Source organism: Barbatula barbatula, assembly GCF_947034865.1.
Source record: "Barbatula barbatula genome assembly, chromosome: 1".
In the NCBI taxonomy this organism is placed as follows: Eukaryota; Metazoa; Chordata; class Actinopteri; order Cypriniformes; family Nemacheilidae; genus Barbatula; species Barbatula barbatula.
Window position 1 is genome coordinate 1,025,998 of NC_136766.1, and position 72,089 is coordinate 1,098,086.

At 39.1% G+C, this 72,089-nt stretch overlaps 5 protein-coding genes across 6 annotated transcripts; 3 read left to right on the plus strand and 2 right to left on the minus strand.

The window, feature by feature from the left end:
* The first annotated feature begins 13,344 nt into the window (after positions 1–13,344).
* Positions 13,345–20,578, plus strand: LOC306888787 (putative C-type lectin domain family 20 member A). The gene is made up of 5 exons (XM_079447230.1): positions 13,345–13,491; positions 14,599–14,955; positions 18,583–18,903; positions 18,983–19,071; positions 19,290–20,578. Exons 1-5 carry the CDS (start codon positions 13,440–13,442, stop codon positions 19,434–19,436), a joined length of 966 nt encoding a protein of 321 aa, XP_079303356.1. The 5' UTR covers positions 13,345–13,439; the 3' UTR covers positions 19,437–20,578.
* Positions 20,579–21,995: 1,417 nt separating this feature from the next.
* LOC306897797 (cerebellin-1) lies at positions 21,996–23,540 on the plus strand (the record flags this gene model as incomplete). The annotated part of the gene is made up of 3 exons (XM_079462826.1): positions 21,996–22,274; positions 22,916–23,035; positions 23,343–23,540. The coding sequence occupies 3 exons, from the start codon at positions 21,996–21,998 to the stop codon at positions 23,538–23,540; spliced, it is 597 nt and encodes a 198-aa protein (XP_079318952.1).
* A 1,720-nt stretch (positions 23,541–25,260) lies between these two features.
* ripk3 (receptor-interacting serine-threonine kinase 3) lies at positions 25,261–29,758 on the minus strand. Its single transcript, XM_079470080.1, has 12 exons — positions 29,402–29,758; positions 27,939–28,263; positions 27,669–27,820; positions 27,401–27,450; positions 26,976–27,131; positions 26,780–26,862; positions 26,552–26,609; positions 26,358–26,407; positions 26,073–26,112; positions 25,940–25,995; positions 25,833–25,851; positions 25,261–25,599 (listed from the first exon to the last, which is right to left on the minus strand). The coding sequence occupies exons 1-12, from the start codon at positions 29,575–29,577 to the stop codon at positions 25,451–25,453; spliced, it is 1,314 nt and encodes a 437-aa protein (XP_079326206.1). The 5' UTR covers positions 29,578–29,758; the 3' UTR covers positions 25,261–25,450.
* Positions 29,759–29,968: 210 nt separating this feature from the next.
* khnyn (KH and NYN domain containing) lies at positions 29,969–38,537 on the plus strand. 2 transcript variants are annotated; one of them, XM_079470058.1, is made up of 9 exons: positions 29,969–30,392; positions 31,313–31,579; positions 32,019–32,153; positions 33,604–34,943; positions 35,827–35,957; positions 36,185–36,281; positions 36,731–36,838; positions 36,925–37,026; positions 37,104–38,537. In XM_079470058.1, the coding sequence occupies exons 2-9, from the start codon at positions 31,328–31,330 to the stop codon at positions 37,423–37,425; spliced, it is 2,487 nt and encodes an 828-aa protein (XP_079326184.1). In that variant the 5' UTR covers positions 29,969–30,392; positions 31,313–31,327; the 3' UTR covers positions 37,426–38,537. The 2 variants fall into 2 exon arrangements, with proteins under 2 accessions (XP_079326184.1, XP_079326185.1); XM_079470059.1 differs by having other exon boundaries at positions 30,164–30,392; positions 37,107–38,537.
* A 2,774-nt stretch (positions 38,538–41,311) lies between these two features.
* Positions 41,312–46,015, minus strand: LOC306897960 (macrophage mannose receptor 1-like). Its single transcript, XM_079463142.1, has 6 exons — positions 45,892–46,015; positions 45,542–45,587; positions 43,279–43,656; positions 41,974–42,300; positions 41,809–41,897; positions 41,312–41,728 (listed from the first exon to the last, which is right to left on the minus strand). The coding sequence occupies exons 2-6, from the start codon at positions 45,576–45,578 to the stop codon at positions 41,558–41,560; spliced, it is 1,002 nt and encodes a 333-aa protein (XP_079319268.1). The 5' UTR covers positions 45,579–45,587; positions 45,892–46,015; the 3' UTR covers positions 41,312–41,557.
* Positions 46,016–72,089: the final 26,074 nt, after the last annotated feature.

The window sequence follows — 72,089 nt, forward strand, 5'->3', positions numbered from 1 at the left end:
CAGTTATCAACAGATTGAGACCACCGGGGTCTTCTTTAGCAGTCACCAATTTTATCACAAGAATAACAACAAGCCAAAGAGTGCATGTTTCTATGATGCTAGTCTCAATACTTTTAGAAACTCCAAGCTTTTTAGAAAGGCGGGGCATAGAGGAGCTACAATAATGTACAGTATGTTAAAGATAGTTTTTTCGACCTTAAAACACATAATATGACATCATAAACATAAGTTCATCATGTTTTTAATCATGTCATTTGACCCCTTTAAGGCAAGACACTTCATGTAGTGTTCAGTTTTATTATTTGGTATATACATTGATTTACTTTCCAATAAATACCACTAGAGTGACTGTAAACACACAGATCAATCTGCAATTGAACGTCTCTGTACGGTGGCCGAGAAGTGCAAAACAACATTACAAAGAATGAAACACTTTTACAAAGCTCGAGACAAATTTACATTTTGGAAAACATTTTAACCTACCATAAAACACAGTAACATGGGCTAAACACTTTTACCTTGGTCAAAACAAATTAACATTTTAGAAAACAAATTAACAAGACGCAAAACACTTTTACAAGTCCCGAAACAAATTTACAAATGATAGATTCTTCACGGAAAGGGAATGTACCACATACCGGAAGTGACGCGGAACGGAAGTGATGAGGTGAAAGCGGGTGATAGGTGTTGTTGGTGAGCGCGGTCAATTCGTGTTGTCAATGTGGAGCACATGTCGTGAGTGAAGCTTATGGTGACCGAACATGGACTCTGGCCGAGGGATGTTTTGCCCGTTTTGTGGCAAACACATGAACAGCTTAACGCGGTTTTGCTTTACGTGTGGTCGGTGTTTGGAATTTTTAAAGGATGCGGACCAGACGGAGACACCAGACGTACTGCATCATTGCGTTCAATATTTTAACGAGGGCCACTCGTACGCTGTTATCGTGGACATGATGTCAAAGTCTACACGCTGTAAACATCAGCTTGAGGACTCTTAAAAGTAAACTGAACGAAGCCGGGTTGTACCGCAGAAAGGAATATTCCTCTCCAAACGCCGTGAGTAACGCCATCAGATCTGAACTTCGTGGACCTGGTCAACTATTTGGCTACCGCACGATGTGGCAGGTACTTAAACAAAAGTACAATCTTCGAGTGAAGAGAGATAATGTGATGAATTTCCTCCGGGAGCTTAATCCTCGAGGGTGTTAGAGCAGAGCACGCAGAAGGTTTACAAGAAGAACCTATCACTCAATGGGACCTAACTATATATGGCATGCAGATAGTTATGACAAACTTAAGCCATTCGGTTTGGGCCATTTCGGGATGTATAGATGGATTTTCATGTAAAGTATTGTGGCTTGAATGTGGACCAACAAATAATAACCCATCAGTGATAGCTCACTATTTCATGTCATGTGTGCGAAACCTCGGTGTCATCCCCATGAGACTGAGGACTGATTGCGGCACTGAGAACGGCATAATGGCTGCAATTCAATGTACCCTACGCCACCATCACAGAGCGTCCAGCCACATGTACGGCTCATCTATAAATAACCAGCGTATTGAGTCCTGGTGGTCTATATTTAGAAAGGGAAGGTGAGTTGTCTTCATAAACGGTCAATGCATCTTTAGTCATTTGATTTTCTCCTCAGGAACGAGTATTGAAAAACTATCAATAAAGATAAAAAAACAAAAAAAGTAAAACAAATCCTGCCGGTCTGGAAAAGTAGTTGTTCCTGAAAAGAAAATCGAATGACCAAAAGATGCACAGACCATAAATTTCATTACAACTAACCTTTGATTTTATTATTCAAACATATGTGTCTATACTTGAAAGTATAACTAAACATTTTTATCCATTTCTATAGATCTCAGTTCTGGATGGAGTTATTTGCAGACCTTAGAGATGCTGGATACTTCAACGGGAGTCATGAGCATCAGTGTCTATTGAGATATTGCTTTGGTGATGTTATTCAGAAGGACTTCGATGAGTGTGTGAGACTGGAACAGTCACAGGATTCGCCCTTCCAGGACAGCAGCATGTCCAGGAGGAGTGCCCAATGAACTCTACTACTTACCACACAGGTAATTGGTGATAAACAGATCAAAGTATTAATATAACGTTTTAACTTGAATGAAAAGAAATGCAATTATGTTTTCTATTTAACATAGGTTTGGCTCCAGAGACTGCGGATTTCAAATTGAACAGGCTGAACTGGATGCCCTTCCTGAGGCTAGCCTGTCAATGACTCCTTGTGGGGACCCAAACATGCAGGAGTACTTGAACTTTGCCATGGAACACAATCAGTTACAGAAACCAGAGGACTGGGAGTCTGCATCAGGACTGTACACGAAACTAAAAGAAATGGCTCAGCTATGAAATTACCAAAAAGGGAGTTTTTTGTTTTTTTGTAGTGGTGAAACACTGCTGCCTGTCTGAACACAATATTTATGAATCTGTCACCCAAAGCTTAATTGTTTTTAAGTGTGAAGTAAATGAATCAAAAAATAGTAATGAGTATTTATTGTTTCTTTATCTAAAACAGTGAATCACCAAGGGATCCCAGTTTCAGAGTCATGGATCTAAAACATTTTCAAAATGTCAACTGAGAAAAGAACATGCTCACATACTGTAACATTATAACTTTGGCAACTAAACTTTAAAGTGCATCTTTAACAACAACTTTTTCAGAGTCTTAACTCTAGGGGTCATCCATCATATACCTTAGAAACAGCCGAAACCTGGACTATTTTGAATTCCAAAGTCCATTTGTGACTTAAACAAAGGGTATGAGTCTAGGAGTGGTAATCTCAAGGAGTTTGAACATGTATTTGCCATTGGGAACGCAGAGTCATCCAGGAACTCTATTTGTGGCAGTGGTTCCAAGCCAGATGGGGGAAGTGAAGACAGCCCAGTAGCAAACATCAAAACATCTTCCACAGACACAGCAGCCTGGCCTTCTGCAAAGAAAAACAATTCAGATACATCATTGCTATGTGTCTTCTTAATTAGTTATAAAAAACAACTGAACTAACAAGTCTCACAATCAAGAAGATAGTCTGCCCAGTAGGCCGTGGTTTGACTTTAAGTCTTCGATTACTCCCCGAAGGACTGAGGTCAGGTTTGAAGAGACTCAAGTTCAAAAGCAGTGAGTCGCCTTTCAGAGTGGCACAGGGGCCAGCAAAGTAGGGTGCTGCTGTAGTGCACTCAAAAACTCCAGGGTTGAAAGACCGTCTCTGAATCTACAGAGTGAACACAAACATTGTTTCACTGCTGTGTAGTGCCAATTGAATTTCAATTATCTAAAGAAAACTATCAAATATTCTCTTCTCTACAATTAATATCCAGCTTAACAAACATACATTTTGGGCAAAAATGGTTGTGTTGAAAATCGATTTAAGAAACCCTATTTTTGCTTTGCACATTAAATGTTAATTGTTACAAACTGCAAGTATAACACATAGAAACAAAAGACTGCAATGACACAGATGGTTGGGTGGCTAGGTCTTTGTGTGAAAACTTAATGAAGGCACTGTAGTTTGACAGAATGAAGCAACATCACATATCAGTTGAAATACACTAAGGTACAAATTCTGTCACAGTGACAAATTGATAACACATATACATGCTTGCATAAACCAAAGATTTGGACAGAGGCGGACAGAGTACACAGGTTCATTACTTGAGTAAAAGTACAGATACCCCTTGCTAAATTTTACTCAAGTACAAGTAAAAGTACTACAGTCAGATGTGTACTTAAGTAAAAGTACTGAAGTACATGTTTTTAAAAGTACTTGAGTATCAAGAGTACAAGAGTACATTTTCTAAATATTGCATTACTACTGCCACAGTGCTTACATTTATGTACAGAAACGTCCTACACGGAGTTATGAAAAATGTTAATGTTAATACCTTGGAGAATGTTAAAGGAATTTAAAGTAAAATAAAGTAATTTTAATCTTTTTACCATGCTTTATTCTTTTCACCTCTGCTAGAGTTTTAATGGATTTTTTGCACCCACATTTGAACCGAACAGTTTTAAACAACACACTGCATACTCAAGAACATCAAAGCAAATACTCGGCTTACATTAATGAGTAATATTAGAAAATACAATTCAGCTAACAATTGTGTGTACATGTGAGTTTCTCTGTTTTTTCATCAATCAGTAGTGGCGTTTCATCAAAACCTAGGGTATGGCGAAATTTCCTCAGACCATACAAAAACGAACCACAATGAAACCAAATGATATCACATATATGTAACCACAAAACTTAAAGTAGTAAAAAAGAACCCAGCCAGATGTTGTCATAACCACCACCAACGACTACGTTAATCGACTATGAGACTAAAATATAAACCAACCATTGATCAGATTCAGCAAACAAGATTAAATATAAAACATGTCTTACCTTGTCGCAGGGTTGTTAAGCCTTGATTCTTTTCATTTTTAAGCTAATCCTGGCATAGCTAGTGGCAAATCGCAAAATACATAATAGCCTAAACTGCGACTGCACTACAAAGTCTTTCCGTACAATATATATTTTTAATTTTTCACAGATAGCGTTGTACATTATGAATGAAATACAATAACAATAGTGTAAATTATTCGATTTATTAAAATTATTAAATGGATGCCAACTAATTGGGAAAATAAAGACCATCCCCACTACCCATAACCTCACACTTGATTCCAAAACCACTGTTAGGCATTTTGTAGACAGTTTCTTTGTTTTATTGAAAATAAATGCCTGTATATGATCTTAAATGTGGAAAATGCAGACAAACGAGTTTAGCCAAAAAGAGTTTCGTACCAACATTACGATGATGTCACGTCAAAACTACATATCTTCGGTCTTACCGACTATACGTCAATGACGCTATGTGAATTAACGGTGTTTATACATTCTCAAATACACATGCTTCCGACGCCTATGCTACATGTACACATCAGTGTAAAGTAGTTTAATTATCTTTAATGAGTCTCATTACGCACACGTACTTTGTTTCAACAATGTTTTCTGAACGCTAGGGCCATACACAAACGCCGCCCCTGAAATCAATAAACCTAAACCAGCAAAGAAGGCGATATAGCAATGTTCTGACACACCTCTGAACCTGACCGTGTTATACACGCAGCATAGAGCAAAGAAGAGAAAATAATAATGATTAAAGAAAATCAGCTGACCGGTCGCAATGTTTTCAAGTTCATTTCATGTTATATTTAGCATTTTATATGACGCTATTGGCTACTCTTCCCTTTATTCTTTATTCGTATAAAAATACCCCCAAATCGCATGAAAATACACACAAAACACATATTCTTCAATCGTGCATTTATTAGCTTCTTGTTTTGGTGAAGAAATGTTACTTTAGCTTCATCGCGGATGTCCTGAATGAGGAAGTGTACACAGGACGTGTCACGCAGACGTGAGATGATTGACAGCTGTGTACAGCAAATGATAGAGCTCTGAGGTCCGGGTGATTGTTGCTGATAGGCTCGCCCAATAAGTGGCGCCTGCACAATCCAATCACGTTTGAGAGGGAAAAAACTAATTGGTGGTTTCCGAGATTTTTCTTTTTCCTTTTTAGAAGTAACGTGTACTTACGGTTATGGATAGAAATGTAGTGGAGTAAAGAGTACAATATTTGCCTCTCAAATCTACTTGAGTAAAGTCATGAGTACTCCCCAAAAAGTACAGATCCCTCAAAATTGTACTTAAGTACTGTACTCGAGTAAATGTACTCCGTTACTGTCCGGCTCTGGATTTGGACCATGAGGCATTTCAAACTAAAAATTCTTAAATACATAAAAAGTACAAAATAATCACCACAAATATCATCTTACCTGTCAATTACAGATGAGTTGCGGTCAATAATATACCATTGGAGGTAGTCTGACACTATTTCTTTCTTTTCTTCCACAGTAGTCACATGTCTCAGACAACCTGCTCTCATCATACATTCTTGCAGAGCATCCAATGAAGCAGCATTCTCAATCTGAAAGACATGAAAATGGGCCTAAACACCCCAGTCAATAACTGTTCACTGTATCTCCTTGCATATTTATTAATGACACACATATAGCATGGTGTAATCTTACACTATCAAAAACTAATAAATGAATGAAATAAATTCTCCACGTAATATAGGAAGTAAACATTGTCTCAAAACACTGCAGGAACTATGTAAACTTCTGCCCTACCATACCGTAACCTTATGCTATTCTCACCTCTTGCAAAGCTTTCCCTATTTCTTCATCAGTTATTAAATTATTTGTTGCTTTGATTGAAGGCTGGCCTGCAAGATAATGTACAAGATCTTCCGACAGGAAATGGGGTCCTGGACCTCCATGCACAACTGACACAGCAATCATCTTTCCTGCCAGGTAGTATTCATCCTCCCTAACAGCTGTGAATTAATTCATATTGCAAAATAAAACAAACAATGCATTACTATATGTACTGTAATATAAAAGCATATGTCATGTGATATATGTGATCAATGAGCATTAACCAACCATTAGTAGCCTATAGTACACATCTAACCAATATGCATACCATTTGCATTGTAGACCAAGAACCGATGTCCTTCTGGTCCATCAAAAATGGGCCGTTGTTTTAGGTGTTTCATTAGTAGAGTTAAAAACTCTCGTCTTGGACCACCAGTGTCAATTCCCTCTTCCAGAACACCAGTATCATCAGTAAATTTCACCAGCATGTCACAGGTTTCAGAATATGTTGTACGCTTGAAACCTCGGACTGCCCCATCCCAAACATTAGCCCTTGAGATGTTGAACCGGCTGACTTTTTTATGATCAATAGGAAGTGACAGGTTGGCTACGATATCAGGTAATGTAATGTCCGTCTCCTCTCTGTAATGACAAAAAGTGACTTCATTTGTGGATATTCCAGATATACCAGAACTATTGTACAGTGAAAAACTACTAGCTACTTGTAACTACGAGTGCTATAGTCATATTACATTGCTGTGTGTTGGAAATTCTTCACATTGACAGCAACCGGCTCTTCGTCCTCTTGCTCAACATTTGGTTGAATACAGGTCTGTGTATTTACTGTTGGGAAATTACCATTTCCATGTTAAAACATCATCAATTTTAGTTATGTCAGTCTTTATCTTTTTTTTTGCTTACCTGTAGCAAGAATATTTTTCTGGAGTTGTTTCAGGTGGATCCAGATCCTCAGCATCAGATATTACTATCTGAAAAACGGATTAAAATGTCTGAAATGTCAACACTGAAAGCAAGAAATGTCATGCTGCCACAGTCTGCTTTATTACCTGTCCTGGCTGAATTGTTGATGATTGTCCTGGTGCATCTCTGAAACATGATAAAACATATTAAAATGATTAGCTCCATGATAAAATCTATAAGATAGTTTTGAGTAACATGAAGTAGTAGTAGAGGGAACAGAAAGATTTATAAAAAAAACATTATTTTGTTATAAATTGCATTATACATATGGTATTTTCAAGTTGTTTCAAGTTCATCCGAGCGAATTCTCTGATCACATCAACAACTTAAAGATAAATTATTTCTTAAGAACATGTGGATAGGACCGCTTTCGACTCAAATCTAAGTTTGTTTGAGTTTCTTTTTCAATGGAAAAGGTATAAAATAAGAGAAAGCTCAAACTACTAATTTTTAACTATTAAACTGCTTGTATTGCAAGTGGCCAAGTCATACAGAACCAATTTAAAAGAACTCATCTAGCCTTCTAGTTTTGGCATCTAGCCTTGTCCAAAGTGTTCTGGGCTCAGCAGGTGTCCTTCAGGCCTACAATAGACAAATCCTGTAAACATTATGTATACAGCCAAGTTTCCTATTGGTTGATTTCCACTTGAAAAAACCCATTGTCTCTCGTTACATCTATTTGACTCCCTGACAAAGGCTAGATGGCGAAACATGTCGGAGTTCTTTTAGTTGGTTCTGGATGACCGTGCCACTTCAATAAAAGGCCTATAGTACCTGTTTAGGATCAACAATGATGTGCGACAGATACCCACCACTTCATTCTCACGTGTTTTTTTAATGGTTTGGTTAATTTGTGTTTATTCACCTGCAAGAGCAACTGTATTTGAGTAGATTTATTCTGTGATGTTAAGTAAAGCTTACACAGGCAGCTGTGGGTCCTTTAGGTAAGCTTATGTGCAGCAATATACATGCATGTAAAATGTGTATGTGAATAAGTAGTGAAATATCTGCTAGTAGTTTTATCAGTTTTGTGAGTTAAATGGAAGAAAAAATGGGAAATTGCACTTTACCTGGTAAAAAGGTGAAAGCGCTGTAGCCCATCATTTCCAATCAAGAAGTAAAGAAATAATTTCAACCCATGCACACCTGAAAGTTCCTTTGTGTCCATTTGTGCACACCTACCTTTCATCTTCCAGTTTGTATTTGGGAGTACTTCAAAAACCTGAGAGGAAACGGATAAAATGATCAACAACTTTCAACAGCTTCTATTATTTTTCCATTACCACTTACATAAAGTATATATCAATGCTGAATGGTTCTCTGTGTTAATGTATAATAGTAACTGCAAAATAATCAAACAAGCCTTTTTCCACTAAAATATTGACCATGACATTGATGTTATGCTCAAAATTAAATGTACATCTAATAAATTATATGAAAATTAATAAAAACAAACATACAAAAATGTTTTAAATAAATATAAAATATAAAGAAATAACTGATGTACCAAAGTGTCAGCTCGATTGAATTCAGTTGTGCTCCTTGTTGCGATGACAATTTCAGAATCAGAGTCTGAGGTATCGTACTCTGAAAAAAATAAATCAAACAACCATTATTTTTCCTTCAGCAGAGTATCTAAATATGTAAAAATATTGAATTATGAGATCCACCAACCTCTTTTATAGTGTTTTTCTAGGCAAATGAAAAAAAGTAATCCTAGAATATGCCTTTCCTATTTCCTTTTTATATTCTGCCAATTGAAATGACCTTTCTGACCCAGGCACATGGACCACCTCTGAGCAGTCTGGAAACAAAAGAGCGTAAGGTCCTTCGGGCATGTCCTTGTTAAATGTTCTCATTTTCTGGACAGCTTGTTTCAGTAGATCAGGTGCTGCTACCTCTGGGTCTGTAAATAACGGGAGTGTTTTCCCTCTCAGAGGTTTTAAATCAGTTCCATGTGGACCCATCAATCCTACATTTATCTAGTAAAATAACAAAGATAAAAATTTATGTATGGGTAAAATAAATATACACACACAAATACATATAGAACATTGCAAAATTGGTCAGTACAACTTACCTGGACTTGTTTTCTTTCTTTAGGCCTATATCTTCCTTTTGGCCCATAGTTAAAAGACTGTGTCATGATTCTGCCTAATCTTGTCTTGATTTTCTGGTCTAGGGGCAGAATCATGACAGACCCACGTGTTTTATGTGGAGAGAAACATATTATGGTCAATCAGGACATAATATGTGTTCTCTCCAGTCTCGTCATTAGGCCCCGCCCCTCTCGTTCCTCCTGTGTCTCATTACCCACACCTGCCCATTGTTATCTCCTTTGTTAGTCTCTCTATAAGATGCCCTCATGTCTATTGTCTTGTGCTCGTTCGTTTTACTTGTATAGTTTGACTTGAATGCTGTACTTGTTCCCGGCACTGTATGTAGAGTTCTGTGGTCATGTCATGTTCTGGTCTGCTTAATGTTAAGTTATCTAGTGAGTCTTGTGTTTGCTTATGTTTGCCCCCCATGTGGGAAGTCTTTGTTTTCAGTTTTGGATTTTAGTTTGTCAGTGTTTTCCCCCCCATCACATTCCTGTGTCTGCCTGCACTTGGGTTCTCTTCCACAATCATAACAGACTGTCGTTCTTTTGACTTCGAGCTTCTGTACTCCATGAACTGTTTGTATGACGGGCATGGGTTGTTCTGCTGAAATGCACAGAGTTCCGTTTCAAAATAGAAAGTTAGAAGCCGCTCGAAAAATCATTAGCATTACTACTGACTTTTATTCACATGTCCTCATATAGCTAGGGTTTTGCTACACTTACTTTGCTTAGCACTGTGTCCGGCTGTCGAGAAGTCCCCTGTCTTTCCAATGTCTCCGTCTGGTCCGCATCCTTTAAAAATTCCAAACACCGACCACACGTAAAGCAAAACCGCGTTAAGCTGTTCATGTGTTTGCCACAAAACGGGCAAAACATCCCTCGGCCAGAGTCCATGTTCGGTCACCATAAGCTTCACTCATGACATGTGCTCCACATTGACAACACGAATTGACCGCGCTCACCAACAACACCTATCACCCGCTTTCACCTCATCACTTCCGTTCCGCGTCACTTCCGGTATGTGGTACATTCCCTTTCCGTGAAGAATCTATCATTTGTAAATTTGTTTCGGGACTTGTAAAAGTGTTTAATTCTTTGTAATGTTGTTTTGCACTTCTCGGCCACCGTTTCTCTGGCTGTGCTCAGCACAATGAATCTGCGCAGCGCTGAATGAAGCCCTTGGTTGTGCTTGTTTGTGTTCATTGTTTTGATTAAAGTCATTTCAAGTATAAACTGCGTATAGAAGCAGACGACTCTGTTCTCGCATCTGACCTTATGTTTGGTGATCAGGACTCTTGCATTCATCCATGATTTGAACACAAATAGTAGGCCTGTTTTTTAGTTTTCGATTTACTAACGGACAAAAATGACTTGCTTACCTGTATTTGTTTTCATAGCCAAATTATTTAGGATCTATTAAACATGTGTGTCATCACTACATGGCTTTGTTTCTGCCTTTTGTTCACACAGGGCACTTACACTATTTCTGTTATTACATTTTTCTTATTTCACTATTTCTTATTATTTCTGTTATTTCTGTTATTATTTGTTAGGAATAATTAATAATGGAGAAAATAAATCACAAACATAAACCCCAATACGTCCCAAGGACACAAGCTGTGTGACTCTGCTTTTATTAAAATTGTTTATTCAAAATTGCTAGAAAACACTGTAGAAAAAGATTTGAGAGTTCACCCTGATTTGATTATGTAATGTGTTTACACGCGTACAGGTCACCTCCAGACCGACAGCAAACCATGCTTTACATGTCCAAGAACATTCGTGTTCTATTCAAATTTTGGGCCAGCTTAACACAAAACACACTTAAGAAATAGAACAAACAACAGAGACAAAAAAAAGAGAGAAGTAGTAAAACATGAATACATGGTATTATTGCACATCTATAACATAAGACATTAGCAAAACTCAATAAATCAATGTCACCGAGCTTTTATATTCATAGCGGGTTACTATATTAAAGGGACCTAAAAAATGAGAATTCATCCTCGTGTCGTGTCAAACTTGAATAAGCTTCTTTCTATTTTGAAGAACATTGGTAACCAAACAAAACTGATCCCCATTGACTTCCAGCGTAAGAACACATAAACCACCGAGACATTTCTCAAAATATCTTCTGTTGTATTTCACTGAGAAAGACTCAACCTACCATGACAAAATAACTCTACTATATTCACTATAACCATAATAATAACAGCACGGCCACCGATATCATAATGTGGTGGTTCAGATACCCATGTGAGATCTCTCTTCAAGTTATTTTAGCATTTGTTTTACTTTAAGTGCATGATTTCTATAGTCAGGTAAGAGCCATTTTCAGGATTGTCACATCCGTAACGCCACATATTTCTCATAAATGGACACACGAAAATTCAAATAATGTAACTATTTGATGTTGTGTGAAGAGAGACCTCATGTGGGCATTTGAACTCAATTTAAAAGTAAAACCTCTTATGTTCTCATGCTAAGGTTGACATTTTCACAGAATTGCCCCAAAAAAAAGATGGTTCAATATATTTGTAACAAAAATATTCTCCGATATTGTTATTGTACGCCTTGAAACTGCCCACATTCAACCACATGAGAGAATAAATGATGATAGAAGTGAACTATTACTTTAATTATATCACAAATGATGAATATCGCAAAGCATTCCTCCAGTCAACAACATGAATTCCATTTCAACTGGATCATATATTTCATATCTTTATAAATAAACAGGACTATTCATGATGCTTTATATACTGATCACCAAGAGGCTCAAGTGTCACTTTTGTTCAGTAAGTACATGTAAATAAACGGAAAGATGAAGTGTGTTTGATTCGACTGCCGTATGGTATCATACTGTATGTATCAGATAGGACCTGAACACATGAATCTGTGCACTGTCACACAACATCTGTCGGAGTTCAATGTTAAACAATGTCATTCGTTTGCATCTGCTGACTATTATTCAAATAACTACAGGGATCAGTGGTCGTAGTGTAAGAAAGTTTCACCTCTTGAAAAACACATTTAAATCGAGCAGTTCAAAATGACAAGTCAGTCAGTGGTGTTTTGCATCATATTTCATTAAGCTTTCAACAAATGTGATTTTATTACATTCTAGCCAGACCATTTCCAGACGTCATTTAAAAGCCACATCCAGTTGAAGAGATGACATGCCGCTTATTACACGGCGCCTTGCCACATGAGAAAAATAGTCACGAAATGTGAATTTAGAATATTTGATAAACTCATTTTCACTGAATGCAGACCTTCTGCGAGGAAAAGGTAAGAAATGACGTTCAAACGTCACGAACAGGAAATGTGGTTTAATCATTTGAAAATATAATGTCAATAAAAGACATATTTATATTTATTTTGTCAACAAAACTTGCTGTTATCTGGGAACAACGAACCTGCAAATGTCGGGACTGGCCAATCAGAATCAAGCGTTCCAACGAGCCGTGTAATAAAACCCTGTAACGCACCGCTAGCTGTGGATGATCCTGTACTTGATCATTATATCCTCAAAGCCTTAAAACAGACAATTAATCAGCATAAAAGCAATTATTGAATACAGACAAATTTCATAATCGTGACAGCCCAACAAAACAGCTGTAAACTAAACTGCTGGATGTACATGAAGCAATAAATGAGTAAGACGTCGAGTAAACGGAGAATATTTAGTTTTGTCACAGAAAGAGCATCACGCTGCTGTGTTCCCTACCGTGACTTACAAGATCATTTTAGGCTCAGTGAAAATCTGAAATAGTTAAGAATGGATTTTTTCTTTAACTTTAACTACGTTTCTCTGACTGAAACACTTCAGAACTGTTTGATGGCATTTACACAAAGCAAAACAAACATACACGACACTTTATTAAATATATTTATATATACAAAATAACAAGGAAGTAATACAAAATGTAAATAAAAACTTACGGGGGCGGGGCTTCAACAAAAGAACACTAGTAGCACTTTACATATGAGACAAAAGCATATAAAGACACCAGAAACATGAACATTAAACACAAGCAGACGACTCGTGTTATCATCTTCTGACTTCTGTCACGATCTTCCAGAAGAATAAATACAGTTCATTTACTCAGTGAACATACACCATGAGAAGGGAAATCATGAAGCAGCTGTGCCTCTATATTCTTTTTTTCTCAGGTAAGCCAAACACTAAAGTGACATTTTTAAACTGATAGATTTTCCTTTCGAAGCATACGGTCTGGTTACATTAAAATCATTTAAAATGAATGACAAATGATAACGTGATTTATGGATTCGATATTTGCAAACAGTATCCACCAAATTCAGTTCATTTAATAGATTCCCATTTCAGTGCAGGAAGGCGATAAAAATACAAAAATGAGACATGAGCAGAATTACATATTTAACTTCCACACAATAGTGTTTGGAATGAAACTCTTTTATTTGTAAAAGACTCAATAGGGAACTTGAGCTTATTTACATTTACATTTAATCATTGAGCAGACGCTTTTATCCAAAGAGTTTCACAGGGAGTGATATGTCATACAAGAGCAATAGTACTTAATAGAACGCTAAATTACAGATGAGTGTAAATTGTGTTGAAATAAGATCAAATTCCCTATTGAGTTACTAAATAAGACTTAAAATCATAGTATATGAAGAGCTTGGATACAATTAATTTCACATATTTTAGTTTGAGCAAAACATACTAGTATGTAGTCTAGTTCTGGGTTTTTGCCACCAAATTGGCAATTCGATTCTTATGGTTTCGATTCGGTCTTTATAAATGCTTAAATGCTAGTTTTGAACACCTGAAATGTATATCTTAATATATTATATGCTGGTAACTGGAACCCTCAAACTCAGCTATATTAGTGAAATACACATTATCAGAGCCCATGCAAACACAATTATGTTTGGAATTGTTTTTTAAGTAATACATTTTTATTTGTACTTATTTTAAATTCATAACAACACGAAACATGTTTACAAAAATAAAACCGATTTTAACATTCAAAACGGGCCTATAAATCTCAGCGCAAGGGATGGCGACATTTTCAGGACGAGAGGTGAAATACAGATACTCACATCCTTAAAGTAAAGCACATTAAGAATCGATTCAGGGATATTGATTCTTTAATTGAAGATTGATTAAGATCAACAAATCGATATTTTGTACCCAGCCCTAATATAGTCCATAAACATTTTAGCACATGGACAAACAGAAGCAAGGCAACTGAAAACAAACAGTAAAGTCCCCTCTGCGTCCTCTTGTGTTGGCAGGACTGGTGTGTGTAGGTTGGTGTAAACCGCGCGAGTATATTCTGATCAAACAGCTGAAGACGTGGACGGACGCACAAGCTTACTGCAGATTGAATCACAATGATCTGGCCACCGTTCAGACGGCTGAAGATGAGATCAATCTGCGTCAGACCGCCAGTGAGAACGCCTTTACTTCATACGGCTGGATCGGACTCTACAATGACATCAACAGCTGGAGATGGTCTCATCAGGACGAGAGCGTCATTTATAGCAACTGGGCTTCCAAAGGTTCAACAGTAAAGTGTGCTTTACTACATCCCAATGGATACTGGTATGATGGCAACTGTGCAACCTCATATGAATCCTTGTGTGCTGATGGTGAGTATAACATATAACAAGTTCATCCGATTAAAGAAAAACACTTATAATGACACAAGGCTCTTGCAATAAAGGTTTTTTTAGAGTATGGTCAACATACCACGTTGGTCGTTTTCAATGTTGCCCATCTACGACCCTGTGGAGCGTTTCCTAAATAGCGCCTCTACTGGCAGCAGGAGAAGCTTTTCTCTACCGCCATTATAAAATGATATATTGCAATGATGACACGTGCTAGAGTGTGATTTTCACTTTAAACCAGGGGTCCCCAAACTTTTTTCTGCAAGGGCCACACAATTCTCCCTGTCTTTAATGGGGGGGCGGGTCGGTTTGTAACAGAAAATCACACGGGTCGGAGATACTACTTGAATTATTGTGGAGATTTAATTATGATTTGAAATGCATTTATTACGCCTCCTAATGGTAGAATAGTCTATTTTGAAATGCACCGTACAGACAAATTATTACTTTTCAAGAGATATAGCCTATTTCAATATCATTGTTATTACTATCAAGATGAATTTTTTTCATATTGAGTGCTACTCAAAATCAAAACATTTACATATGCATGTTAATTAACCTTTCTCTCTCCCAACCGATTGGCCATTTTGTCGTCTCCTTGAAATTTTCCTCTGGTTCGCGTGTCAGCTGTTCTAGCGCGTTAGTACGTTATGTTAAGCATACCATTCTGTTGGCAGGTGAATTTAACAAATAATTATTAATGTTAAATAAATGTCAATAACTTAGGGTAATTTGAGTCTGAAAGCCAATATTTATTATCAAATATAGACATGATATAAGTGAAACCATATATTACAAATTTGTTTTTAAAGAAGACAACGTTGCAACGCGATCATGCCTTATTCAACATTCGAAAGGTTAGACCCTACCTTACTGAGCATGCGGCACAACTCCTTGTCCAGGCCCTGGTCATCTCAAGGTTGGACTACTGCAATGCTCTGCTTGCTGGTCTTCCTTCAAAGGCTATCAAACCACTTCAGCTGGTTCCAAACGCAGCAGCATGCCTCATCTTCCAACAGCCCAGAAGGGCTCATGTGACACCCCGTTTCATCTCTCTCCACTGGCTACCGGTTGAAGCCTGGATCAGATTCAAGTCAATGATGTTTGAAGAACCTTCACACCCTACTACACTCATACACCCCATCAAGAACCTTCACACAACGCCCCTTAGCTGTTATAAAATGCACTGTAACCCACGGCTTCTTGGGGCTTATTGCTTTATTGTATTATTGCTCTTTTATGACATATTGCTTATTGCTCCATGAACTCTTTGTAAGTCTCTTTGGATAAAAGCGTCTGCTAAATGACTAAATGTGAATGTAAATGTAAGAAAAGACAAAGACGCTGAAATGAGTGTAATCTGCAGTAAATCTTCATGTCCTGTCAACTTCTGGTTTTATCACAAATATAAAATAAACGCCAGACGAAATGAATTGTCAGCTGTGTTTGTTAGAAAGCATCGGTTCTCGTGTATCATGTGACAAATTGTGTCATTACGTCTGTATGGAAGGCCATTTAGGCAAAAATGCCTTTAGACGTAATGTGTACAGACGCTATAACGCGTGGACGCGTAATTGCGTGTAGACGCATAAACCCAAAACTTCTGCTGTTAAACTAAAAGTCACATCAAGAAATGTAGCCCTTACCATATTTCACTTTCCTTTTGACTCTTTTTATTTTGGTTAAAAGCATGACGAAAATACAGTTAAATATTATTATATAAATAATTAAATCTATGTTTTGTGTACTGGTTAACCAAAATCATATGCTATTCACAATGGAAAACTCATTATATACAGTACACTTTTAAAACAAGAAGGCATAGGTCAAGCACCAAGAAAACATGATCAAACACAAATAGGGCAAGACTCACAAACCTCTTTGTCCTAAAATGACGTATATGCTGACGCATCCGGAACGTATCCGGAACAAGGACCATATGCATGCTACGCATAAGGGCACGTCACGTTTAAATGCATTATTCATGAATCATGAATGACACGTGGCTACGTGAACGATGACGTCATGGCTATATGTTTAATACATTTTATGCAGATCCTTCCGTTTTGGGGCTTACCATTGGCTAAACCAAAACGTCTGTAAGCTAAATTATGTCTTTAGGCGCAATAACGCGTACACGTGTTATAGCGTCTGTACACGTTACGTCTAAAGACATTTTGCTTAAATTGCTCTCCTCCGACTGCGCTACTCAAAAGCATGATGGGAAACAACTGACTGACGACACAGCTTCAAGCTCATTGGCTGAGAATGTCAACTGATACATTTTCTCTTCATTCTAAGAATTAGATTACGCATCTGTTAATTTATATTTACATGCAAACTAAACAAAAACAAAACACGCCTAGTGAAGTTAAGAATTAGGACATGCGTTTATTTTATATTTCTCTTCATTAGAATTCTTCCTTGTTGTAATTTTCACTTTATTCTATTGTTTTTTGTGTGAATAAATCAATCCATTAAAAATATACATGCACGCATACATATCTAAATGGACTGTTTAGTCATTATGCCTCATCTTTGTGTGCTTTCATCTGAGAAGTGTCTGGGTCTTAAAACAAGGAAAGAAATTCTAAAGAATGTTTGCTACAATACAGCTTTGACTTGCATGGTATGGAAAAATACTATGGACGTGAAATGGTGTCAGAAACCTGCTTGTTATTAAATATGATAAACATTTGTTATGACCTCTGTCTCTCAAAAGCAACTTGCTATTTACTTCATTTACCATTTCTTTATACAATCCTTGAAAATGTGTTACATGTTGTTGTGTTGTTTATTTGTGAGCTGTTTATTTGTACATTATTTGACAGTACATTCAGTGATTATTATTGTAACCATCTTCATGTAAAAACAGTGGTATTTCGATTACATCCACTTCGTCTGCGATAAAAAACACGACCGCGATCTCCTCCACTGTTCACGTTTACAAGCGACAAAACAGCGAGATTCACGAAGTGTCTGACTTCAAAGGTCTTTTTTGACCCCTCCCCTTACTGTCCCCTTACTGATGAATGTCGTATAGAATGTGTCACTCTTTAACGTGACCGTTTAAAACATTGATGATGTATTATTTAACAAACAGCATGAAATATTTAGCCCTAGATTAAAGACTTAATTTACAAAACATGTCATCTACAATTGCATATACTATAAATAACACGCACTGTTGCAATAGCGTGTAATTCGTACACCAAAGTAAAATTTTGCATGCATAATACATGTCAATTTTAGCAATTTGTCTTATTAACCTGTCCCCACACCCTAAGCCTAATGTTAGCATGCGTGCACATTATGACCCCAGATAGCACAGGTACATCTGGAGATCTGGAAAACATCTTCTGTGTAAAACCTCAGAGGTCTTCTAGAGGTCTATATGACATGTGAGGGCTGACGTCTCAGAGATATTTTAATTATTTCAGTGTTTCCTCTTCATGTATGTTTCAAAATGGCTGCTCTCCACCGAGGTGCACGCAAACGTTGGCGTATCATATGCCCACAAAATTGAACTTTGGCGTTTGTATTACACGATTGCAACAGCATGAGTTGCCGACCATTTACCATCTTGACTCTTATTTTGAATGTTCACAGAGAAGAACGGCACAGTGAAATATTACCTGGTCAGAAACTTAATGACGTGGAGCAACGCACGGAAAAACTGCAGAGATCGCTATACAGACCTGGTCACCATCAGAAATGAAACTGAAACTGAAAAGTTGAGAGTTTTGTTGTCAACGTATGCTTGGATTGGATTATCCAGGAACTGGGTGTGGTCAGATGGTTCCAGTCTTTCTACTTCCAATGAAGAGTCTGCTCGGATACTGAATGAAGCAAGTCAAAACTGTGCAACTTATTACGGTTCCATTCAAGATGCGTCATGCACTTCCACTTTTTACTTCTATTGTAATACAGGTAGGTCTTATGGCAACACTTCTGTTTCTTCACGTCTGCTTCAATGGTTTTACAAAATATGAATGTGTGTGAACCTCAGTGAAGGTGAAGAGGCAGTTCGTGAAGGTGGAGGTGAAATCCAAGGACGATGTGGATGATGCTCAACTGCAGACACTTGTGATGAAAAAGGTCAGAAATAAACACGTTTGAATTTAATACTTTTAAATAATCAGGGGTGTCAAAAGAAGTGCAAGGTTATGGCAGTACACTTATACGGGCAGTTTATCTGCACCAAACCCAGTCAACATGATATAATCCATTGACAACAATGGAACTGCGAGATGATGAGATCTGTGTGTAAATGTTGTTGACACAGTGAGTGAGTGAAGTGTGTTTGTGTTGTTCAGTTACAGCAGACACTGGACGGACTGACGGCAGTTGAGGATTTGGAAATGAAATGGAGGAAGCAAAAGAACGGAAACGTCTTTCAGAAGCAAATCGATTTACCGAAAGGTACCAACGGAAGCTCCTTTTGCGAGGCCACATCATTTTAAAGTGACATTTCACTTGAAAAAACACTTCATAAACTCATGAATATTATAATTAGTCTATTTTAAGCTCATGTTATAAATTAATTTCATTATGAGTTAACTGATAAATCCATAAGAAATATAACTGAACATTTAGTTTAAACAAATATATACTTAGACTTAATAATTTTCTAATCTTAGATCACGGTCTTTTTGTCTTCTATACATCACTGCTTAATATGCAAAGAAAAGAGTTTGTAAATACTGCGTAATATATTTTATATAGGAATCAAAACATTGCTTGAACAGCAAACATGTCAATTTCTGAAATTAGTTCAAAAATCTGTTCATCCCCAAACAACGGATGATTTACTGTCATGTGTTCAGGAAAGCTCCAGCGTTTCACTCCAGTAATGACATGTTTTACAGTTTAAACTATTGAAATAAACATCTATGATGATAAAACACAAGTTCATTCCTTCAAGTGTTTAACAGACACCCCTGATAGCACACGGACATTTGGCAGATGTCTATGTGATGTCTGCATTTACGTCTGCTCATCTGCAATCCATCTCGGAGACGTCTGCTCTCAGAAGTCATATAGAAGACGTCTGTTAGATGTTTATGATTTAGAACGGATGTAATACTGCTCTTGTGTTTAGCAGATGTTTTCCAGATCTTAAGCAGACGTGTGCTAGCTGGAAAAGGTTATTCTCATAAATGTGAACACATGATATTGTTTTGGATGCACCAAATATTTTGTTTCAATTTCACAGTCGATGGTCAAAAAAGACACCGAACTTAACACATTTTAAATTTGAGCTCCGTCAATATTTTGAAACATTGAAGGGTGTAAGGAACACCAAAGCTGAAAGAACGGTGGACTATTGTAAAGCCTTGAATGTAATGTTTCATTGTTGTCTGTACACACACAGAGCCGGCCCTCCATAAGCAAACTAAGCGGCCCCCAAGAGCACATGAAATTACACCTTTTTTCTGATAAATGAACGACTTGTATCCCTTTTCTCTTGCAGCGCTGTACCCACAATGTGTGTTAAAGTACCGGGGATAAGGTTGAGAATAATTGTGTGCATATTGTAAATTAATTGAATGGTTATCAAGTAAATACATTAAGTTAAAAAAATAGAAAACATTCAATCATCCTCAAGGGCTGTATGGTGTTTATAGGCTGTTGTTCAAATCAAAATCTAAATATAATATAAAACTGCATTGAACAATATATTTTACACAATTTGTATCATTAGTCCCTGTATAGTCTGTCCTCCTGTTCACCTAAAATTCTAAGTAATGAAATGATTACACGTTGTCAGTCTCAATACACTTGTAATGCAAAGTCTATTTTTCAATGAAAGGTATGGGTCAAAAAGTCATTTTCATGCCTAAAATTTGATGATTAGTCTGCACCGGCATGATAACATTGTTACCAATATTAATGGCCAACTTGAATCTTGTTTCTAATATTTTATTCATTACTAATAACCAGTGACAAATTCCCATGAAAGGCCAATTTTCTAAAATGATGTCCCGTCAAAACTAACATGATGAGGCACACTAAATCTACATTTACAAAAACCAAAGCAACACCAATGACGCTTTTAAAGAACCCCTCCAAATACCAACATTTCTAATAAAATCTTTAATTTATATTAAGGAAAGGGACACTCGCTATGTGTGTGCTTGAACAGAGCGTCTTCTTTGTTGACTTTGTAAGTACTTACTAGCATATTTTTATTATTTCTAAATAATAATCTTTCACTAACACCAATGACACAAAATCAAAGGACAGATATATATTTTTAATATTTTATTTTAATAAATCATTATATTGGTTTGCATTTATCAGGCCCTAAACTTGTGATTAATGGTTAGTGGTTTAGTGTTTTTTATTATTTTTATTTTATGCTATATTGCTGTTCTTATTATTGTTATTTTTGTATTTGCTAATTTATTTATTTAAATTAAGAATCAATAAAATAGAATTAAAAAAGACCTGAATTAAAGTTCACGTGTCTGCATTTATGAATATCTATCCCGTGTACTGTAGATGATCCGTCACAAACTGTGTGGCAACATCTCATATCTGAACAAAAAGGTTTTTTATAGTCTAGACTTTAAATTTGGAAAGGAATAACCTTCAAAGTACGTCAAAGGTAAGTGTGACGACTTGCCCCAGTCTTCTCTTCACGAGTGTGTGCAGGACACTTGGAAACGTGATGGGGAGGCAGATGGTCTCCTTGTGAGCGACATCTAGTCCAGATGGCAAGTACACGTGTCTTGGCGCTTCAGTGCCTTATGCAGTGTTCTGTTCTCACACAAACACCGTCCAAAAACACATAACCACACCTCATGTGTTACTCTTGGTCTTTTGGCCTAAACACGAGTGACCCGGTTTGACGCCTGTATGTTAAAAGTTCACCGTTGGACATTTGGATCCTCTTGGAAACCTGCAGACAGAAGAGAAGACAGCTGAAAGCGCACTCGCTGAGCGAGCCGGCTATAAACGGACTAGAACAAAACTGGATTCAGATGCATTGATCTTTCGTGGCTCAGAACCACCAGAGGATGGACTGCACAGGGTTAGCCCGCTACTCTCCGCTCACCTGCTTTCTCTTTCTAACGAGCCCCCTGCTGGTGTGGAGCCAAAACGACACAGAGCCCATTCTGCTGGAGGGCAAATGTTTAGTCGTGTGCGACTCCACTCCCACCACTGAACCCGCTGGGAACGCTTTGGGAATGTCCGTGCGCTCTGGGACCGGTCGCATCGCCTTCTCGGCAGTCCGGAACAACAACCTCGAACCGTCTGAGATGAGCAACCGCACAATGACCATATACTTTGACCAGGTGACGAACGCTCTCATCTACGCAAGCATGTAATGTGTTCTGTATGAAGATGATAAACAGATAACAGAACTTGTGACAATATCAGATTTTCAGTTCGTGGTTATTGACAGCAGAAAGAAATCACAGCAACAATATTATCACAATATCTTGTCGAATGTTTTTTTAAATCAGTCGATTGTATCCTCATCGCTTTATTGTTTCCTAATCCTTGTACGTCGGTTTGGATGATAACCATTGTGAGTAAACAAATACAAATATGTTGAATTTACTCTTAAAAATAAAGGTGCTTAGGAGTTTTTCCCAACGATGCCACAGAAGCATCTCTTTCTTACTTTTAATAATCTGAAGCACCTTTTCTTGCCACAAAGAACCTTTCTTTACAGAACCAAAAGGTTCTTCTATGGCATCGAAGAACCTTTTGAAGCACTTTTTTAAGAGTGTACACAATAATCGTGGTATATTGTGACACCCCATTAGTGACTGTTGCCTAAAAAAATTTATAGAACAGCAGTTAAAAGTGAACGTCAAGCACTTAAAGAGACCAAAAAAACTCTGAAGTATATCTAAAGATTCTGAAACGGTACATCAACACCTTTTTTTACTGAAATGATTCATCTTTTCTTGATATGTCTCGGTTGAAGGTTCTGGTAAATGTTGGGAGTCATTTCGATCCAGCTCGGAGTATTTTCGTGGCTCCTAGGAAAGGAGTGTACAGCTTCAGTTTCCATGTGGTGAAAGTCTACAACAGACAGACAATACAAGTGAGAGGATTCATCAGTTATGCTCTGAATTTGAACAGCTTATCATTTCACTGCTAAAGAAATGGTGCTATATAGCGGTTCTTGGCACGAATTCATAGGGGAACCACTTTAAGTTCCTCTATAGAACCATGTCTTGGTTCTTCAGCAGTTCTTTTTTGCACCTCATTCATCCCAAAGAACCACTGAAGATAAGACTAAGATATGGTTCTATATAGCACTGAAGGTGGTTCACCTATGAGTACGTGCCAAGAAACACTTTTAGTGCTTTAGAGCCACAGTTTAAGAGTGTTTCTGGTTCTTTATCCAGGTGAGTCTAATTTTAAATGGTTGGCCGGTGATCTCCGCCTTCGCTGGCGATCAGGACGTAACGCGCGAGGCGGCGACTAACGCTGTTCTGGTTACCATGGAGAGAGGAGACAAAGCTTACCTCAAACTGGAGAGAGGCAACCTGATGGGAGGCTGGAAATACTCTACATTCTCTGGCTTTCTTGTTTTTCCTTTGTAGAACCAATGTGAGAGACGTGCATGCAGACAGATGAATCAAATAATCCTTTATTAATTATTGACAAACTGACGATGAATTTGTCCAACAAAATTGAAGTTTCTTTTTCTCACTCCATCTGCAGATTTTTTGCTTGTTTTTACCATAAACTAACCCAATTCTTCTATTATTTTTCTTCAAACAAGTCATTTCAAAGACGTTTTAGATATTTTTACTATTAACAAGACAAAAATACTTAAGAATATCATTTTTAGGTGTGAAAGGCCAAAATCATAATTTCAAACGAGGAATGTGTATGTTATAGGTTAGATTATTGTTCATCTTAAAGGGCATTTTATTTATTTATTCTTTATTATTTGTTCTTGCACAGCGATGATGTCATCATTGATACTGGTGTGTGCATCTCTGCATGCTGTTCACTCACGGGTTGAATGGTCACGTTCAGAAGGTCGGAGTGTAAACGGTGGCTTGAGTTTCTGTTTATCATCATTAGCAGCCATCTGTCCTTCTGGCTTCAGATGTAAATACAGGACAGAACACACCTGTGCTCTCTTTGCTATTTTAAACTGTATAGAAATGTTAGATTATAAGTGGACTATAAATTGTGTGTATTAATGCAGCAGGCTGTTATGGCAGAATTGTGTATTTTGGCTATTGTTGAAAATAAACTAACATTTGGATGATCTTTATAGTCTAGTGTTTGCTAGTTTGTATACCGTATTTAAAGACAAACTTGTGTTTTCATGTTGGATGATTGTGTATTCAGAAATCGTCGCCTTGAAATGATCAAGTCCGGACACTCTTTTGCCAAAATTGAGTTATTTACATATTCTTATTTAATGACACCTTATCTACATTATGTGGTGTTTTTAACTTTACATTGAGTTCATTTTGGGACTTTCCTAGAAGACAAAAAGGTTTTATCTACAGAGTCAAATGAAATCAAAACTTTTGAAGCTCGATATCTCCAAACTGATCACAGTGCAGACAGAACCATGAAGATATTAACAGTTGCGATGTTCGATTTAAGAATGTCTTTAAAAATGATCAAATCACTTAATGAATGCTGTTCACGAACAGTTCGTGGTAAAGAACAAGTTCCCCCAAAAATGAAAATGCTGTTATTCAAACCTGTATTTGTTCGTCAGTGCAAAACAAAAGATATTTTGAGAAATGTCTCAGTGGCTTTGTGTTTATATAATGGAAGTCAAAGTCACTTCAACATATCTTGTTTTGTGTTCTGAAGAAGAAATAAACTCATACAGGTTTGACATGACACGAGGGTAAATATGAAATGAAAGAATCTTTGGGTGATCTTTCCTTTAAACAAACGTAATCAAGTTATGTAACAAATGTAAATTGGCTGTAGCGTTACCAAATTGTTGGTGTTGAGTTGATTCTTGGATTTACTCTGCAGCGTGTACGAGTATGTGAACTGGAACACATCCTACCATCAGTGTCTATTTTTAAATGGGCCGAGCGTGACACCGTGCTGATGATGGCGATCTGTTCCATTCGGTTCCGGATGACAGATGGAATGTTTGGATTTGGAGTGTTGGGAATGCCAGATTCCTGCTGACTAACCCACACACACACGGACACTTCCGATCAGCGTTATATCTGCGCATTACTGACCTACCGCTAAGAGTTTTCATTTAAAAACAAGTAAATAAACATGAAAGGAGAAGGAACATACCCATAGAGAAAGACATACACTGCAAAATCTAAAAGGAAATGTAATAAAAGTATGTGTGAGACAGATACTTGAATATCAAAATGCCGTCATTAAGATGTTACAATGCACAACTTTCAAATGTCCGATATCTTTCTTTTGATTCAAGTCTTGAAATGCACTTGAAATGCTTCGTCTGACACATGAACAGATGAAGAGTTTCCAGGAGAACAGAAGATATTTATGAATGTTTCTCCGACAGGTTAATAGTGCTGTTGACGCTCGAGGGAGCAGTCCGGTGCCTTTGGCGCGGTTTCTGAACAATATTCATGTAGTTTCCGTTGCCGATCTGAACTCCAAAAACATTAGACATGCGGATGCGGACGCCGTCTGTGAAAAGACAAAAGATATTAAGAAAAAAAGTGAGTTTACTGTGAAACAAACAATGACGGCAACATTTGTCGTTTAAGCGCTTTAAAGAAAAAATATGGAATACCAAAATATTCTTTGTTATTCTAATTGATATCATGTTAATATTGTATGATATTTTGTATATACTGTATTTAATATTTTGATTGTACTGTATTGTATGATTTGATTATGTATGCTGTACGCTTACTGACCTGGTGTTGATGTTTGACGCTGTAAAATACAGGGGAATAAATTAAACACAAGGTTTTTCACCCAATAAACAAATCTTTTTTATTTCGTTTTTTTCAGTGATTCAGACCTGCGGGGTTTTCTCAGGCTTTTTCTCCTTGCCAGCAGTCGGATGAGAACATGCGTCTGTGAAACAAAAAACTAGATTAAACATCAAGTGCTTGAAACAAATCATGAAACACTGTGTCCGGTGTGTTATGGACCTGGTTTTCTGGACTGTCTGGTGTGATCAGCAGCTGTTTCCTAATGAAGAAAGACATTCGTTTACACCTGCATCTCATCTTAACTTCCTAATGTCAATAGCTGCAGATTTACTTTTATTTCATTGGATTAATCATGTGTAATATTTATTTAACAGAATCTAATAATCTATATAGGTGTAAATATTGTGTATTTAACCTCAGTGTTATACAGAAATTGTATTTCAACTATGAATGTTTTTTATCTGATCACTTTCTTTCAGACTGTACAGAGGAGATTTGATTCACCTGTTTGGGAGGAGCTCCTGTGACACAGGACGACACCTGAGGACCGACTCCTAAAGGGCCATAAACCAAAAACATAACTTGCTTAACACTAACGTTTCAAGATAAAAACAAACAAACAGGGTCAATATTTACTATAATTTGGACTCATAGTAAATAAAGAATTCTGTGACTGTGAATGAGGGTTTGAGACGCACCATTCTGAGGTCTTGGAGTGATTTCGATTGACTTCAGACTAGAACAGATTTCATCATCCTACAAATGCAAAGAGTGAATCAATTATCAAATGAAAATATACAAAGGTTCTACTAAATGAACCTAACACTTTTCATTTCTGTTGATTGGTATTCAGAAATCAGTCATTTATTGACCCTGAAGCAGATTCTGAACTCGGTAGACACAGAATGAAAGTTAATGTTTCATACCAATGTCTTCAGGACGTCACCGACAGCTTTACTCACTTCCCGCTTGTGCATCTCAAAGATCTTTTCAGTCACATCAACACAATCTAAAACCAGAGACCAAGATAAATGAGTCAGAAAACACCAAACATCACAGAAAGAGAGCAAAACCACAGACCCACAAAAATAAGCCAATCTTAAACGTGTGACCCGGCTTCACCTTTGAAGGACGGCCTGTCGCTGGGCTCCTTAACCCAACACCTTTTAAAGAGATCAACAATATCAGCCAACCCGTCTGCCTGACCGTAGTCTAATGATGACAGATCAGGCCTGTCCCCCTCAAGGACACGGAACCGCACCAGAGTGGTCATAGCGTCTAGAAGACAAACGAGAAAAGACCATTCAAGGCCATGATCAATGGGATAGATCAGACCACAAACACCAACATAGATCAGATGAGATCCCAAACACCCGCAGATATCAGATAAGATCATTAACACTAAGGTAGATCAGGTCAGATCCAAACAGCAGCGTTAATCACCAGCAGATCAGATCATGAACACTGGTGTAGATGAGATCAGATCATGAACACTAGCTTAAATTAGATCAGATCATGAACACTCGAGTAGATGGATGGATGCTTACAGCTGTAAGGTTCCTGACCGGTGATGATAGACCACAGTAGCACACCGTAACTGGAGAAAAAGAGAGACAGATCAGAACAAGTTAAACAGTTTCTGAAGCTGAAGTTTCAGAAGGTTGTTTAATGGCACAGAGAGACATCCTACAGTTTCATGTTTTCAGCACCCTTCTGGATACAAGCCGGATATCTGATCACTCATTGTTTTAAAGGGTCACAGTGTTTAGACAAAAGTCACATCTCACCAGTTACCAGTGTGTTGTGTTTTGATACCTGTAAATGTCAAAGGCTTTAGATGGTTTGTAATTCAAAGACTTCAGTGCTTCAGGAGGCATGTAGCTCAGGGTTCCACCCTCCATCTCGTCTTTCTCTCTGACACTTTGAGTAAGGCTACGAGCCACTCGGGACAAGCCAAAATCTGTCAGCTGAAGTGAAAATAACAGTTAAAAGTAAATAGACAGAACTGCTTCACACATCACAGACTGGAGCACATTTAAATATGCGATGCTGTTCAGGAAACAACGTTTACAGTGTAAAACTCACCTTGGCATTGAGGCTGTCATCCAACAGCACATTACTGGGCTTCAGGTCCAGGTGTAAGAGAGGAGGCGCCAACTGATGCAGGAAGTTCATTCCCAATCCAATCTGATGAATGATGCGGAAGGTGAGCGGCCAGGCTGGAGGTCCCCCCAAATGCGTCTGGAGATCTGCCAGAGAGCCCCTCTCCATTAACTCCATCACCAGGCCGTACCGAGACGGCCCAGGTGTGCAGCCCAAGTGACCCTCGTACAGGCCGAAAACTCTGAGGACGTTAGGATTCCCACCCTGAAACATAAGACTTGCTTCTCTCTGAAGAGTAGACACACATCTGAACAAAAAAGGATGAACATGATAACTCATTATGGCTACAATTTTTCTTATTATTTTCTGCACACACACACACACACACACACACACACACACACACACACACACACACACACACACACACACACACACACACACACACACACACACACACACACACACACACACACACACACACACACACACACACACACACACACACACACACACACACACACACACACACACACACACACACACACACACACACACACACACACACACACACACACACACACACACACACACACACACACACACACACACACACACACACACACACACACACACACACACACACACACACACACACACACACACACACACACACACACACACACACACACACACACACACACACACACACACACACACACACACACACACACACACACACACACACACACACACACACACACACACACACACACACACACACACACACACACACACACACACACACACACACACACACACACACACACACACACACACACACACACACACACACACACACACACACACACACACACACACACACACACACACACACACACACACACACACACACACACACACACACACACACACACACACACACACACACACACACACACACACACACACACACACACACACACACACACACACACACACACACACACACACACACACACACACACACACACACACACACACACACACACACACACACACACACACACACACACACACAGGCATTACGTTTTTAATTTCTTTTTTGCAGTTAATTTATCTAACATTGCAACAGTATATCTATCGATTGTTCTATTTATATATATGTTCTAATAATCCATCATTATAAAATAAAACATTATTAAAGCATTTAAGATAAAGATTTGTGCTGTTATCCACCTCACGCAAACACAAGAATATGGTTTTACACACAGCAAAGCCGCCAGTGTTAAAAATGTGAAATTAACTCTCACAGTGTATATATAATCTAGACACTGTGAGAGTTAATTTGACATTTTTGAACACTGGCGATTTAACTGTGCAGTAGAAACTCTTGTCATTTTTTTACCGTTGCTCAGTATATGTACAAAACTACTGCTCATTACCCGCCATTACACAGTAAAGACTTTATGGCGACATCTATTCCCCATTTGGTGTGTCTGGCGCGGTGAATCTGTCCAAATCCACCGGCACCGATCGTCCTCCAGAAGTCCAGGTCTTCATCACGAATCAGATCAGGTCTGATGCAGTACAGCCCGTCCATGTCTGATCTTAAATTCATTGATCTTTATAGGAAAACGATCATGTTATACTGAAGGTCATCGCCGAACAGTCGCTGTGTTTCGATAAGTTCCTTGTTAGTGGCGTTTCACTTCTCCTTACGCACACACGGAGCCATGAAGAATGACGTCAGCGCACCTGACTGAAAAATACATGTAAATAAAAGAATGAAATATCCCAACAAATGTAAAGCTGGGACGGATAAACCGCTACAATATAAATAAAACATCAATATACACTCTTTTCACAACAGGGCCGTATTTATCACAATTGATCGTTTTATTAGGTTGGTAACACAAGGGTGTGTTGGAATGTAACATGGGTTGGACATGTAAGTTGTTGCTTTCGAGCGGAAGTTGTGACTCTGACGTCAGTGGAAAGCCCCACAGTTTCATCAGTCTGTGTAAAGCACGTATGATGTAATAAAACAGCATCTGAAATGTAACGTTAATAAACCCAATGCGACATCAAATGATGCCGGTTGTTCATCGACAAACCCGTTTGATCGCACTACACTTTACAGTAGAAGAAATGTGTCGATCTGACGCCGTAGATGAATCCTGACGCTCGTGCTTTCTGTTCATTACGGTAAACGAACGACGCCGTAAACTTTCCCTTTAGTTTCATTTGATCAGCAATGAAACTTCCACGATGAGCAGAATCATGTGAAGCTCATGTGAAGCTCATGTGAAGCTCCGGGCTCGACTACACGTGAAGAGAAGCGATCAGAAAACCATTAGCGACTGAATTTAGCTTCGGAGAGTTTCACACCGCAGTAAACACGAACAGGGCGCGTGCGGAGTTCACGTGATCATGGTAAATAAACGCAACTTTATTCTCACTTTATTTGATTGATTTGCGCGCGCACACAGAGGTGTACAGTAAACAGCATCTTTAATGAGTGAAAGTACAAGAAAATAGAGAAATTATTACTCGAGTAAAAGTGAAAGTCACTATTTTTAAATTGCTTGAGAAAATGAAAAAACTACTCAAGTATTAGTTATCAGATTATTCTGTATAGGCCTACTGTTCATTAAATAATATTAACGCCAATATTTTAATAATATAATAATTATTGTTATTATTATCATAAGCAGACATCTGTGCAATATACACACAGAGACTGACGAATAGACAAACACAGAAGAGACACAAATTCAATCTCGTCCTAATTTCACTTGTAAGAATCTAATACAAGTTTAATTCTATGTTTATTACGTTTTTAAAAAACTGGTAAAACTGGTAAACTGGTTTTCACATTGAGATTAGTTTAAATAATATGAAATTGTACTGCAGGTTATTTTTATGTATATGTTTTCGAAGTGATAAAGTGTGTTGTGGTGGGACATTTGACAAGTATTAGCATGCTTTAGTGACCATATGATGCAATATGCAGTCACTGCAGCTCCCCTAGTGTCCTCTATAGAGATCTGAAACATGACAGCCCTACTATAACAGGATCAATACCGCTCGTAATGCAAAATATGAGCAGATATTCATATTCGTGGTTTTGTCGTAGGACAAGTATAGGAACCATGTTTGTTTTCTTTCATTTGTAGTAAATCCATATGGTTTAATGTCTGTGGCCGTTATCATGATAAATATTTTGACCGAAAGTTATGTACCCTGTCGGCTAATATGTATTTTCTGGTTGTATTTGAGATGTTTATTTTCAGTTATTTTGTTGAGGGTTGGATGAAGAATCGCTGATGTGATGCGTTAGAGTTTTTCCTCAGTGAGTTTGCTCCATCATGGCCCTCTCAGCTCATACGGCAGAAGGCTTGAGATCTCAGTGGATGGACGGCGAGACAGAAGAACAGTCGCTGGAGGACGAGTTCACCTGCGCAGGTGTGTTGAGGGGGGCGCTGGGGTCCCTGGAGCCCACCGTTCGGCGGGTTTTTAGGGTGACACTGAGTATCAGAGGAGAAGACGTGTTCTCACAGACAGATGGACAGATGTGGCTGCGTCTGCGCGGAGCCGGCAGAGATGTGCAGGGAGCAAAGGTGAATTTACACGTTTCTCTTCACGTAAACCCCTTAATATCACTTGGAAAAAGGTGTCCTCGTCTACTCATCGACTCTCTTTCATTGCTCAGGAGATTTGATGGAGCTCTCAGATGTTTCTCCTAGAACTGCAGAACAGAAACTAAATTGTTGAAATAAAGGAAGATCAATTTAAATGTGTGTAAATTTGATGAGAAATGTTTGAGATCGTATTGAGATCTTTTCATTGCAGACGTGACAAATCTGAGCTCGGTTTTGTTGACATCTTGTGAAACTCTAATCGCAGAGACACTTCTGACTACATTTCTCAAGAGAAATATCTGCGACTGTTTTCAGTTTAATCTCATTGACGTCTAGGAGAAATCGTTTGTGATTTTCTTTTTCTTACGGGAAGCCAGATGGACACGTCTGTTAATATTTTTTGGTGTAACTCTTGTAGGTTTTTGTGAAAGGTTTTGTGAATCAGGAGGCGCAGCAGGAGTTTCAGTTTCCTGAAGCTCTTTACTGTGTGTTCTGTGGCGCTCGTGGGCTGTTCATGGATTGCCTGATTAAAAACACCTCAGCACATTTAGAGGTAAGGACACGTCATCATAATATGGGTTCAAAGAATACTGTGTGTTATATATCTGTCTAAATATATTTGATCTTCACACACCAGAATCTTTTGTTCAATGTCAAGTTCATCATTTTTTGTTGGACATTAAAACTCTTTGAACACCTCTACTGGAGCACGAGGCAGATAAAGAGTTGAAGCGATAAGAGAGTTTATTGAGTCATCTCAGTTGTGTTTTAATGCTTGGACTGATTTCATTCACATTGTGTATTTCAACTCTTTGTGTATCTGCTTGTGAAGAAATGTTATGCTTCTCAACACTGGCCCGCATGTGAAAGCCTTGAGACAGAGACATTTGTTGTTATCTGTTCTCGTGAAGACAATACAACAGCTGACAGAACAGCAGTTCAAAAACATATAAAATAACATGAGTAATGAATATAAATGAGTATATAACAATTAGTAAAGATTAATATGTACACGAATAAGAAACTATGAAGTGATATTAAACAAATAATGTCTCTCAGATAATTTTTGTAAATCGAGATTTATACATCATCTGAAAACTGTTAAAATACGCTTTCCGTTTAATGCTATCCATCAGAGGTGCTGTAGCAGGCCGTTGCTAAGACCAAACAGGTTTGTTATGTGCTTACCGCTATAAGGATGTTGTGGAGAAGGGATGAACCTGAGAGATGAAATTCTGAGCTTCACATAAATACCAAACTTGAGTGGGTCATTCCCTAAGAGCGGACACCAGTTACTCAGCGAGTGACGTTTGTCGACGTGTTTCTGGACACTTTTGTTCAAGTTTTTTTTATATACTCATGGTAGGAAATGTAAAAAAGAATGTTACTTACTATTCTAATGATTTTTGATCGATAATTTTGTAACAAATATACCCATGCTACTTAAAGGAACAGTTCATGTTTATCAAAAAAACATTCTGTCATCATTCACTCTCCTTGAAGTTGTTCCAAATCTTTCTAAATGTCTTTGTTCTGATGAACACAGAGAAATATATTCGGAAGACTGCCTGCAACCAATCATTTCTTGACTACCTTAGTAGGAAAATTACTTTATAAATGTCTTTGTTTTGTTATACACAAAAGAAGATATTTTCAACAATGTAGGACACAAAACTGTTCTGGGGCACTTCTGACTACAATTGTCATTTTTCCTACTAAGGTATTTAATGGAGTCCAAACTGTTTGGTTACAAGCATTCATCCAAACATCTTCCTCTGTGTTCAACCAAACAAAGAAATTTGTACAGATTTGGAACAACTCAAGTGTTAGTAAACTACAACAGAATTGATGAGAGAACTGTCCCTTTAAGACTGGTTTGACTGTTTCACATCATCCCATGGAGCCAAGACCAAACAAAACATCATTTTCCAAAAAGTATGTCTTTGGCTACTGTTTGCATTATGTGACATTTGTGGGACTTTCAAACTCTGTGTGTCATTCAGGTTGGATCTCAAAGCTGTCTCCTCATCACAGGACTGGAGGAACCGGTTGTGAAAGCGTACTCGTTCATTACAGATCTGATAGAGAAGTATAAGAGCAGTCAGGGCCGGTGTTCTGATCCTGGATCTGTGATCACAGGCGAGTCTTTGGATTTACTTTGGCGTTTCAAGTCTCTGGTGGAAGGCCGGGAAGATCGCCACACCGTCAGCCTGTTGGTGTTACCTGTGACTGTAAAAAGGGTTCTACTTGCCTTAGTGAAACAGTCTGGATGCGATGAAATGCGAGGCCGGGATGATCCTTCTCGAGCAGTGCCGAGCACCGATGACGAAGTGATGCCGCATAAACATCCGGTCGACCAAAACCGACTGAACGTGACACCTGTGAACACTCATTGCAAGCAGTCGAGTTCACACGGATCTGTCCATCACCAAGAAAACGGCACAGGAAGGACGAGCGATGTCTCCAATTGTTTCATTCCCGTCTCACTGCCTAGAACTGGCTCTGAGAGTCGGGAGGAAACGGAACGAGATGATGAATCTGGACACCGAGATGAATTGCAGCACCTTCTTAAGTTCTTCACCTCCATGGGTTTTACAGAAGAGGTGGTTCAGAGGGTCCTGGCTCGAACCGGCCCAAAAGAAGCCTCTCAGCTTCTGGATTTGATTGAAGAAGAACAAAACAAAAGTGGCCTTTGCAGAGGAAACACTGAGACTCGGAGGAAAGACACGGATGAGAGCGCTACAGAAAAACAGAACATCAAACCAGATGATTTTGTCATGGGTGTGCTGAAGAAAGCAGCGGCCACCTGTGGATACACAGAAGAGAAAGTTGAGCAGGTATACAGCAGTCTGACCGAGCCGAACCCACGTCAGCTTCTCATGGAGCTTCAGAGACCAGAAAGAAGACCAGGCTATGACACGACAGTGGATCCACGGACGGGTGTGGAGGAGAACACCGCAGCGTGGAGTGACGATATGCTACAACCTCTCGTATCCGTCAGAGGTCCACCGCAAACAACATACACCTTGATACCCGGCCTCAAGAACTTAAACATACGTGATGTCAGCCGCAACCAACAGCCAATGAATTCGCACCTCCGACCTGCTGGGTCGCACACCAATCACAGCTTCCCTAAAGGACACAAGATCTCCAGCATCCAGCGATACGACACGCAGAGCAAACCAAAAGCGAGCCGAGCGCCGGCGGGAGCTTCAATCGGGGTGACGGGACGTCAGAGATTCATCGAGGGCCTCAAGACGCCCTTCAGACTCCAGCTGTCGGACGACACCGGTGATGATAAGCTGCGTCAGATCATCATTGATGGAAGCAACGTTGCTATGAGGTAAAATACGCAGAGAGAGGTTATAAATGGGTCAGCTGTGGCCTAATGGTTAGAGCGTTGGGTTTGTGATCAGAAGGTTTTAATCTCAGTGTCAGCAGGTCATGACTGAAGTGCCCTTGAGCAAGACACCTTACCCCTGATTGCTCTGCAGTAATGTGACACTGTAAAAAAAAAAAAATAAACTACTTGTAAGTCGCTTTGGATAAAAGCGTCTGCCAAATGAATAAATGTAAAGGTAAATATAAATAAATTCTACACGAAGACGAACGGAAGGAATGCGATTTCACGTACACAGTACCCTGACAGCAGACGTCTATTTGAGAAGATGTTTGTGATGTTTATGATTTAGAATGTACATAAAACTGCCCTTTCTCAGATGTCCAGTGGATGGTTTTCAGATATGTTGCCCTCATCTCATGTCAACCCTTTATGAGTTTCTTTCTTGTAATAACCAAACAACATCGAACTCCATTGACTTCCATTGTTTGAATAAGAGACATTTCTCAAATATCCTCTGTTGTGTTCCAATGAAGTAAGACTCACATCCCACTTAGCACATGTACGTCTTTAAGATGTCTGTTAAAGATCTGGAGAACATCTGCTGTGTAAAAACATCTTCTGAACACCTTAGAAAGACCAGTTGAACATCCAATCTAAATCATAAACATCTTACAGACGTCATCTAGAGGTCTACATGACTTCTGAGAGCAGACGTATTGCAGATGAGCAAACTATGTATTCCAGATGTAAATGCAGACGTCTGCCAGATGTACGTGTGCTATCAGGGACATGAGAGGAATAAAGACATTTTTGTTTTCGTCTAAACTCTCTGTGAAAGACACCACAGAAAACACGTGTTGAAATAAAGCTGGTTTGTGTGCAGTCATGGTTTGGGGGTGTTCTTCTCGTGTCGAGGCATCGCTCTGGCCGTGCAGCACTTCTGGGGAAGAGGCCATCGCAAAATCACAGTGTTCGTCCCTCATTGGAGACAAAAGAAAGACCCAAAGATTAAAGGTGAGGCTCACATTATCCACGAAGCTATTCGCAGGCTGAATCTATCCCAGAGGCCTTCAATTTAGGACTGTAATGTTCATAATAGAGTTTCTCCTGAATCTGTAAGTTAGGAGCTGCTTTGATCTTTAAGAGTTATCCCTCGCTTTAGAGTTATTGTAAGAATGTGGCAGTGTTTGATGTGTGTATGAGGATTTCACAGCAGTAGTATGAATTTTGTGTTGATGTAGAGCAGCATTACATGACTGAACTGCAGGATCTGGGTTTACTGTCGTTCACTCCGTCCAGAGAGGTGGAGGGCCGCTGGATCAACTCGTACGATGACAGGTAACATCGACTCACACCTGCAACCGTCACAGTTTACCAGGGTAATCACGGTAAAGTTGTATTGATGACTGAAGATGTAAAACATTTCGTACTTCTGCCGTGGTTTATTCTATTCACTTAAATTCATTTTTAATTTAATTTTAGATAGCAATGGGCTGAATTGTAAGCAAGGTTTTTTTGTTCAAGAGTCTTGACAGACAAACAACACCATCATCGTTTCAAATCTCTGAAACTCATGAATGAAATGATACATAAATTATATTTGCATAAAATGACAGAGTTAGCCAAGAATCGCCTTTAGTCATTGAAAAATAAAAGAAATGCATTCATATAATTAGTATTTTTGTAAACACCGTGTTAGTACAGTATATTTTACTGTGAAGTAGCATAATAAAAGTACCTGCTTTGAAATTCATGATGACGTCAGTATTCTCTCTCTCTCTTCACAGGTTTATGCTCAACTTGGCTCAGCAGACGAATGGTGTGATCGTGACCAATGACAACCTGAGAGATCTTGTGGACGAATCGCCGGCGTGGAGAGACATCATCAAGAGAAGGTGAAGAGAAGTCCAGACCATGACAAAATAATCACAGTTCTAATGCTGAGCGCTGTGATGAAGGAGATTGTTTGTTTGTTCTTTAGTTTACTACAGTACGTGTTTGCTGGAGATCTGTTCATGTTGCCGGATGATCCCATGGGACGCGGCGGACCTCATCTCAATGACTTCCTACAGACACACAACAGGTAACCTCATCACATGAGCATCTCTCTCTCCGCTTTCATCTGACACTGTTGATAAGAAGTCTCTGCTTTTCTGACAGCAGTTTACCTCCTCCTGGAAGTCACTCGTTTGCCGGCGTTTCGTCGTCTCTCTCCTCTCCCACCCCACGTGCTCACACTGAAGTGCTGCGGTATCGAGACTGGACACCAGGAGGTCACGGCAGAGGTCAGGGGTCAGTTGGAGGTGAGCGGGGGGGTCTCGGCGAGGACGTGAGGGCGGCCGAGGACTCGTTGAAGCTCAGACAGAGTTTGATGCAGATCTTTCCCGAGCAGGAAAGCATCGTCATCATGACATTACAGCATCACCCGTTGATCAAAGACATCAACCAACTCACTGACTTCATACTGGACCAACAGGAATAAACAGAAAGACACACACGACCAGAAAATACTGAAAAACATTCATCTGTCATCAGTCGAACACCAAACAACTACAGCAGTGGAGAAACGTGATGTCCAACACCTTCACCCTTTATTTATAACATGATGTTATTGAAGCTGTATGAACGCGTGTTTGAGGTGTAAACTGTGGTTAACTAGGTTTAACTTTTAACCTGATCATTTTATCCAGAGTTGAGTGTTTTCTCCATTTTGTACCATACCATCATTCAATTCAACTTTATTTATATAGCGCCTTTCACAATTTGCATTGTTCCAAAGCAGCTTTACAGGGGAAAAACGAAAAAACACAAAAAAGGGTAAAACACAGAACATGAATAGTTTAAATTGTTATAAAAAAGACCTAGTAAATAATATCTAATGTCAGCATCTCCTGGTGGTTTATTTAGCATATTTTGCATTAAGTGAATGCTTGGCTGAAAAGATGCATTTTTAATCTAGATTTAAATTGGGCGAGAGTGTCATACACCTCATGATAGGGATATTTAACATTATCGCCATAATTTGACATAATTGCCATTATTTCTGTCAGGACCACTGTCGTCAAATAGTAATATTTAATATATTTAAGGTTGGCGGAATGAAACTGTTCTGGGCAAACTCTCCGCCTGGCTTGCATGTCCCCTCACCTGGTGAACCAGAACAGTTCATGTTGCGTTTTAGGATTCAAATATCCAAGAGGAGATGGGGATGGAGGTGGGTTTTTAACGATTAAGCAGCTGATAATAAGTAAAGAAAGGCAACTTAATAGGATGAAATCTAGTGTGTGTTGAACGTTTATTGGTTAATGTTGATTAGCTCACCTGATTTGATCGGCTGATGCAAGCTTGACTCATGTGACCTGCCAGAACATGCTATGTCGTCCATTTTGACTTCTTTACACTGTCAAATATGTTGTCTCTCATGCTTAGCATGTTCAACTTGTTGGACGTATGACGTAGTATTTCTGTGCTCCACACACTCCCCCAGCACTCACACTTGTCTCTGAAAGGTATTTATAAGTCTGTTCCTTATATTGGACAACTCTCAACTCATTTGTCTAACATATCAGACCTTAATAAATAAATTGCACAATGTTTGTTTTCCCAATTTTGATTTCAGTAAACCATGAACAAATTGAACAACATTCGTCAAACGTTGCTTTTGGTAAATAAAATGAATGCCTAGGAGAAAACAAGCTGTATGAATGAATGAAGGGCTATGGCAGGAGTTTTCTACTTCCGGTCTCTGTCGGCATCTTGTGAAATAGGCGTATTGGCTGCAGCTGAGTCAAGTTGGGCTGCGCTGTGGACCAGCAGCTTGTTACTCTTGCGATAGTGAGAGAAGTTTAGGTGTGTCTGTATGTTCACAGCATTTCAGTGATGGATGTTATATAAACGGTGGATATAACGCTGGGTTTGGAGATGGTTTGTAACTGATAGAGCGCGGTCCCAGCGCTAAAAGATGCCTGACATGAACCACACACGGTAAGTCAAACCGAGTCATATGTCTGTGTTTTGTTGTCAATTATGTAAACAACATGAAGAGATAACGTGATGATGTATTGTGTGCTCTTGCTGTAGTTCCGTCCCCTCAGCCCGCCTCCGGCAGCTCGTCTTTTTCCAGAAATAATCGTACTGCTGTATCTCTCTTTTACAAATGTGATCAAAATAAACACTATTTGATAATTGTCAAATTCTTTAAACAGACAGTCAATCGCCATAATTGCACTTATTTAGTAGACTATTAATCGTCAGCCGAATGTCATTATCGTGACAGCCCATCAGGCACGTGCACAGGAATTTTGAGGGGCAGTTGCTCTGACCTGAAAAAAGGGCAACCCCCCCCCCAAAAAAAACCTCACAGGCTATATGAAGGACTGAGAATAACAGGAACTTTATTCATATATATATAAAGAAGTAAAACACTGAAATCCAGCACTCAATCACCTTAACCAGTACTAATAATAACACAGAAAAACATAACTCCCTGAATTGTCTCTCCTGAATCAGCCTCTCTTCAGTGGGCATCTTGGCTTCAAACAATATCCAAAATAGTGAAAGGATTTAGGCATTTAACCATTTAGAATAAAATAATTAATGTGATGCATTGCTTCCATCATTAATTCTTCTTGCTAAAACAAAACAAGAGAAACTAACTATCAGCAGACATGTAGCTTAGTTTGGCTAATGCCTTCCTACCAAAACAATAGTAGCAGGCTGCTTGTCTTCAAGCTATCTGTCTTATTATTTAGGCTAAACGTGGCAAACTCAGCCTGGATTTATGAAGATTTTAATTCATTTCATAAAACTTGATGATGACGATCGTTCGTTTGTTATACATCACAAACTCACCTTTTCTGACAACGTTATGGTGGCTATTTCCATAACACCAAAAAGAAGGACACTTTGCAGCATTTAGTGAGGCAAGAATAACTGTTTAGGACTCTGGTGTACTCGCAACTACAATACAATTGTGTGCATCATATCGATGGTCCCATGATACAGTGATTCTGCAACAGTCTACTCGTCTTTTTTAATTGTCTGGCAATGAATATTTGACCTAAGCTTAAGGGACGATGTACCTGCAGCTCGTCGGTTACTTTTGTTTTTCTGTGCTGGCATGTCGCAGGTCCCTTGACTACAAACGTCCACTTCACAGCGACATCCATGAAAAGTGTCTCTACTGTTTTTTTATATAAGGTTGTGCTCTTTTGTGCATTCCGGACTAAACGATGTCTGACGTTTCAGCAAGTTACCGTTATGATGTGACGAAGCCAGCATGTGGACTCCACTTCCACGTCGTGGAGGCTTGTTTACGTTTTTAACCAATGATATATAAGGTATTTATTTGACACCTCTTTCAGCCAATCATTTGTTTGACCGGAGATCTTACGGCGTCAGACGCTATGCTGCTGCGTCCCAATAAATGTTCTAAAGCGGGTTTTGTTTAGGCCGATTCAGCACAACTCCAAAAACAACATACAAATGAGTGTCTGGTTTGAGTTTGCCCCGGACGCCGGACAGGGGGCTTAAAATCCTGACTGTCCGGACGAAATCCAGAAGTATGGCCACCCTAGACAACGTTGAGTCGTATCACCCGATAACCGCGACAATCTCCTTCTAGGGCCGCTCATGCAGGCTCAGCTCAGGTGCCTGTGTTGTGTGCAGCGCTGCAGCCACGTAAACAGAGTTTGCCCTTCCCCTTCTGACTTTCACTTTAGTTGCCCGAATACGGAAGTGAATGAGGCTTTTCGCGTTTTTTTTCTCTAGACGTATGTGAAATTCTGCATCCATTGTATGATTTATTTATTTTCCACCTCGGAAGGGCAACATGAGTCAAGAAGGGCACATGGGCAGTTGCCCGGGCAACCTGAGCAACCCCCCTGTGCATGTCCCTGCAGCTCAACCTCATGATGGTGTAATATAATCTGAAGGTGCATTAAAAGCAACTATTGCAGAAATATGCAGGGCATTGCTTTTGGTCACTGCTGGATATCAGATGAAATGTGACATATATTTAATGGTAATGTAATACATCACGAGGAAGCTCTCGATTAACAATGATCACTTCAGATGAATCATCAAAGCTCTTTCTCTGTTATCATCCTTAACTTCAGTTTCTCATATAAATAGAATGTATTTGTTCATATTACTCACATCCAGATGACTTTTAGATGAACACTTTCTGAATGGGAGACAGCTAATATTAAGTGATTTTTGTTTTCAAATTATTCATATTTTTGTCAGCAAAAGTGCTCCGCTGACAAAATGTAAAGTTCATGAACATTCAATGAGCTTCAAAACTATAAAAGATTCTGGTAACTTGAAGATGTCCGTGTTGTGAACTCAAAAGAAAGATTCTGGATGTTCATTAATAGCTCATTTATTTAAAATAATCTGACATTTACTGACTATACATGTTCTTTATAATCACCCTCACAAATCACAAATTACTCTTAACAATGTAAACCTATATTTAAATATATATTAGATTCTTCTTATGCTCAGTACACTAAAATGACAAAATGTGAAATGCAAAGGTCTCTCTGTATTAAAGCGTCTGATTAAATGAATGTAACAGTGCTGAATCCCAAATTCAAACAGGTTTTTTATTTTTAGAGGCCAACAGTCTGGTCACATGTTTCATCCCAGTTAGTTGAAGGATCAAGAGACGGATCTCTTTCCCATGCATGGTATCTCTTGAGAAACAGACGACCGTCTGTCTGAACCCTCCATGTGACTTTGGTGCTCGCTGTCATCCCATGATGCAACAGGCCCTTGTTTATCTGAGCAACAAAAGCAATGTCACATGACTGAAGATCATCGCATTTCTGTACTTGAAACCGTGTGCATAATACCAACTCACCTGCTGTAAGACGACAGCCTGAATCTCAGCATCATTCTCAATGCTTCTGTTTGATTTGACCTCAAACCTCACAAACTGTCTCCTCTGTCCTGTAGAAACACAAACACACATTCACTTTGTTCATGTTGACGAACCAAACGCAAATATATAAAGTATATAAGATACCTTGACTGCAGACAAAAGGAAGCAGCAGAGAGCACGCGGCGTCTTCTGTTCCACCCTGAGAATCGGCCAATCCGCACGCTTCTTTCTCTCCATCTGCATTAACCCGTCCGAGGGAAGTGGAAGAGACGGCCGTCCCATCCGTCCACATCCAGGAGTCCCGAAACAAGCCGATCCAGGTGTTAAGGTTTTCTGATATCAAGTTGATGATCTGATTGTGATCGTCAGCGTTGCGTATGGTGGCCAGATCTGTGTAATATTGTCTACAGTACAGCTGAGCCTCACTCCAGTTCCTCTGCCGATCGGAAACATGGATGAATCGGTTTGGCTCTGTTGTCAAAAGGAACATACGCATCTTGATATAGGCCTACAGTACACTTTACATTTCATTGCATGGAAAATTTCATTTAATATCAAGTCATAGTTCACTCAAAAACAACAATTCTGACATCACTGATTTCCTCTTTTCTTTATGACTCTTTTCCACAGAACACAAAAGAAAAATATTGAAACCCTTTGACTTCCATTGTATGAACACGAAACCACTACGACAATTCTTAAAATATCTTCTTTTGTTTATCACTGAAGAAAGACTCACATACGGATTTACAAACGGAATAAACGATGAGGGCATTGTTTGATATTTTAATGAACTGTTGCACACCTGTCAGGTCCAGCAGGTGTTTTTTTATTTGCATCACGTTGTGCCGTCGCTTCAAGAGTTTATTGTGTTCAATCGTGTGTTCAGAAGATTGATAAATTGTATTTATGTCAGAAGGCAAAACCTCATTTATAATCAGCTGAAGATCATGTTGTACAGAAACATTAATTTTACTGGCATAGTGTTTTTATATTCAATATTTGAATTCAGTGGAATACTTCTGAAAAATACTCATAATGGGATTCTTAAAGCAATAAGCCCCAAGAAGCAGTGGGTTAAAGTCAATTTTATGACACGTAATGGCGTTGTGACTTCTCAGTGATTATTGCTTTTATAAAACGGTTATTCCATATGAGTAGCAAGGTTTCATAAAATAAAGTAAAGTAAATAAAATAAAGTAAATAAACACTTGATGATATTTAGGCTATCTAATATGAATCAGGGTATTTTATAACGGCTTAGAATTCGGCCCAGCCAATCAGAATCAAGGACCAGAACTGAATATTTCTTGTCCAACTATTTCCCGAAGTGGGCATTAACCCTTGCTTATTTAACAAATAGAAACATCTTGTAATAACTGTAAAGTGTTGTCAACTCTAAAGGCCATTTATTTATACTCTTTCAGGACACAATCAAACTTTTCTCACCGTGATAGCAAACACAGTTCAGATGAACATTACAATGAATGTCGTTCCAAAAGACATTGTTCCCGTTTTTTACCAGCATGCCACACTCCTCACTGCCTCTAGCATTGTTGGGTTCTTCAGACCCCCACTTGGTAAATGTTAAGTTCTGGTTCTGGTAAGACCATCGCCAGGTGTTAAAGTCGACGTGCAATCCCAGCCAGACTTTGGATGTGAAGTGTTTGGCAGATATAATTTCTCTAAAATTCTCCCAATCGATTTCACTGTGAAAAGTAGCCAAGTGCAGATGATTCAGTTGACAGAACGCTTGAGCTTCATCCCAGGTTTTGTTCGTCTGGATCAAAATATACTGACCGTGAAGGCCTTGTGAACATAAGACTCCTACAGAAAGACAAACACACGTTATCGACTTTCAATAAAAAAGGCTAAATATCGGAGAGTATTCAAGTATGAATCTGCTCATTTTTGGGATCGGAATTGAAATCCTGACATAACGGAAATGTTTCCTTCAGAGGCTGAATTGGATGGCAGGGGCGTCGCTAGACCTCCTTTCACTGGGGCATGTGCCCCAGTATAAATTGGCCGTGCCCCATAATGTATTCAAGTTTGTTTTAACGATTTTGTTTATTTGTAAGTGTAATCATTTACATTGATAATAGCGAAAAGAAAAGGATACAAATGCAACATTGTAGCCTGACCAAATTCACGGCTCGAAAAATCATTTTAACCGGTCCAAAAACACAAACTCATTGAACTCTCTTTCCACATCCGTGCACATCTGTGTGTTTCCTTACAAAAAACTGCAGCAAGCACATAGTAGGCTATGAAAACATGACTTGTCAGGTGGTGAAAATGTGAGAGAAGAAGAACCGCCAACCACCCACCGGCCAAATGCCGGAGTCCAAGTGGCATTCTGTCTTATTAGCGCTCTATGTTGCTATTGTTAACATTATTTTTTACATTGCGTCATTTTATCCGACTCCAAAATATTAAAGGAAACCTAGTTGAATTATATGATATGTATTGTATTAGTCGTGTTAGCTTTCCTGTAGCTCAGTGGTAAGAGCATTGCGTTAACAACACCAAAGTCTTGGGTTTGATCACAGTGGATTGCACATACTGAGAAACAAATGTAATGTAATGATAATGCAATGTACGTCACTTTGGATAAAAGCGTCTGCCAGATGCACTCTGTCCTGGATCTGATCAAGCCACAAATGGGCATTTACATGAAGACACACCCTCAACAGTGAGTACAAAATAGCTTTAAACCTTCAAACATCAGAATTTGTTTGCGAAAAACAAGAAAATGAAGCAGAAAGGAGAGATGATGAGTTTGACGGAGGTAATACTTGAGAAACAAACTATTGTATATCCCCAGACAGTCAGGTCTCAGACATTAAAGGGAAATGTCTCAGGAAAACCTTTGTCAAGTCTGTAAAATTGCATTGTTGCTTAGAAACACATCTTTGTTCTGTTTCAGAAATTTTATTAATATTTGATTTACTAGCTAGTTTAGCAGTTTGCCAGTACCTATGGCTGAGATAACTATGTGCTATATGCAGTTCAGTTTGATAAGATTTGGCAGTGAAACAAGAAAATATTGTTATTTTTAAGATTAAATATGTTCTTGGAGCCATAAAATGAGCAAATTCTTTAAAATAGGTTAGTATTCATTGTTAGCATTGTGTAATGAATGCAGATTTGGAAGAGTGGTTTAACATGGGAAGTTTGTATAGTGCATACTTCTTACACACGGGCAGGTTTTAAAGAGAAAAGTGATAATAATAATACATATTTTTTAAGTCGCCTTTCAAACCCCTCAAGGTCACCGTACATTAGAAGTAATGGATAAGACAACAACAAGTATGAATATCAATAAAACACAAAAAAGAAAAACAGAGGTTACAAAAAGTAGGATAAGCTTTTCTTTAAATTGATGGAAAGGTAATAGGGGCCTGTGCCCCAGAAGAGCTTTGGGTCAACGCCCCTGCGGGAAGCCAGCAAGCCAGTCTGAATCCAATGCTTTTGTCTTCCCGTCTGAGATACCTTCATCTGGTTAAGTTTTGAAGACAGCATAGAGTTATCAATAACCGATGAGCGCTACGTCCCTATTATGCTGCGTATGAAACCTGTCGGAATCTCTGAGCTTCTTTCATGTGATACACGCACACAGCCGATACACAAAGAACGCTCAAATGAACCCTAACAGCTAGTAAACGTAAGGATGTGAGGTTTGAAATAAGTTATAAACTCTAGAACTCACCAAGCAGAAGTGATATCTGAAACAGTCGGGCTTCCATCTTCGTCACCTGTTGAATTAATTTAACCCTAATGTGGTTTATATCTCAAAATCAAGTCTCACATAATCACAACGCTTGTGTGTTCACAGATGTTATTACTTTACACTGATGTGAAACACAGAGAACATGAGAGAATAGCAACAAGAGATGTTTTTATAATAAATACAGGATTTAAGTTGATTTAGCCTTTAGACACAAGTCTTAATAAACAAACTTACATACATACACAGAAAATAAACTATAAGTCTATTGACTATTGTATTTAATTATTAAATGTACTACAAAATCATCTGTAACGGTAAAGTCAACTTACCAATAATATTGGTGAAAACTGAAGAGCTGTGAGGACTATAATGAAGTTAAGAATGAGTCAAGAGTTGTCTATTTTGCACAAGCTTCTATGTAAAGCACTCTTCAAATTGGAATAACCTGAAGTCACGGACGGAGTGATGCCATCAGCCTGAAACCAAAGATCTTTATTCAAAATGATGCAAACACATCCAAAAACCCATGAAAATGTGCAACGTCTACAGAGGAGAAGAAACTTCCTGTAGCTCAAGTGTCAGAACATTGCGCTAGCGATTCAAAGGTTGTGCGTTTGATACTGATAAATGACATGTGAATGCATTGTAAATGTCTTATTATTAAAGTGTCAGCCAAATGCATACGTGTACCATTATTAATAACAGCAATGTTTATACGATGGACAGACTGGAACTGTTCTGGACAAAACTCTTTTTGGACTTTTGAAATCAAAAGCACTGTCTAATGCTGCATTCCTGACACCTCGGAATAAGGATATATCCCACCTCAACCCCGTAAATGAGGGGATTGAGTACCATAAAAATTATTTTAAATTTTAAAAACATTAAAGGTACTAATAACTTAGTACTAAAAACGTTAAAGCTATTTAGTAACATTAAAAGAGTTCCGAGTTAAAATAGTCTACATCCGAGGGGTCTGGAACGCAGCATTAAATGAGATGTATTACTGTTTCACTTTCTGCTACAAAGGACAAGTATTATGTGGCCAGCATGATTTGAAATGAGTCATGTTGGAAAACAGACCAACAAAGTGTAATTTTTAATAAAAACAGAGAACTGAAAACTGCTCGTTTGAATTTGCGTTTTTATATATTTTGAAAAAGTGAATAATCTAATTGAGAAATTCAAAAGGCCGACAGATACATTGGCACACATGATTTGGTAAAACAGCCTTAAAAGTATTCACTTGTAGTCCCACAAACATTTCACTTGTACTATGCCACCTAGGTCTGCGCTGCAAAATTCTCATTGCATCATTATAGGCTACTTGGAGCCTTTGCAAGCTTGACCATAAGTGAGCAGTATATAATGCTGTGCAATATGCTTTAAACACACACAAACCATAACTTAAAGCCAGGCCTGGTCCTCTCTCACTGACGGTCCGGTCGCTCATCCTCTTATGCTCCCAATCTCCTCCGTGATACGAGACAGGTCAAGGAGGATCCAGGTTCTCGTCCCGCCTACCTCACTTCAATAATATTTTCACCACATCTAAACAGAAATCAAACTTCTGTGAAAGTATATTAGCCTGTGTATATATAATCTGACCTTGCTTCACTATTTCATCATTTGTCAAATGCCCAGTAATAAAAGGCCCAAGATATTTGACTTTCACACACCATTAGACTCTAATCAGACAGTGTGAAAACTGGGAAATGCATGCATGATGTGATTCAGCAAAGTATTCCCAATAATACAACCCATTTTGCAGACTTTCAAGTTATTTAGATAAATCATGCATATAGAGATTGAACAAGACTGGGGACGAAATACCTCCGTGTCTCACACATTACTAAACCCGAAAGGTTTTATTGCCCCAATTTACTTGCATTGTCTATCTAAATGCAGATGCAATATATAATATATATATATATATATATATATACGTATATATATATATATATACTGTATATATTGAGCAAGGCACCTTACCCTTACTTGCTCCCCTGGGTTAAATGTAGAGGTCACATTTCAGGTATGGTTCACCATAACTGACAAATAGGTCACTTTCACTAAGGTGCTCTGATCAGGGAGATGGAGACATCGGGTTGCGTTTGGCCGTTTATTGCACTGTTGACCATATATACATTTGAGGTAGGCAGACAAGTATATAGGTAGTTTCAGAAATTAAATAACTGAAATCGATACGTAATTAAGATCATGTAACTTAAATTACTAATTCAATATATGTGCATTGTTAAAATATATGAAATCTTTAGCAAGGCTTGTCCATATAATCATATCAAGTTAGGTTACATAGCACAATGCAAAAAAACATTTAAAAGCAGACTTATATGGCTTATAGCTTACTAAACCCGTGTTGAGAGTCTAAACTGTCATGATCGCGATGGGTGAGACATCAGCGGGTAAGCGCTTAACATATTTAATAAATAATAAAACGAAGACCCACGTGGGGGTAACATCATAAAACAGGGACAAGACAGGACTAATGCCTACACTTAAACAAGACTAAAATGAACTTTTAACACAACCTGGACTAGGACTAGGTCGTGTTAAAAGATCATTTTAGTCTTGTTTAAGTGTAGTTATTAGCAAAACAGGAACTCACCCAACAACCACAGTGAACCAGCACAAGACAGAAGACATTAAATAAGGGAGCAAATCAAGAGGGGAACAGGTGTAGGGCATGAATCAATAACGAGGAGACGGGAGGGCAGTAACAGAGACACGAAAAGAGAGAGTGTATGGAAGGCCTTAAGGGCCATAATTGCCTCTCTCCACACAAAACATGAGACTCTGTCTTGATCCTGCCACTAAACCAAGAGAAACATGACAAAATGCAGCAGAATCATGACACTTAACATTCTGTGAAATATTTTCTATTTTAAAAAGGGAAATGTGTAGCATTATGGATGTGACAATCCTGCAAATGGCTCTCACCTGACTATATAAAATCATGCACTAAAAATAAAACTGTGAGAATCCATTATTCTCTGTGTCCCATCTATTTCAACATTGCAAGTACAGATATATGTTTTGTCTAAGGGATCTCCATTATGACGGCGTGCTCAGTACACGTTGACCTAACAAATGTCAGATTTATTGTGTTATCTTGTTATTGTGTGAGATGTGCAGATATAAGTGATATGTTCGTCACTTCCTCACTTATGCATATATATATACTGAACCCATCTTTAGTAAACTTTGACTTTGGGTGAACTACACTTCTGTGTCTGTCATTCTTGGTCCCCGGATCCGGTTCCTCTGATTGCTCCGTCGACTAGACCCTTCAACTCATGAAAGCTGTATACCTAGGCAAAGTAATAATCTTACAAAAACAAACTTGAAGAGAGATCTCACATGTGTATCTGAACCAGCAAATGTTAATACCTGTGCTGTTAGCATAGTAAAAAGCCTTAGTAAAAACTTTACTTTTTCATGATAAGGATGACATTTTCCAGTTACAAGTAAAACCTAAACTTTATCTCGTGACCATCATCAGTATTTGCACAGACTGTAATCGCATCATACAATAGTGATGTGACGTTCTGCGTCGAGTATCAGAAAATGAAACATCTATTAGTGAAGCACTGTAACGGAGCTTGATTCGGCTCGCTCTAATCACGTGATCAGTGAAGTCTGAAGCTTCGCTTCTGTGTTCCAACCACATGACTGCTTCGTAATGTGTTTAAAAAATTGCGTGAACCCCTTGCACAGGTTTCCAGTGTCATGCCCTTTGGTCCCTGTGGTGAACTAAGTCTAAGACTAATACAGAGAGTAAACCAATCCAGCCCAGAAAAGAGTCCGTTCGGAAGTCTGGCAGCATTTTCAATAGTGATGTCGAGATAAAGCCCCAAGAAGCGTTGAAACTTTTCAGCCAAGTGCTCAAGGCTTCATTTGCTCACAATACCACCCGGTGGCTAAAGAGTGTAAAACAAGCAGATACACTACAGATGTGCCTGATGTGGTCTGTGATACACTGTATTTTGTGTCAGTTAAGACTTAAAAATAACAGTGAAGATAAAATCGATTTCCACATAGACTAATCTATTTATATGAATACAATGTGTATTTTCTGGTGGTATATAATGATTGTATTGGCTGTAAATCAATTATTAACATTTAACATTTACATTTAGGCATTTGACAGACACTTTTATCCAAAGCGACTTGCATTGCATTATCCTATACATTTAGACATAGGTATCTGCAATCCCCTGGGATCCAACACACAACCTTGTGCTGTTAACACAATGCTCTTACCCCTGAGCTACAGGAAAGCTCAAGAAATTGGTCATAATAGGCAATATTATTATTCTGAAACTGGAAAGTGTCTGGGTTTAACTGGGCAGAGGGCAGTGAATGTGCTTTTGTAACTTTGGTTTATATAGCTGTCAAAATGTTGCGGCAAGATTCGAACCGCTGAACCTCTCAGGTGGAAGCGAGGCTTCATACGTCTGTGGAACAGATGAACATGGATGTTAATGCCACAATTACATTATTTGTCATTAATAATTCAAATGAACTTATTGACCTCAATGCATTGAACATTGGCTAACATTATACACATTTTTTAATCTTCAAACAAATTAGTTACACGATTGTCTCTGTAACAACAACGGCAGTTTAGAGCTTGCTAAAGCATACAGCAGGCTACTGCAAGTTTATCAATATCATATTGGTTATATATGGAAAATAAACTTGATTTAACATGATGAATATGCAGTACATGGTTAAGTTATTTGTCTAAGTTAAGTAACGCTAGACATGAGACTTGGCACTACAGTTAGCAAACTGAACACTGTCAACAAATTAATAGCTTAACTTTACATAAACTTTACATTAATTCTATTAACTATTTGCATAATAAAAAACAACCGCGTTTGCAAACGTTGTCCAGAAATGTTAGCAAAAGCGAGACTCAATAAGAAAAAATCCATCTCAAACAAACCAGCGAAAATAAAATGTATTAACGTTGCACTATGCCGCAAACGTTAATACGTGAATTAAAAAGAAAACATTTAATGACTTACCATAATTTAATCTTCTCAGGTACTGTAGAAATGTTCCGTTGGGCATGATTTGTAATGTCCGAAGTGCGCATGTGCAGCTATTACATGTCTGTGTGGAGTATATTTTACATGCATTCATCAGTTTTATTCATCGCTTAATTTACTGACAAAACAAAAATATAATATTACTTGGCATTTTGAATATCTGGAGGCCATAAAGGCACAATGCATTTTGGAGGCCCCTCGCTCCCCTCCACTTTTTACATTTACATTAAGTCATTTAGCAAACGCTTTTACAATAAATAAAAGTTTTGTAACAACGTTCAATAAACGGAAGGAAGGATGCGGGAACTGGCGAACATAAAACAACTTTTAACTAATAAAATGGAAATAGACAGCAGGCAGCCTCCTCATGGGCGATTGCTGGTGAAACACACAAACCATAACTAAAAACCAGGCCTGATGCTCTCTCACTGACGGTCCAGTCACTCGTCCTCTTATGCTCCAGATCTCCTCCATGATACGAGACCGGTGCACGTACAGCTGACGCTCATTATCACTCACACACCGGCCTCGAATCCCGGCTCTTGTCCCACCTACCTCACTACAGGTTTCTTTATTTTTCATTGTAATAATTGTACAATTTCAACAAGTTAATGATATTATTAAAAAGTCTGTTATAATATAAAATTGTTTCAAAATAAAATTGTATGGCAACCAGGATTTATTAAGTATTTGCAATAATTTTACAGTAACCCTTTTTTAATTTTTTGGATGAGTTTATATTTAAGCAACATCATAAATAAATTACTTAAAATCATTCAGCTGCAGGAAGTGTTTATTCTCTTTATACATTTAGAGACTGGGCCGATGGGCTGTAACTTCAGCTTATTTGCTGCCTGTCTTGTCTGTCAGTTAAGTGTATTGCGATTCTGTAGGTGTGTTTCACTTCCACTGCAAAAAAAGAATGACAGACTATTTAGGCCCAAGTATGGGTTGACAAAATTATAAGGTACATTGGGTTGTTTAACAGTCCAGTAGCATTATAACAAAGATACTGAATAATGTGGAAGTGATACACTACTTCTTTACTGTTAAAACACAAGACACAGAGATCAGGAGATGCAGATATGGACAGTTTATTGGAATAATACTTAAACAGGAGATTCAGGAGGACGGAACACTGGAGCCAGGGAGACGATGAAGACGAGGAGACACACTGGAGTCGAGGAAGCAGGTAGGCCTAAGTAGTGCAGGAGAGTCCTTGAGGTATGCGTAGTGCAAACCCTAAAAATGTATCGTCAAGAGTGGATCAGTACCAGCTGTTCGCGATCAGGCTTCATCTCCGGAAGAAGTAAGTATTACACATCGTTTTTAAATCGCCTTTCTTTAATAATGTGTTTAGCATGTTAGCATCTGTTGTTTACATGTTAGCGGCTATAGGCCTACCTGACATTTTAAATTGGTCAAAAGACAGGTGTTATGTCGTAGTGGTAAAACACATCAGTTCAAAAGACTTGTGAACGACATAATTAATGTAAAGTTTATTTATTACAGCGAAAGAAAGTCATAGCAGTCTCTTTCTCATGTCTATTGTCTTGTGCTGGTTCATTGTACCTGTACCTGTGTCGTGTCCCTCAGTCGTGCTGTTACTTGCCTTGTGGATCTTTACCTTGCCCCTTGTTAGATGTATGTATAGTAAGTCGTGTCTTAGTTGTTAGCTTTAAGTATTTGTCTTTTGTTTTATGCCCCCTCGTGGGAAGTCTTTGTTTTCTGTTTTTGTATCGTGCCCCAGTTCAGTTTTCCCCCCATCGTGGGTGTATTATTTGTAATTTGCGTTTATCATTTATTAAAGCCTGTTTAACCCCTTCACTGCTGCATGCGCTTTGGTTCTCCTACCGATCCCTGACAACAAGTTAACAACTAAAAACGAACCTAGAAGCAAAATTCTAAATCAAAATGACAAATCTGAAAACACGATATCCAATCTAAAAACAGAATAGCAAATCTTAAAACACAACAACAATTCGGAAAACAAAATAACAAGTCAGAAACCACATCGACAAGTCAGAAACCACAATGACAAATCAGTCAAACTGGAAAAGTAAGGGTACTTTGCTGGAATCATGGACCGTGGAACGCATCTGAACAAGGGGGGACATAATTTCAAGTCACGCGGAGGGGGTGGGGCGCAAACGCATTGAAACAGACAATATTACTGATATATTAAATAACGTTGCGGAGCACTTTATTTTATTCCGACACCACACAGTCACATCTACAGTACACACATGATGAATACGCACACATGCTTCCTCACATTAACCCCTCTGATCCCACTCTAAAATTCACACACAACAGGCCTATTTACACATAAACGCACAGATGAAACTTTGGCAAACACATAAAGTACATCCTGTCCACAACCACAACTCATCTTGCTGTCTTGAATCTAAATCAACATCATAGTCACTATCATCACAAGTCAAGACTCATAATCAGATTGATGTGCAGAGCCGCACAGACACACACACACAAAACAAGTAAAGTTTTCCGCTCGTGTCACAAAATGTCAGCCAGTTAAAATCTTTGAACCACTGATATTGAACTGATCTTGCTTGTTGTGAAGACCCAGTCCCCTGTACCTTTTTGGTCTTCATAAGAACAGCAGGGTTTTGTGAGATCCCCCGCAGCACTCACTTGTTTAGTGGCTGTCGGTAGCTTGGCTTGAAGCCGGAGGAGAGCAGCTAGCGGGCTCGTCTGAGTCCGTGGTGGAGATGGACGCTCAGGGTCTGTTGTTGAGGCCACAGTGGAAGCTGGAGTATTTTGCTCATTTTGTTTTGCCATTTTATTTGTTAAAAATCTGACTTTCACTTCTGTCCCTTCATTGTCGCAGCCTGGTAATGCCGCCAGCGGTTAAACAGGTGCCCGCCGTTAGCTTGCGACGACGCTCTTACATGACAGACCTAGTAACTACGTCGACGTAACGTCGTAGTTGATAAACAACACACACTAGTTTCAAATCAAAATGCAGCAGTCAGTGTGAGTGAGTGAAGTTTTTTATCGGCAGCAGTTGGTGAGAGTGAGTGAAGCTGTGTGGTGACTAGTATTGTTTGGCTTGTAAAAACACAACTTAGGCTTTTATTCATATAAGATAGTTTGTCAGAGTACAAAAGTTTTCCGGGCCGTGGGCCCCCAGGCCCCCCCAGTTCCGCGGTCTATGACTGGAATGTGAAAGCTACTGCTGATTGGATGAAACTCCTGTCAATAAAGATTTCCAGGCTTATGTTAAAGGGGTGAGGGGTTTCTGTGTCTTTGGTTTTTATAAGTTGCCCATCGATGTATTAGACACGTAGCAAAAATGTAAGTGTCGGAACAAAAGATGTATTTTATCTAGAAGCGAATGCTCACCCAGACCTGCCTAAAACGCCTCCTGTTACCACAGCCCGACAAATTGACGTCAGCTCGTGGTATAATTTGACTTAGACTGCCCAAATCTAAACGCAAGTAAGGTGTAAATCTCACTGTACCGGCCCGGTGCAGCCATGTCGTGGAGACGCTGTGTGTTACGTTGAAAGGCCTCTTTGTTTACCCTTCCAAAGGACGAGGCAACTAAAAACAAATGATTACATTTTATGTTCAATACTGTTCCAAAAAGTACAGTTCAAATATTCAAGTGTGTGCAGGGCATTTCACGGATGATTGCTTCACAAATCTGGGAGAGATCAAGACTAGCTATGCACGGAAGCTTTTGTTAAAAAGTGGGGCAATTCCAACAGTTATAACTCTGCAAGGACTATCTGGCGCCTGTAAGTATATTTTCAGTGCAAAACACTTTGTTACAGACTTACGTGAGTGGAGTTTGATGTTGTTGTTTCTTTGTGTGATCTGCAAATGCAAACACGTGCGCAACATGGAAAAAAAGACAACACAAGTCCTAATAATTAGTAATTATGTTCCAACTAGAGGCAACAAATGTCGTTGTAGTGAGGTAGGCGGGACGAGAGCCGTGATACGAGACCGGTTAGCGCACAGCTGACGCTTGTTTCACTCACGCACCGGCCTCGAATCCTGGCTCTCGTCCCACCCACCTCACGACAGTCGTGTTTATAATGGGGATATGTTTCGACCTCACTCTGACCGTCACTACGGTCTAATTGGATGATAACCTTCGTTCCGCCTTCAGGCAGTTCTGTACCTTAGCGTGGTAGAGAGAGGGAACGCTCATCGGACAAGCATAGTCATAAGCGTTCTCGCAGACACTCACATGATCACTATGATCCACACAGTTCGAGTCTTGAGAAGGTGGGGAAAGTGGCTAAAGGCCCAAACCCTGCTCCACCGGCAGAGGTTGTCAACACAGACACTCAACTACAGATCCTGGCTGCTATTCAGAGTTTAGCATAGAGGATGGACCGAGTGGAAGCTCGTCACTCATTGTCACCATCATTACTTCTTGGTCATGAATGCGTTCCTCCACCGGCAAAACAAGGCAATCCTGAAACAGGCGCAGACGATGCAGATGTATTATCTCTTTGTGCTCCCCACTCGCTGGTTGATAATGTACAGCAGGTGGAAGGGGAAGCCAATGAGAAGGACCCCATTCAGATTCGGCCGAAGTGGATGACGAATCAATTGGGAAAGATGATTTTTCAGCAAACACTCTTGTTGCTAGAGTATTTAGTGCAGCAAAGATTCTATGCTTACAGCCCTCTGTGTCTGACCCAGCCCCTGTCGGAGGTGTTTGGGAAGGCATACCTCAGTCTAATTCTCCATCTTTTATTCCGGTCACAGATGATTATACTTCCATGTTGAGGACGGCATGGAAGAGACCATCTCAGAAGCCTCAATTCAACGCAGACTGCAGACGCTTGGCCAATGCCCGTTATCCAAAGGAAACTGGACTAGGGGACATGCCACCTGTGGAGCAGGAAATAGCATCGTGGACGACTCTAGGACCAGGTTATGCATCATCTAACCCTCGTTGTCCCAAGGAGTGTGCGAAAACTGACCGTCTCATCTCACGATCCTTTAATGCCACTGCACGGGCAGCTCGTACAGGCAATGCTTTGGCTATCCTCTTGGCAGCTTTGCGGAAAACGATAAGTGGGGAGGACCAGGATTCTAGGAACCTTGTTGATTCTGCTCTTGCAGCCCACTCGCAATTGACACGGGATGTGGGGGATGCTATGTCTTCAGCTATTTTCTGTCGTAGACAAATATGGCTGGCACAAACTTCTTTGCCAGAGACCATAAGAGGCGAACTAATGAATCTGCCGGTAATTCCCGGTCATGTCTTTAATTCAAATTCTCAGGAGGTGCTGGATAGGGCTGAACGCTCCATTACAACAAGAGAAGCTGTCCAGCGGGCTTGCCATAAATCAGCTTCAGTCTTCAGACCAAGGTCTCGAGAAACACCAAGACTGCAGCAACCAGCTTGGTCTAGACACACAAGTGGCAATCCTGTTAGTGTTCAAGGGCAGAGCTTTCGCACCCAGAGACAACATGCCACTTATCCCCAGAGGAGATTTCAGTCCCCTGGGGGAGCACAACAGAGAGATTCACGAAGGGGTGCAGGACGTGATGGCGGCCCTGAATAGGGGTCAGGGGCGGACCGTCGACTGTATCTCTCAGCTATCGCGGGCCAGTTGGGAGAGAGTGATTTCGGACCAGTGGGTTTTGTCTACGGTAACTCACGGGTATCGGCAACATTTTCGACGCCGCCCCCCCCATTTGCAAGGGTCAGAATGACCATGGTCAAGGACCCACTATTGGAGCCCGTATTGAGGGAAGAGGCGCAGGCTCTGTTACAAAAAGGAGCAATTGCAAAGGTACCCTTCAACGCACAACAGACTGGGTTTTATTCAACGTATTTCATAATACCAAAAAAAGATGGTGGTCATCGGCCCATCCTCAGGCACCTCAACCAATACTTAAAAATTCTTCCATTCAAAATTAATTATACAAAAATAGTAATGCAGTCCATACATCCAGGAGAATGGTTCACGTCCCTGGATTTAAAGGACGTATATTTCCACATTCCATTTTGCCTAGAGCACAGGCCTTTTCTCAGATTTGCTTTTCAAGGCCAGGCCTTAGAGTTCCAGGTTCTACCGTTCAACTGCGCGGTATCAAAATCCTGCCATACCTGGAAGATTGGTTAATTTGTGCTCCCTCTCGAGCACAGGTGATAAGGAACACACAGGAGGTACTAGCTCACATTCAGTTCCTGGGGTTTACTGTGAACTGGAAGAAGAGCAGTCTCCAGCTTCAACAGCAGGTAAAATTCCTGGGCCTTCAACTCCACATCAATGGAAGCATGTCTCACTCCCCAGAGAATAGACAGTCTGGAGAAAGCGTTAGGTCACTTCCGGAAGGGGACGTTCGTGACAGCCCACAGGGTTCAGAAGCTGATAGGACGGATGGCAGCAGCGATCCACTTAGGCCGACTGGGATAGGATCCCCCTTGGTCATTAGAACACATAAATGTGCTCGAACTGAGGGCTGTTCATCTTGCTCTCAAGGGTCTGTTACCATTTTTTCGCCACAAGCATGTGCTAGTGAGGACAGACAGTACCTCAGCGGTTTACCACATAAATCACCAAGGAGGGACGAAGTCACTACGCTGTCTGCAGGTAGCAACGGATCTGCTGACTTGGGCAGCGCCACGGCTTTCCTCACTGAGAGCAATCCATATCCCGGGGGTGGCAAACAGAGCAGCCGATATTTTGTCCAGAACAGGGCCTCTCCCAAGAGAGTGGCAGTTGCACACGGAGGTAATAGCCCAAATTTGGACCCGGTACGGGACAGCTCAAGTAGATCTCTTTGCGTCCAGGGAAACGACCCATTGCCGGGGATGGTACTCCCTCACGGTACAAGAAGGCAGTTTAGGCCTGGATGCTCTGTCACAAGAGTGGCCGACAGGCTTATTATATGCTTTCCCCCCCATTCCTCTGATTTCCCAGGTCCTCCAGAGGATCATGGAGAGTCATTGCACAGTTCTGCTGGTTGCTCCATGCTGGCCAGGAAGACCATGGTTCCCGGACCTAGTTCAGCTGACGCAGGGTCCTCCGTGGCAACTTCCAACACGGGTGGATCTCCTATCCCAAATAGAAGGGCAGATTTGGCATCCAAACCCGGTCCCATCTACTCGGGCTAATTACGCCATAAAGTGGAGAATTTTTTCAGACTGATGTGCAGCCATGAAGGTTGATTTGCTCTGTGCCACTTGTCCTTAGATTCCTGCAAGCCCAGCTGGATCAGGGGAAAGCAGCCAGTACAATCAGGGTTTATGCTTCAGCTATCTCAGCATCTCATGTTGGAGTGGATGGCCAGCCACTAGGCCGACATCCCTTGGTAGGTCAATTCCTGAAGGGAGCTTGTCGGTTATGTTCTAATCGCAAATTGCGGGTACCCAGTTGGGATTTGCCTTTTGTACTAGACTCTCTCACTAAGCCCCCATACGAGCCATTGGCGGAGGCAGATTTAAAGACTTTGTCTCTCAAAACAGCTTTTCTCTTGGCTATATGCTCTGCTAAAAGGGTAGGAGAATTGTGCGCGCTATCTGTTAGTGAGGATTATTTACATTGGAGGCCAGAGGGCACGGGGGTGATGCTCTGGCCCAACCCTGCCTTTTTACCAAAGGTACTTAATCCTCAGTTCAGAAATCAAGCTCCGGAGGTAGTTCGATTTCAACCCCCTTCACTGGCAGATCAGCAGAATTTGATCACCCTTTGTCCAGTAAGGGCATTAATCACCTATGTAAATCTTACTCAGACCTTAAGGAAGGGTCATTCCCAGCTTTTTGTTTGCTATGGAAAGGCCAGATTGGGGTTGCCGCTTTCTAAGCAACGTTTGTCTCATTGGTTGGTTGAGGTTATTTCCCAGGCTTATGTAGGAAGAGGGTTGCCAGTTCCTATAGGAATAGGGGCCCACTCAACCAGAAGTGTAGCTACGTCATGGGCCGCACTAAAAGGAGTTTCAGTGGGGGAGATTTGTGCTGCAGCATCATGGTCTACACCATGTACATTTGCAAAATGTTACAGAGTCGATGTAACTGCCACAACGCCTGTTAGCGACGCGGTTTGGATGTCGGTTGCCCAGCGAGGGTTGAATAGTTCAGAGTCTGTAGTTCCTCGCGACCCTGTTGACATGAGTCATCCAATTAGACCGTAGTGACGGTCAGAGTGAGGTCAAAAAAGATCGTAAGTTATGAATATAACTATGGATCTGTGAGACCAAAGGATGACTGTCACTATCCTTGTCGCTCAGAATACTGGGGCGTTTAAGGTAAGAGAACGAGCCGGAAGGTTTACTCGCCTTTTATAGAGCGTGACGTTCCGCTTCCGGGGTCATGGGCATGACTTTGTTACATAAGGTCTCGAGAGAAGGCGGAACGAAGGTTATCATCCAATTAGACCGTAGTGACGGTTATCCTTCGGTCTCACAGATCCATAGTTATATTCATAACTTACGTTTCTTGTCTTTGTTGAGACGAGACATGGCGTAACACTGGTTGATCAAGAAGGGCTGAAGTACTTGTATTTATTTATATGTATTTATTATGTTACCATTCCCTGATGTAATGCCAGCTTGTTTATATCTCACACAAACTCTGTATGATGTATATGGTTGTTTGTTAATAGTCAATTACTCTTAACCAATCCTTTACATCCTGCTCGAGTCAAGCTGGGAAAGTTGTATCGGCTTAATCTTCATTTCGATCAATCACAGCACACCTCGCTTTTCAGAACGATGAGCTTTCTAAAATATCAGCGCATTTCAGAGAGGCGGAGCAAAGAGGAGATACAAACATGCACAGTATGTGGAAAATACAGCATTTTTAAACCTTAAATCGTCTTTACATATTGTATTACATCTAAAGCAAACAATAACATTTGTTTAAGCCACATCGAATGACCCCTTTAATATTTATAAGCTAAAACAAACGAACGCGTCAGTGTTCAATTGGATTGAATACCTGCTCTTCCCGGTAAACCGGGATAGGCTCTGTGGGATGCTCGCTCGTATGTCTCGCTGGATTCTCTGTAGGCGCTGATAAACGAGTTTGTCCTAAAAGGGGTTGATTTCTTTTTTTAGCTTATGCGTTATGTTGAGAGCTGGTGGGATTTTGGTGATGGTTTTTGTTCACGTTGTTTATCTTACCGGTAGTTTAGCGTAGCAGCTAGAGGAACCGGAAGACTCACAGCGAACTTGTCTTTTGTTTTTGGACGGGAGGTAGGCAAGTTTTATCTTTCTTTTCAGACATGTGTAGTTAGGGTTGTTTTTTTGTTTTTCTCACCATGCTTTGTTTATGTCAAACTTTCATATTTCATTAAACTAATTATTTGAACCATCATTGAGTCTCTATGGTCTCTTTATGTGTTATGTTATACCATTCTTTTTGTGCATTTAATGGTGACGTAACAGTCAGTCACTCTCTCACCATAACCAACAAGGACACAGATTAAAGTGCTTATATAGTGTGTATCTTCTGAGGGGAAGACGATCACGGATGGTACACAAGCAGTCGTCCTTTCAGCTGCACTATGTGTGCTGCCCAGGAAACAGAAACGCATCTACTCCTAATGCAAGATGAGCCCGTTTCAAGTTTTTTAACAAAATGTGGCTTTTGAGCCTTTATCAATAAATACGCGCTGTATCACATATGCATGTCCTTTCACATAGTAACATTGGGCGTCCTGTATATCTTGATTGACAGGAGTTTCGTCCAATCAGCAGTAGCTGTCCCATTCCAACAAAATACCTACCTTTTCCGTTTTGACTGATTTGTCGTTGTGGTTTCTGACTTATTTTGTTTTCTGAATTGTTTTTGTGTTTTATGATTTGCTATTTTGTTTTAGATATGATATTGTGTTTTTGGGGGTTTTATTTTGCTTTTAGATTCGCTTTTTGTTTTGCAATTTGTTGTTTTGTTTTGCACTTTCTGGCCACCGTAAGAAACATTTGTAAGACAATGACTTTATGCAGTAATTGCTACTCACAATGTAATAACACCTGGTTGCTGATTCTCAAAATAAGGCATATAAAAAAATAAAAGTCCCTACAGTAATATGAATGCGCATGATCAATCATCAATGGCAAACATTTCATATAGTAAATGGTCAGCATATGTTGTTCTATCTATGTTTTTGTCTTTTTCAATTAATTCATATTTATGAACAAGGCATTAAGGTGATTTTTATTGCAGTTAGTGTACGGTTTTGTAGGGCCGGACACATGAAATTGCGCTTTCCGCCATATTGCTTGTCCTGATGTCATCCAAAGCACACAAGTAAGCGCTCTACCCCTATTTTGCATACAGGGAGGAGAGCAGAAACTCATTTGCATTTAAAGAGACACACACAAAAATGGCGCGTTTTCCATTGCAGTCACAAATGGCCATGATCAACATCGTATAATGAAGAGGTCTGTGGTGTATTTTGAGCTAAAACTTTACAGACACATTCTGGGGACACCACTAACTATTTTTACATTGCAGAAAACCCCTTTTAGCGGCCCTTTAAAGGGATTCTCCACCCAAAAAAATGACAATTCTGTCATGAATTACTCCCCCTGTAGTTGTTCCAAACATGTCTTTGTTTGGTTGAACACAAATAGATATATTTTGGAATAATTTTAGTGACCAACAGATCTGAAGCACCATTGAATGCCAAAGTAGTTGTTTTGTAATTTTTCGGTTCTGTTGAACACAAAAGAAGGTATTTTGAGGAAGTGGGGCACTTTTGACTAACATTTACATTTTTCCTACTTTGGCACAGTGGTGGCGACAGAATCATCCTCAAGTCTCTATCTAAACATCTGCTGATGGTGTGCATCCTTAGACCAAACAGAGACACTGATATATTTCTGTCTTTTGTCAAGATGGCTCAGATGTTTACTACAAACTCCTCAAAAGAAAAATAGCTGAAACAACTGAAATCAGACCAGACAGATCAACTAAAAACTTGTTTTATAAGCTTACCGTTGTGAATCTGGGTAAGGTGAGGAGACAGATTTACCGACATTTTTGGGGTTAAGACACTATTTACTCAAACACACAGTGAAAATAAATAATAAAAAGCTCTCTTTACGGCTGACCTTATTGCATTTACATTTGTAGGAGTTTCCCTTTCAGACAAAGTATTCACCAGACATTATTTACACGAATTACTCGACGTGGTTTACTTAGGTTTGTACTGGTATATGTGTCAATATTGAACAGCTCATGTTATGAGCTCTATGCTAATGTGTGCAGCAGTGTGGTGGTCATTATGGAAATGAGATGTATATGTTGCACCTGCGTTTCTTAATGTGTGTCAGTAAATCACCTGTGGAATGTTCCACTCCCATCTGCATTTATTTTTCATGTGCTGTCATGTTTATTTGCCCTGTGAATCATTTTTGATTTACCTGCTTAATGACATTTAAATTTGGAAAGTTTTTCAAAGTATTTAGATCGTGGCACTTTCTAACCTGTAGTGAAATACAGTTCACCGCGTTCATTTAAAGACCTCGAAACCACTTTGACCTCAATATTCAGTTTAAAGAAATTATTTGACTGTTCTGAGATCAGTTCTGTTAAATCATTACAAATTTGGCCAAATTTGTTTATCCAAAACATATATGAAGACTCTCCGATGAGCACGGCAGGATTTTCCTACTGAAACGAATAGTGGAAAGTTTCAGAGAGCGAACAAAAGATTATTATACTTGGGTTACACTTCAGTATAGGGGGCAACTCTCACCATTAACTAGTTGTTATAAGCATGCATATTATTGGCATATTGACTGTTTATTAGTCCTTATAAAGCACATATTCTGCATGACCATATTCTACATCCCTGATCCTACCCAACACCTTTATTTAATCACTAGCTTACTAACTATTAATAAGCAACAAATGAAGAGTTGTTTGGGGAAAAGGTCGTAGTTAGTGGTTTGTTAATTGCGATAATTGCCCCTAAACTGAAGTGTGTCAAATACTTGTTTTCTAGAATGATAGATTCACAAAAATGTGAACTACAAAAACATGACTCAAACATTAAGGACACAACAAGCAGAAACACGACAAAATCTGTACACTTAAAAATTCAAGAGCTGTGAACTTCAAATGATTAGGAATACCCATAAACCCTGCCTGAATATTTGAATTATTTATGTTTCCAAAAGTATGATTTTGTAAACTTTATTTTAGTTTAAAAACAATCTTTAGAATAATATTCATGTCGTTCAAAATAAGTTTGTTCATGACATAGTTGAATAAATATTTTCAACACTTTGTGCTATAACATCATCAAATCTTAAAGTGAACATAAATACACACTTTTGAGACACCATGACTCAGTTACATGTAGAGAATGAGTTCAATATCAGTCAGTTGAGTTCAGTCTGTTCATCATCTCTGGGTTTAAAATGTCTGTCTGAAAGTGTCTTTATTCTGAAGTCATAACACAAAACACGATGAGAGTGATGATCAGGAAGAGAAAACACAGCTGTGAGTTCAGAAGAAATCAAACATTCTGTCAGTCTTTCATTGACTTGTGTTCATCACTGAAAACAATCCAGCAAAGAAATGAATCAGTTTTCTTTGTTTATCTGCTGGATTCCTGTAAGAAATTTCTAAGGGCAGTTGTTGATTCATTTAATTTTTGTGACACAAGATTTGATTTGTAAATAAGTCTTGAGTTGAGAAAAGAGTTTTAGACGTGTGTGCGTTCAGTGGTGATGTCATCATCAGGGTGGAGAGAGTGACAGTCAAATGTCCAGAGGGATGAACTGATGATGTATTGATGTATAAGAGAGAAGAAGAGAGGACGACTCTCACACGTTCTGCTCATAACCCATAAGAAACTCAATTCTCTTCTCTATTCTCAGATTCCTTTTGTTCAGCAGCGACATGAACAAACTCATTCATCTCATTTTACTTTCTGGTGAGTAAACATCACATCATCATCTCATAGAACACACAAACATCTCAACATTATACAAGCTGTCAGTCATCCATCAGTCAAATATTTAACAAGACTTTTCAATAGTTGATATTTTTTCAACAGTTTTGTAACTAACAATTTATTAGAATATGAAATTTAAATGTCAAATTATTTTTCAACAGGTCTTGTTTGTATTCCAGGTAGTTTAGCAGGTAATCAATTATTTTCATTCTTCTCAAAGAAATGTAGAAACATTTAAAATTGTGAATCTTGATGTTTGTTTTGATCATTTATTGTTGGAAGTTTGTGGTTAGATGACAGTTTTATTCTCGTGTTCACATAGAGCGCGAATGAGGCGTCAAAAACATGCTATTCGCGAGTAGTTGGACGCTTGAACATTTTGTGTTTACTCGCTTCATTTGCACTATTCGCGTCATTCACGAGTGAAATTCGCTTCACGAAAATATTTTTACAACTTACCAGATTCTCCCACCTCCTCACTCACTTTCTTCCAAGCAAGATCCTTTTTATTCCTATTTTTAGAAAAAAAAGGAACACGTATCATATAGCTCCGGGTGTCCACAAACTGAGATGATTAGCTTGTCCTGCATTTTGTATTTCTGCCTCTGCTCGCTACGTCGTGTACGGCACTATTAGAGCAGGCTCCTGATTGGTTAACGTGGCGCGAATTTTCGCCGTAAGCACGTCTATCGCGTCTTTGCATCGACTTAACATGTAAATCACTTGCGCTTGACGCCTCATTCGCGCTCTATGTGAACACACAGTGAGAAGGTGACATTAAAGGGATAGTCCCAAAATGAAAATTCTGTCTTAAATGACTCACTCTGAAGTCGTTCGACAACCGAGCATTTCTGTTCATCTTCAGAACAATGATGAAAATGAAGATGAACAACTTTGCATGTGGTGTTGACATAGAACGCTAGCTCCTACATCTGCTCAACACACAAGCGTTGTGAACCCTGTCTAGGGGAGGACAGAAAGCTCCAAGACCTTATCACAACTGTCTACACTGTGTTCTGAAGATGAACATTACATTACATTTACATTTAGTCATTTAGCAGATGCTTTTATCCAAAGCGACTTACAAAGAGTTCAAGGGAGCAATAAGCGCTATGTCATTAAAAGGAGGTCATTGGGTTATCGTTTTTTGAAGATGGCAACCGAGTCTGCTGATCTTGTAGCAGCTGGTAGATCATTCCACCAATGTGGAACAGATCCAGAGAAGGTACGGGAGAGTGACTTTTTTCTTTTTTGGGATGGTACCACTAGTCGTTGTTCATTTGCAGACCGCAGTGATCTGGCAGGAACATAGATCTGCATTAGCTAGTGAAGATACGATGGTCTGGACCCGGTGTTGGTGTTGTAGGCCAGGAGCAAAGCTTTGAACTTTATGCGGGCGGCAACAGGGAGCCAGTGTAACCTGAAGAAGAGCGGAGTTACATGCGCTCTCTTCGGTTCATTGAAGACCACTCTTGCCGCCGCATTCTGGATCATCTGGAGAGAACTTTCAAAACACAACATGCAAAATATTGAGGCAGTATAAAATCATCATGTAAACTTCTATTTTAATGAATTATATTATGCAGTAATAAACAATATGTAAACACTTTAACATGTCTTGACAGGCTACAATTGCACAAGAATTAAGCTTTGTTTTTTAACAGGTGCAGCTTTTAGTAAAGAGTTGTGGTTATTTTCTCTATGTGCTTTTTGCAAAGTGCTGACGTTAGCTAAGGTGGCGATCATATCACACCGTCAATCCTCCTTCCTCCACTGACTGAACCATCATAGCCTCTAGAGAAACAGTTTAAACTTCATAAACACATCATGTTTTATAATGTGAAACGAACAGTTGTTGAGCTGTGAGTCTGTGGTTTGTGTGTGTTGCGTGAATCAAACTGATAGAAGATATCCTGTGCTTTTAATGTGTGAACAATGAACACATCAGGACACAGCTGACCACTTCAAAACACCTTTGACACAATTCTGACAATATACATAAGACTCTCTCAGAAGTCTTCTTCTGTTCCATTCCTCAAACATGAATATGATGAAACAGACATTCTGGACTTTTAACTCATTTTCATCTTTCAAAGACTAAAGATTTCTGTTCATATATCTGCAGACTGACTGATCAACTGTCTTTCAATTAATATTTTCTAGAGAATTTAGCAGTTAAAGGAACAACTACACAATCATCCACACATACCGTCTGTGTAGCCGACAAAGCCATAGATGGTGTGAGATATGGAGATGCGTACTGCTCCATGACAACAAGTGAAAGTGACCAATGGTGGAGGTTGGATCTCTTGGATGTTTATGACATTAGTACAGTGATCATCACTGCTCATGACAGCTATCTGGATGAAGCCAGTGGAGCAGAGATTCGTATTGGAAACTCACTGGTCAACAATGGAAACAACAATCCCATGTAAAGTTCTTCATGAAATCACTTCAACACTTTTCATTCATTGATTGATTGAAACGCCTCTATAGAGATTCAGTGATTCTCTCTCTCTAGATGTGCTGTGACTCCTGATCCTCTACCTGGAAATACTGTCAGTTTCTCATGTAATGGGATGGAGGGACGTTATGTGAATCTGGTCATGACTGGACGTACAGTTCGGCTGACTCTGTGTGAGGTGGAGGTATATGATGCAGGTAACTTCTCACATAATTATTTACTGTTAGATATCGTTAGAACAGTAGACTTGTTAGGGGCCAAGACCTGAATGAGCTGTAGCCACGATTGCTTTTGTAAAACAAATGTCTTCTTAACCAATCAGAGTCAATGGCAGCCCTATTGTACTTTATGTACCATATCATTGCACCTTAGTGTCACAAAATGGTTTGGACAGAACCCAGATGCAGGCAGACGAGGGGTTAATGAAACAAACTTTTATTAAATAAAAGACCCACAAAAGGGGAAAACAAGCACAAAATAACACTAGCAAACAAACACTTCCCACGAGGGGGACAAAACAAGGATCTTAGACTAGAAATAAAATGTTCACAAAACTGAAACAGGGTAGTCCAACAAGACGAGACACTGGGATACTACAGTGAGCGTTGATAACAAACATTAGACAATGCACCAACACTGAACAGAGGGAACTGTGACTATATAAAGGGAGACACTAACGAGGAGTGATTACATGGGGAGAGTGGTGACAGGTGATTGGAATAAAACCCTAATTAAATTACAGGAGATTGGAGGGTGGGCCTGAGAGACATAACAGGAAGACACGTGGCGCCAAGTAACAACATAAAGCCACATGTCTCCATACATAACACAACAGAAACCCGAAAAACGTGGCAATGTCATGACTCTGCCCAGGGAACTAGAAAGCTTGAGACAGGAAGGACAGAGTCCTAACACTTAGGTTGACCCCTGGTTTTTCATTTATTTGAGTTATTGTTTGCACATGTGCTCAGTTTTTCCCGAGTGTATTTAAATCTGTCGTTTTCTTTAGTTCTTTGCTCTGAGATTGAATGTTTGTACACCTTACCTGTGGAACTGTAGACTTTGTTCTTACTTGGGAAAGATTTTTTGGCTTTTGTGGACTCTGCCTAAAGTCCTTTTTGAGTTTTCTATTTTTGGGTTGTGGAACTTTTATTTAAACTTAGGGGATTGACTTGCTACCCAGGTAGCAAACAAACGTTGGCCCAACGTTGGCCCAACGTTTGTTGTTGTGTTGGGCCAACATTGGGTGCTGACGTTGGCCCAACGTAATTTTGTCCGTTGGGCCAACGTTGGGCCAACCATGTTATTGGACGGCCAGCAGACCTTCTGCCAACCTAAAAAATACCTTGCCAACCTTCTGCCAACTTAAAAACCACTAAAACAACCTTGGGCCAACGTTGGGCCAACGGACAAAATTACGTTGGGCCAACGTCAGCACCCAACGTTGGCCCAACACACCATTTTAAAATTGTGATATGGCCTATTCATTGTTGAATTGCATTAAAAAAGAACAACAGACAAACTGAATTGGTTATAAAAATGAAATTTATTGGTAACAAAAAAACAGCAGAAAAAATACAAAGCAAAGTAAAACAAAGTCAAAGAAATCAACAAGGAACCAAAGTGACAGAAAAGGCGGCAAAGAAAATGCGGAAGATGGCCAAAAAAACTTTGCAGATTTGAAGCTATTTGATGATGAAGACGGAGCGGAGGAGGAGAAGCAGCAGCATATACTCCTGTAAAAAACAACAAACATACAAACAACTTTTTAGAAGATTTAAGATGTGTCGTTCTATTTTAATTACACAACCCAAAGGTTTTTGCAAGAAATTCACCATATTGGGGTAGCAAATGTTTTATACATCTTAATGCAGTGTAAAGATGAAGTGCACCTCTGTTTATAATATTTTAGTCATATCGAATTACCAACAACAAAATGAACATTACTGTGAACATTAAAGTTTATATTTTAGTCATATCGAATTACTATGAACAAAATGAACATTACATCTGTCAAGAATGCCTAATGTCAACATCTGTCAAGAAAATAAAGACAAATAAAAGATATGTTCTACATTAGCTCAGTTGCGCTCAGTCAAACCGCCAGATTACACTAACAGTCAACATTAAAGTTTATAATATTTTAGTCATATCGAATTACTAACAACAAAATTAACATTACATCTGTCAAGAATGCCTAATGTCAACATCTGTCAAGAATATAAAGACAAATAAAATATATGATCTACATTAGCTCAGTTGCGCTCAGTCAAACCGCCAGATTACACTAACAGTCAACATTAAAGTTTATAATATTTTAGTCATATCGAATTACAAACAACAAAATGAACATTACTGTGAACTTAACCAGGAATTAATGAAAACTTACCTCAGAATTTACAACAGAAACGGAAACTCGTCTGAGGTAAACATCTAACTCTGAACTCACGAGGACGGAGGCGCGCACGCGCCCACAAATACGTGTGTGTGGCTTCATGCGGCACTGACAGGATGATGACGTCAATGTATCGCGAGAGCGATTCGAAATTAGATCTCTACGCGTGAGTTCTCGACTCGCTCTCGCGATACGTTGACGTCATCATGAAGTCGAACATGACTAATAACACATAACAAAAGACAACATGTTAAAAACAATAAAGATGGTAGAACTTGTTTAACATTAAATTGTATTAAAATAAACAGAAATATTGTGCTTTTAAAGCATAGCTTTTTAGATCTTAATCCGGGGGTGTGTTCAATTATTTCTACATAAATGCACATTTTGTTCTAAATGGATAGACCTTTATAAAAATTATAAAAATGGTTTTATTATAGTAAAAGTGTAGCTACTATGGTTTTTTATTTAACAACAACAATAAACATCAAAAGAAAATTATCTGCTAAGATAATAACAACCAATGGTTATTTTAATAATTTAATAATTATACTTATTTTAATAATTATATGTATATATATATATATATATATATATATATATATATTTGGTTCCTTGTTGATTTCTTTGACTTTGTTTTACTTTGCTTTGCATTTTTTCTGCTGTTTTTTTGTTACCAATAAATTTCATTTTTATAACCAATTCAGTTTGTCTGTTGTTCTTTTTTAATGCAATTCAACAATGAATAGGCCATATCACAATCTTAAAATGGTGTGTTGGGCCAACGTTGGGTGCTGACGTTGGCCCAACGTTGGCCCAATGTTGTTTTAGTGGTTTTTAAGTTGGCAAAAGGTTGGCAAGGTATTTTTTAGGTTGGCAGAAGGTCTGCTGGCCGTCCAATAACATGGTTGGCCAACGTTGGGCCAACGTCTGTTTGCTACCTGGGTATATATATTATTTGAGGGAAGTGGTGGGCAATTGCAGCTGACCATTCCAACGTTGGCCCAACGTTGTATTTCTGTCAGATAGGTTGGGCCAACGTAACCAACCAATATTGACGTTGGCCCAACGTCTGTTTGCTACCTGGGTATGTCTGCCTTACCTTCTGAGTTCAACCATTCTCTAGTGGTTCAGTGATCAGAGTGACGGTTTCTCAGACCGGAGACCCGAGTTCATGCCTGGGTCCTGACAAAATAGAAAATTGTTAAATCGTAGATTGAAAATTGTGATCTCTGTACCTATGGATTCGTCCGGTGATGCCGGATTGGATTGATTGTGATTCTGTCATTATAAGATGAACAGCCTATCCACCATTTAGAAATTTGTCATGAATTACTTAAAAGATATGACCCACAGATGTATCTTCACAAAATTTAGTACATATTATTGAATTAGTTGCATGAACGTGCCTATGAAGCTTGAAGACGGCGCCACCACAGGTTCATAAGTTCTAACGATTTAACAATTGTCCCTTGTGAAAATTTAAACCAATTCAAAGTTGACTCTGCATGTGACATTGTCTCTTTTTCGTATTCAACTAAACTGATTGTATATACTTGGCATAGCTGTACCTTCAGTGATTGGTCCATATCACTACATGCAGCTCTGAAACATCTCCTCAGGAGCCTGGGTGCAGTCTATCAGTTGAGTAGTGTGACTTGCTAAACCACAAGTCTGGAGTCATTGTGGTCATGGATTTGAATCGCAGGTTGTGCATGTGTTGGTCTTACGTTTAATGTATTCATTTAGACTCATCTATCCTTCTCAGTTTTTCACATATGTTCTATTTCTTCAGTTTTTCCTGTTGTCGCTCTGTGCCAGTATGGCTTTGTGCTGCATTTTAATGGCTTGGCCCCGTATCACTGCTTGCACCTTTTTGTTAAAAATAATTGAATTATTCAAACTGATATATGGTTCAAAATGTATGATTAATAAGTCATTGATCAAAATTTTTATTGTTTGAAGTTGAGCATTCTTGTTTAGAAAATGTTTACATTAATCTTAAAACAGTCATGAAGTATCAGAGTTGTAGCTGTTTAAAGAGGCTGCAGGTCTAATGTGAACACAAGAGATGAACAGATTCTAATGGTTATTAGTTTATTCTCACAGATGTGTTTGTACAGTATATCTACAGATTGGCTGATCAACTGTCTTTCAATGTTTATTTTGTAGGGAACTTAGCATTTAATAGGACAGTTACACAGTCATCCATATATACCGGCCGTGTACCTCAGTATGCCATAGACGGTGTAAGATACGGACTAGATACTGGTACATACTGCGCTGCAACAGATTATCAAACTAGCCCATGGTGGAGGTTGGATCTTTTGGATATCTATGAGATTACTACAGTGATCATCAGTGCTAGACCAGGGTGCTGCGAGGAACGAACCAATGGCGCAGAGATTCATGTTGGAAACTCACTGGAAAACAACGGCAACAACAATCCCATGTAAGTTATTCCTAATAAACCACTCGTTTGAGATTGATCAATATAAACGAATTGATTCTCTCTCTCTCTAGATGTGCTGTGACTTCTGGTTTTCTAGCTGGTTACACCATCAGTTACTCATGTCATGGGATGGAGGGACGTTATGTGAATGTGGTCAAGACTGGACAAACATCTTATCTGACTCTGTGTGAAGTGGAGGTCTATGGAAAATGTAATTACTTAATGAATGATTGGAGTCATTACTCAGAGAACAGCTTTGTGTGACATTCAATTACATTCCCATTGTTTATGAGAATAAATTTTCATCCGTAGTATTTTATTACATTATTTCAATCTGTGTTTCTTTCAGTTGGTATAGATATACACTTATTTAAGAAGCAGTCAAAAGTGCAGGTCCACCGTTTTTTTAACTTGAATGTGGGTATATCATAAACATAAGAGTTAAATAGATTCAAATGGTCATTCATTATTTTGGTTTAGATTCCAAAGTGTTTAGTGTATCATATAATGTTTTATGATTCTGACCGTTCATTTACATGACAGCTGTGTTTTGATGGAATTAAATCATTGTTTTGAAAACGCTGTTATAGTCTCCGTGTAAACTGCAAGGGAGAACTTTCTGAAAACGATGAAGTCACACACATGCGTATTACGCGTATAACGTATTTGTTTTAATGTTTCTCCAGCAAAAAAGTGTATTTACTGCCCCAGTGATACCAGCGGAGACACAGTATTTACATTCACTAGACTTTAAACACACATGTCGACCAAGTGTAGGAAAAATCACTTTTGGCTCATAAATGGTTCACACTGGATGCAGCGGGACAAGTCCGGTGTAAACACGGTGTTAGAGTTTTACATGTATGTGATTGTTGAATTTGTGTTTCAGATCGTATTAAAAAACAATTTCTGAGGCTGAAGTTTTCCTCCAGTGGTGATGCAGCTGCTGAGAGCGACAAAATCCTCCATCAGGTGAGAAAAAGAGTCTTAAGACACAAAAGTAAATGTGATGATTGAAGACAGAAGTGATATATGAGAGTGTGTCATGATTCTTGTGGTGAGACAGGGAGAGAGGACCCAGGTGCAGACAGCGGGTAAGGTGTTAACAGATAATTTAATAAATAACAAAACAAACACCCACGAGGGGGTAACATAACAACACATGGATACATAACATGACAGGACTGAGACTAACTACACTGAAACAAAACTTAAATTAACTCTTTGACA

Coding starts and splice junctions, on each gene's coding strand:
- ripk3 (XM_079470080.1), bottom strand. CDS start 29,577: ATGAATTTAAGATCAGACATGGACGGGCTGTACTGCATCAGACCTGAT. Junction 27,451..27,668: donor AAAGCCTTTGACATTTACAG/GTATCAAAACAC, acceptor CTTTTTCTCCAG/TTACGGTGTGCTACTGTGGT. Junction 26,408..26,551: donor CACTCCAAGACCTCAGAATG/GTGCGTCTCAAA, acceptor ATGGCCCTTTAG/GAGTCGGTCCTCAGGTGTCG.
- LOC306897960 (XM_079463142.1), bottom strand. CDS start 45,578: ATGGAAGCCCGACTGTTTCAGATATCACTTCTGCTTG. Junction 42,301..43,278: donor GAACTGTGTTTGCTATCACG/GTGAGAAAAGTT, acceptor TTTTGACAACAG/AGCCAAACCGATTCATCCAT. Junction 41,729..41,808: donor AGGCTGTCGTCTTACAGCAG/GTGAGTTGGTAT, acceptor TTTGTTGCTCAG/ATAAACAAGGGCCTGTTGCA.
- LOC306888787 (XM_079447230.1), top strand. CDS start 13,440: ATGAGAAGGGAAATCATGAAGCAGCTGTGCCTCTATATTCTTTTTTTC. Junction 13,492..14,598: donor CTATATTCTTTTTTTCTCAG/GTAAGCCAAACA, acceptor TTGTGTTGGCAG/GACTGGTGTGTGTAGGTTGG. Junction 18,904..18,982: donor TTACTTCTATTGTAATACAG/GTAGGTCTTATG, acceptor TGTGAACCTCAG/TGAAGGTGAAGAGGCAGTTC.
- khnyn (XM_079470058.1), top strand. CDS start 31,328: ATGGCCCTCTCAGCTCATACGGCAGAAGGCTTGAGATCTCAGTGGATG. Junction 31,580..32,018: donor GAGATGTGCAGGGAGCAAAG/GTGAATTTACAC, acceptor TAACTCTTGTAG/GTTTTTGTGAAAGGTTTTGT. Junction 34,944..35,826: donor GGAAGCAACGTTGCTATGAG/GTAAAATACGCA, acceptor GTTTGTGTGCAG/TCATGGTTTGGGGGTGTTCT.